General features: G+C 37.8%; 1 protein-coding gene across 2 annotated transcripts; it reads right to left on the reverse strand.

The window, feature by feature from the left end:
• Nucleotides 1-8,643: 8,643 nt before the first annotated feature.
• dhdds (dehydrodolichyl diphosphate synthase) lies at nucleotides 8,644-50,531 on the reverse strand. 2 transcript variants are annotated; one of them, XM_062064076.1, is made up of 9 exons: nucleotides 50,394-50,531; nucleotides 50,014-50,094; nucleotides 43,810-43,926; nucleotides 43,597-43,739; nucleotides 31,178-31,294; nucleotides 30,983-31,084; nucleotides 27,269-27,383; nucleotides 13,070-13,177; nucleotides 8,644-9,201 (listed from the first exon to the last, which is right to left on the reverse strand). In XM_062064076.1, exons 2-9 carry the CDS (start codon nucleotides 50,074-50,076, stop codon nucleotides 8,962-8,964), a joined length of 1,005 nt encoding a protein of 334 aa, XP_061920060.1. In that variant the 5' UTR covers nucleotides 50,077-50,094; nucleotides 50,394-50,531; the 3' UTR covers nucleotides 8,644-8,961. The 2 variants fall into 2 exon arrangements, with proteins under 2 accessions (XP_061920060.1, XP_061920059.1); XM_062064075.1 differs by having other exon boundaries at nucleotides 50,291-50,439.
• Between the last annotated feature and the right edge of the window lie 21,558 nt (nucleotides 50,532-72,089).

Here is a 72,089-nt window from a genome sequence, read left to right on the forward strand (position 1 = left end):
AAAGTTCTTCCTGTTTGTCAACACCGGTTGCTCACTGACAATGTGTTCTTAGACGCAGCTTTTTACAATAACATTCAAATATCCATGCAATCTCAACATATTATTTTACAAGAATGGCAAATATCCAGATGATTATTGAGTATCATCAAATTTTGGTGATTCATGCGTTGCATTGGAAGATATGTTGTAGAATAAAAAATAAAAATATGTTTAATTATGGTAGTAATTAGGGATGTCCGATAATGGCTTTTTTGCCGATATCCAATATTCCGATATTGTCCAACTCTTAATTATACAGTCGTGGAATTAACACATTATTATGCCTAATTTGGACAACCAGCTATGGTGAAGATAAGATCCTTTTTTTAAAAATTAATAAAATAAAATAATATAAATAAATTAAAAACATTTTCTTGAATAAAAAATACAGTAAAACAATATAAAAACAGTTGCATAGAAACTAGTAATGAATGAAAATGAGTCAAATTAACTGTTAAAGGTTAGTACTATTAGTGGAGCAGCAGCACGCACAATCATGTGTGCTTACGGACTGTATCCCTTGCAGACTGTATTGATATATATTGATATATAATGTAGGAACCAGAATATTAATAACAGAAAGAAACAACCCTTTTGTACGAACTAGTGTAAATGGGGGAGGGAGTTTTTTTGGGTTGGTGCACTAATTGTAAGTGTATCTTGTGTTTTTTATGTTGATTTAGTAAAAAAAAAAAAAAAAAGAAGAAAAAAAAGCCGATTTCGATAATAAAAACCCGATACCGATCATTTCCGATATTACATTTTAAAGCATTTATCGGCCGATAATATCGGCACATCTCTAGTATTTATGTCCAAAATGTCACCAAAATGCAGCCTGAAAGAACTTTAGATCAAAGAGTTGCTATGTTTTACGCAAATAAATGACATGACACTTTTCTTCCGCTTATCTGAGGTGGGGTCGCGGGGGCAGCAGCCTAAGCAGCGAAGCCCAGACTTCCCTCTCCCCAAGCAACTTCGTCCAGCTCCTCCCGGGGCGATCCCAGGCCAGCCGGGAGACAGGAGACATAGTCTCCATCCATCCATTTTCTACCGCTTATTCCCTTTAGTCTCATTTAAGTCAAATGTTCCTGGATGACATTCTGAAAACAAAATTGTGTGTCCAAAAACGGGGTCCAGGCAAGTCATTTCTCCAAATTCCAAAATGTGATTAATCAGATTGAAAAAAAAAAAAAAAATCATTTGACACAGAGCGCTAATCCTCACAAAAAGGGGTTACAAAAATTGCCACAAATTATTTTCTTTTTGTGTCTTTTCTGGCCATCTCCGGGTCTAAGTTGGCTGTCAAAGTTGACCAACTTCTCGGTTTATGGCCACAACCTTCTAGATGGGTAGGTCGTGAGTTCAAACCCCGGCCGAGTCATACCAAAGACTATAAAAATGGGAGCCATTACCTCCCTGCTTGGCACTCAGCATCGAGGCTTGGAATTGGAGCTTAAATCAGCAAAAATTATTCCCGGGCGCGGCCACCGCTGCCGCTCACTGCTCCCCTCACCTCCCAGGGGGTGATCAAAGGTGATGGGTCAAATGCAGAGAATACAGAGTGTGTGTGTGACTATCAGTGGTACTTTAATTTTGGACGAGAGGTCAATAAAAGTTGTGGTATTTATGTCCAAAATGCAGCCTGGAAGAGCTTTACATCAAATTGTTGCCATGTTTCACGCAAATAAATGACGTGACACTTTTCTTCCGCTTATCCGAGGTGGGGTGGCGGGGGCAGCAGCCTAAGCAGAGAAGCCCAGACTTCCCTCTCCCACAGCCACTTCGTCCAGATCCCGAGGCGTTCCCAGGCCAGCCGGGATAGTCTCATTTAACCTTCCTAACGGGTCGGTTTTGACCCAGGTCTTAAATCAGCTGTAGTTGTTTCTCATCTCTTGGTTACCTTGTTAGGCTTCCTCATCCATGAAAATATTGGTTTTAATATTTTTGGGCCATTGGGTTTTTTTTTGTCAGTATACCCTTCGATTTCAATTCAAATTAAAGCTGCAAGCAGCGTTGGTCGGGTCCGCATTTTGGCAGGTGCTAGTCCTAGGTGTCCCAATACTTTTGTCCAGTGGTAGTCCTGAGTGAGACCTACATAGAGGGTTTTGTTTCGTGTCTCTACGATATTCGTACTGGGAGTTAGAGGAAGTTGTGTCTGTGTCTTTGCCCTAGGTGTCGCGGCACAGTGGTTGTTTTCTTTGAAGGCGCGTAAAATCAAAACCGTAGCACTTTTTAAAACGCCGTCCAGAACTTTTAATCAGAAGGGTTCAATCTCTCTCCTGTAGCAGTTTGAAGCCGAAACGACAAACGCCCTCGGACGAGATAACGTTTGATGTTTGGTGACCGGTTGTAACAAAAATTTTGTTTTGAAGGAGGAATAGCAAACTTCCTGTTGATTTTTGCTGAAGGATGTCAATCTATGAAATGTAGGTCTAGGCGAGACCTACGTAGAGGTTTTTGTTTCATGTCTCTAAGACAAGCAGTTTTGTCGGAGTTTTCCTCTGAGGAGCAGTTTTTTCTCTGTTTTATTCAAAAATTATGTAGAGCACAATTTTGAGTTTTGGGGTTCGGTTTTTTTTTAGATCGCAATTTCCAACTGTACCAATGTGTGTAAGAAGTTTTGAAGTATTTGAAGGGGGTCAAATTAGAGGTCAAAGACGTAAAAAAGAGTGTTTTTAGTACATTTTTGTCTAAAATGGGAAATTGCCAACTTCCTGTTGGTTTTTGCCCGAGGATGTGTCATTATGACTTGTAGGTCTAAGGCAGGGGTCGGCAACCTTTACCACTCAAAGAGCCATTTTGGCAAGTTTCACAAATTAAAGAAAGTAATAGGAGCCACAAAAACATTTTTAAAATTTAAAATGGAAAACACCGCATACAAAGCTTAAATGCTTTGTGCTATGTTAACCAGGGGTCTCCGACACACGCACCGGCACGCACTTTAATGTGGAAATTTGATGGTAGTGGAGGCCGCGAGTTTTGAATGAATGGCGCTTGATAGCGTCATACTTGCCAACCCTCTCATTTTTCCCGGGAGACTCCCGAATATCAGAGCGTGATGACACTGCATTTGGCGCCCTCTACAGTCTGCCCTAACAGTGTACCTGCTCGACCACACGTAGAATATAATTTCAGCTTGCTCACGTAAGTGACAGCAAGGCGTACTAACTCAGCAGCCACACATCTTACACTGACGGTACCAATACCCAGAATCCCATGCAGCCCTAACTCTTCCGCTTAACCAACGCACGGAGAGGGGGGGGGGGGGGTTGATGTGTGGGGGGATTTGCTGGTAGCGGGGGTGTATAATGTAGACCGGAAGAGTTAGGGCTGCATGGGATTCTGGGTAATGGTTGTGTTGTGTTTATGTTGTGTTACGGTGGGATGTTCTCCAGAAATGTGTTTTTCATTCTTTTTTGGTGTGGGTTCACAGTGTGGCGCATATTTGTAACGTAACAATGTTAAAGTTGTTTGATACGGCTACCATCAGTGTAAGCTGTGTGGCTGATGAGTAAGTATGCTTTGCTGTCTCCTGTGTGTGCAAGTAATAACAACATGCAACATGTGGCTGGACTGGCACGCTGTATGTAAATGCTATAGAGGACAATTACTGCAGTGCAATTAGGGCACGCCCTTTATTTAGTAATTAGAGTGTAAATAGGATTATTTTTTTACCTGGGAGTAATCTATGAGAGACACTGAGATCCATAAGTCTCCTGGGAAATCGGGGGGGTCGGCATGTATGTAGCTGAGCCGCATCAGAGTGGTCAAGGAGCCGCATGTGGCTCCGGAGCCGCGGGTTGCCGACCCCTGGTCTAAGGGAGACCTACATAGAGGTTTTTGTTTCATGTCTCTATGACCTTCCTAGTGGGAGTTACAGGTAGTTGGTTTTTGTTTGTTACCTAGGGGGCGCTAGAGCGCAATTTTGATTTTTGGGGTTTGGTTTTTTTACTTAAGTGTGCTGTCACAGTTTTTCTATGTGTGTAAAAAATTTGGTGAGTTTTGAAGCATGTTAAGGGGGGCAAAGTAGTGCGCAACGGTGCGGAAGAATAATAAAGACTTAAAGCTGCAAGCAGCGTTGGCCGGGCCCGCATATTTGGCAGGTGCTAGTCGTAAGTGTCCAAAAACTTTTGTCTACTGTTAGTCCTAAGTGTCCCAATACTTTTGTTGACATCAGCGCAGTGGTACAGTGGTTCTATTGAGGCTCGTAAAATCACAGCAGCATTATCAGCGCAGCGGTTCTTTGAAGGCTCGTAAAATCAAAACCGTAGCACTTATCAAAACTCTTTGAGTATCCGTCAATCAGAAGGGTTAAATCTCTCTCCTGTAGTAGTTTGAAGCCGAAACGACAAACGCGCTCAGAGGAGATAATGTTTGATGTTTGGTGACCGGTTTTAACAAAAATTTAGTTTTGAAGGAGGGATTGCAAACTTCCTGTTGATTTTTGCTGAAGGGTGTCAATCTATTAAATGTAGGTCTAAGTGAGACCTACATAGAGGTTTTTGTTTCATGTCTCTAAAACGTTCCTACCGGAAGTTACAAGCGGTTTTGTCTGTGTTTTCCTCTGAAGAGCAGTTTTGTCTCTGTTTTATTCAAAAATTGCGCTAGAGCGCAAATTTTAGTTTTGGGGTTTTTTTTTTTTTTATTAGATCGCAATTTCCACCAGTCCTGATGTGTGTGAAAAGTTTGGTGAGTTTTGAAGTATTTTAAGGGGGTCAAATTACAGCTCAAAGAGGCAAAAATTAGTACATTTTTGTCTTGAAGGGGAAATTGCCAACTTCCTGTTGGTTTTTGCCCGAGGATGTTAAATTATGAAATGTAGGTCTACGTCAGACCTACATAGAGGTTTTTGTTTCATGTCTCTACGACCTTCCTAGTGGGAGTTACAGGCAGTTTGTTTTTGTTTTTTCCTAGGGGGCGCTAGAGCGCAATTTTGAGTTTTGGGGGTTTTTTTTTTTTATTAGATGGCAATTTTCGCAGGTCCTGATGTGTGTGTCAAATTTGGTGAGTTTTGAAGCATGTTAAGTGGGTCAAATTAGCGTTTTTTTGTGGCGGCGGAATAATAATAAACATTACAAATTCAATAGGTTCCTTTGTACCCTGTAAAAAGGACTCCCTGTGGGAGTCCTTTTTACAGGGTACATGCGGACCCTAAAAATGGTAAAATGAACCTCAAAAGAATGATATGAATAAATAAAAGGTTGTTGTGTCACCTGACTATAACTGAGGGGTCTTAGAACACATCTCTTAAATACATTTGTTTAATTATTTTTTTTATTTTAATCATTTTAACTATAGTAACATCTATGGTGTTACGGGTCAATTTCGACCCATATAGAAAAAGGCTAAAAAGTATTTTTTCCAGCAACAGAACTTTAATACAAACACAAAATAAAAAGCAGAACAAGTCACAACACAAACTATAGATTTGCAAGGTCAAACAAACAACAACCAATCAAGCAAATCAAAGTTAAGTTAAAGTACCACTGATAGTCGCACACACACTAGGTGTGGCGAAATTATTCTCTGCATTCGACCCATCACCCTTTATCACCCCCCTGGGAGGTGAGGGGAGCAGTGAGCAGCAGCGGTGGCCGCGCCCGGGAATAATTTTTGCTGATTTAAGCCCCAATTCCAAGCCTTGATGCTGAGTGCCAAGCAGGGAGGTAATGGCTCCCATTTTTATAGTCTTTGGTATGACTCGGCCGGGGTTTGAACTCACGACCTACCTAACTAGAAGGTTGTGGCCATAAACCGAGAAGTTGGTCAACTTTGACAGCCCAACTTAGACCCGGAGATGGCCAGAAAGACACAGAAGGGAAATAATTAGTGTCAATTTTTGTAAGGATTATGGTTAATTTACATCTAAACAGGATTATATGAAAACCACATCAGTCGGCAACCCATTGAGAGCAGACATTGTACACTAAGTGGTTGCTTTATTATGTTTGTAGTTTGTATACCTTGTGTAGCACTTAGCAATACTGCTACATGATGCTTAGTGTTTTGCTGAAGCTAGATCTGTTTAGCACACAGCTTGTAAAACGTGGTGCTCATCCTCCTTGTATTCAGGTTCAAAAATAGGGATGGGCACCTAATCCGGTACTTTTTTGGCACCGACCGTAAGATCCAGCGGTGCCTTGTTTCAGTGCCTGGGTAGCTCGTGACGTCACATCTGTTCTAATGAGCAATTATAGACATACGTTTTATCAGTACTATACAGTTTCTTTGGACGAGAGGTCAATAAATGTTGTGGTATTTATGTCTTTTGAACATGACATACTTACTCCAACCTCAGAGGACAAAGCTACGAACAATGGGAGACCGGGCTTTCTGCACCGCCGCTCCCAGTCTGTGGAACGCTCTCCCTGACCACCTGAGGGCACCACAGACTGTGGATGCTTTTAAAAAAGGCTTTTTTTAAAAGATATGTGCATACTAGTTTTATCTATTTGGCTGTTCTAGTTTTTATTTATTATCTTTTTTTTTATTTTATTTTTTTTAAATAAACTAGCACTTTGAGGTTGTTTACTCAATGTAAAGTGCTTTTTACAAATAAAATCTATTATTATTATTACTTGACATACATATGCTCAGCTATATTATGCATGTATTGAATACACAATAAAAGGTAAATTATTGTAAAAAAAAAAAACAACCAAAACGTTTATTGTAGTAAATACTATGTATGTATAATTGTAATATTTTAAATGTAAAGATAAACGTAGTGGTATATTGTGTGGTGGTGTCATTAAAAGCCGGTGGTAGCTATGCTGTTTAAAAATGAGGGTTGTCAAAATGAAAGAGTTAAAGCATGTGTAATTGATTTGGACCGTACACGCTCTTTTACACCTTCAGTGATCACACGGATGCATAAGTCAGTACAAAAATGAGTGAGGGGGCTCAGACTGGTGTGCTCGCCAGCACATTTCCCTCCAAAATGCAGCCTGGAAGAACTTTGGATAAAACGGTTACCATGTTTGATGCAAATAAACGACATGCATTTAAGTAAAATGTTTAAAAATGCTCCTGGATGACATTCTGACAATAAAATTGTGTGTACCAAAACGTGGTCTTTTTCTTTAAGCAAATTTTAATTATGCAAGCAAGTAATAACCTGTGATTAATCATGATTCATCCAAATTCCAAAATGTGATAAATATATATTGATTTACAGTACAGGCCAAAAGTTTGGACACACCTCATTCAATGCATTTTCATGACTATTTACATTGTAGATTGTCACATCAAAACTATAAATGAACACATGTGGAGTTATGTACGTAACAAAAAAAAAGGTGAAATCCCTGAAAACATGTTTTATATTCTAGTTTCTTCAAAATAGCCACCCTTTGCTCTGATTACTGCTTTGCACACTCTTGGCATTCTCTCCATGAGCTTCACCTGAAATGGTTTTCACTTCACAGGTGTGCTTGAAGCTCATGGAGAGAATGCCAAGAGTGTGCAAAGCAGTAATCACAGCAAAGGGTGGCTGTTTTGAAGAAACTAGAATACAAAACATGTTTTTTTGTTAAGTGCATACCACATGTTTTCATTCATTGTTTTGATGTGACAATCTACAATGTAAATAGTCATGAAAATAAAGAAAACACATTGAATGAGAAGTTGTGTCCAAACTTTTGGCCTGTACTTATATATACTAATATATATATATATATATATATATATATATATATATATATATATATATATATATATATATATATATAGTGTATATATATATATAGTATATATATATATATATATACTATATATATTATACTGTATATATATATGCATATTTTATATATATATATATATATATATATATATATATATATATATATATATTATACTGTATATATATATATATATATATATACACTATAAATATATATATACATACTATATATATAAATATATCTGTATATATATTAGGGCTGCAACAACTAATCGATTAAATCGATTAAAATCGATTATAAAAATAGTTGCCGATTAATTTAGTCATCGATTCGTTGGATCTATGCTATGCGCATGCGCAGAGGCTTTAAAAAAACCTTTATTTATAAACTGCAACATGTACAAACAGCTGAGAAACAATCAAAATAAGTATGGTGCCAGTATGCTGTTTTTTTTTCAATAAAATACTGGAAAGGATAGAAATGTAGTTTGTCTCTTTTATCCGATTATTAATCGAAGTAATAATCGACAGATTAATCGATTATCAAATTAATCGTTAGTTGCAGCCCTAATATATATATATATATATATATATATATATATATACACTATATATATATATATTATATATATGTGTATATATATCTGTATATATATATATTATATATATATGTGTATATATATTATATATATATATGTGTATGTATATTATATATATATATGTGTATGTATATTATATATATATATATATATATATATACACATATATACATATGTGTATATATATATATATATTGTATGTTATTGGTGTTAATTTCTCACCAGTCTAAATAGTGCAAATGGTGGTTGCAGCGTCAGTTGAATTCTATTAAAATATTGGTCAGAATTCTTGAAGCCACACAAATAAGCTAGTGAGTCAAATCCTTGTTTGACAATCAGTAATCACTTTAATTTGTTCATAAAGCTGGTCAAAATGTAGTTATTGATCACAATATTGGCTTGACACTTAGGACACAGATGAACTGTGCTGGCAACAAGTCACACCACCAACACATCACTGCATGCGTTTAAAAGAGCAGACGTTTTAAAATCGAGCATAAATATCACAGTAACTCTACAGCCCCACAGGGGTGAAGTTGACCAACCAAAGATGAAACTTGTCTCTAGTGATTCTTTTTCTTCATCATCTACGCAACTCCGTCTCTGGAAGGGAGGATGCAGCGGCAGGATTGGGGCTCCATTTCAACATGGAGGCACAGCTTCTAAGTCAGTGAAGAAAGAGTCCCTCTTCTCCCTGAGTACCTTGATGAAGTCTTGCACGCGCTCTTGGCGGCAGGCGGTGTAGCGCGACAGCACTTCCTGCCTCCTGTGGCCGTCTGCGGGCTTCCCGTTGCCGTGACGCTGCAGGTGCTCGGCCACGCAGGCGCGGTCCGACTCCAGCTGCTGGAGGGCCTGGTGCTCTCGGTGGAGGTCTCGTGCGCTCTGGGATACCATAACCATGTTTAAAGATCAACTGCGCTTTTTTGGGAATGTTGTCTATCGTTACGTAAGACACGAACACCTTCTTCTTTTTATGCATTCTAAACTATGACAATGCAGCTAATGGAGTGCACTATTCCGCACATAAAGCCCTCTAAAAAAACATCCCAAAACCAACAATACTCTGTTTACATCTCGTGACCCAACAATATTGTTATTATAAGTGCTAACACAGTACATTTATTAAACACAGAGCGCTAACTAGCTTATGCTGCTATATTGACATATTGAGGCGGCGAGCTGCTGTTGCTTCACCGCTAAGATAGTGAAAGTTAATTCTAGGTCAGGGGTCACCAGGTAGCCCGTAAGGACCAGATGAGTAGCCCGCCGGCCTGTTCTAAAAATAGCTCAAATAGCAGCACTTACCAGTGAGCTGTCTGTATTTTTTAAATTGTATTTATTTACTAGCAAGCTGGTCTCACTTTGCCCGACATTTTTAATTCTAAGAGAGACAAAACTCAAATAGAATTTGAAAATCCAAGAAAATATTTGAAAGACTTGGTCTTCACTTGTTTAAATAAATTCATTCATTTTTTTACTTTGCTTCTTATAACTTTCAGAAAGACAATTTTAGAGAAAAAATACAACCTTAAAAATGATTTTAGGATTTTTAAACACATATACCTTTTTACCTTTTAAATTCCTTCCTTTTCTTTCCTGACAATTTAAATCAATGTTCAAATAAAAAAAAAATTTTATTGTAAAGAATAATAAATACATTTTAATTTAATTCTTCATTTTAGCTTCTATTTTTCCGACGAAGAATATTCGTGAAATATTTCTTCAAACTTATTATGATTAAAATTCAAAAAAAATATTCTGGAAAATCCAGAAAATCTGTAGAGTCAAATTGAAATCTTATTTCAAAGTCTTTTTAATTTTTTTTTTTAATTTTTGTTTTGGAAAATCTAGAAAATATAGTCATTTGTCTTTGTTAGAAACATAGCTTGGTCCAATTTGCTATATACTCTAACAAAGTGTAGATTGGATTTTAACCTATTTAAAACATGTCATCAAAATTATAAAATTAATCTTAATCAGGAAAAATTACTAATGATGTTCCATAAATTATTTTTTTAAGTTTTTCTCTTCCTTTTTTCGGTTTAATTTTGAATTTTAAAGAGTCGAAATTGAAGACAAACTATGTTTCAAAATTTAATTGTAATTTTTTTCGTGTTTTCTCCTCTTTTAAACCGTTCAATTAAGTGTAAACATCATTAATTATTAATAATAACATAGAGTTAAAGGTAAATTGAGCAAATTGGCTATTTCTGGCAATTTATTGAAGTGTGTATCAAACTGGTAGCCCTTCGCATTAATCACTACCCAAGAAGTAGCTCTTGGTTTCAAAAAGGTTGGTGACCCCTGTTCTAGGTCATAAACCAATCCTCTCACCTGGATAGTAGAAGGTTGTGGCCATAAACTGAGAAGTTGGTCAACTTTGACAGCCAACTTAGACCCGGGGATGGCCAGAAAGACACGGAAAGAAAATTATTTGTAACATTTTTTTTTTTTTAATTGTGAGGATTATGGTTAATTTTTCATCTAAACAGGAAGATATGAAAACCCCATCAGTCAGACATTGTACACTAAGTAGGGGTGTAACGGTACGTGTATTTGTATTGAACCGTTTCGGTACGGGGGTTCCGGTTCGGTTCGAAGGTGTACCGAACGAGTTTCCACACGGACATATTAAGTAGCGTAACGCACGTTGTGTAAACAATGCACACACGGCATGCTAGCAGCTAACGGGCTACGATAGATTGACCATACGTCCTCTTTTCACCGGACATGTCCTCTTTTGCGGAGCTGTCAGGGCGGAGTTTCTTAAATGCCTCAAATGTCCGGCATTTTGAGTTAGGGTTGCGTGTATTTTCAATGTACGTTCAGGGTTAAGAAGGGGTTGAAAACAAAACAAACAGCAGCATTGGTGAGGGAGGGGCAGAGACAGAGAGAGAGAGAGAGTTATGATAAACGCGCATGCGTCGCCAGGCTCTGCTTTTTATCCATAGATTTATCACATTTAATGTTTTATTATCTATAGCAGGGGTGTCAAAAGTGTGCCCCGGAGGCCATTTGCGGCCCACAGCTAATGTTTTAAATGCCCACGGCACATTCTAAAAATACTATTCAAATAAAAAAAAACATAACAAAAGTGAAATAAAAAAAGCTGACAGGTTAAATGTAATTTAGAAAAAGTTGCAATGTTGACTAATAAAACAAAGCTGTTTTTTTTCTTTGAAACTGTCATTGCTCAAAACATAATATTGAATCAAAATCAATGTTGTTATGAATTATTGACCTATCCAAGGTTCCCATTACTTCACATCAAATATTACACTAAGAAAAATATTTTCGGTGGAAGATTTGGCAAATTTGGTAAATAAATAACCCAAAAATGTATATTTTGTTGTTTTCTTACCGAAAATGAACCGAACCGTGACCTCTAAACCGAGGTACGTACCGAACCCACATTTTTGTGTACCGTTACACCCCTAACACTGATTGCTTTATTATGTCTGTAGTTTGTATATCTAGCGTAGCACTTAGCAATACTGCTACATGATGCTTAGTGTTTCGCTATAGCTCGATCTGTTTAGCACACAACTTGTAGCTCGTCCTCCTTATATTCAGGTTCAAAAATAGGCATGAGCACCTAATCCGGTACTTTTTTTTGGCACCGACCGTAAGATCCAGCGGTGCCATGTTTCAGTGCCTGGGTGGCCCATGACGTCACGTCTGTTCTAATTAGCAATTATAGACGTACGTTTTAACAGTACTATACAGTATCTTTGGACGAGAGGTCAATAAAAGTTGTGGTATTTATGTCTTTTGAACATGACATACATATGTTTAGCTATATTATGCATGTATTGAATACACAATAAAAGATAAATTATTGTAAAAAAACAACAAAATACATTTATTGTAGTAAATACTATGTAATTACTACAAGATCCAGTCGTGATGTCATGTCTGTTCTAATTAGCAATTAGACTTGCTAGCACTTGAGAGGAAAACATTTGAACTTACAATAGATTAACTTGCAAAATCAGCTCCGTTCCTCGTACTGTAATTTGTAATGTTAACTTTCATTAGGAATGTAATATTTTTGAAACATATTCAATTGGTCTTTTATTTTTTACTCCATCTTTTTTTGCTCATTTCTTTTTCATTTAATTGCCTCCATGGACGCCCAGCACATATTTCTCAGATGGAAAAAGAAAATAGTACATAGAGTCAGGTTTTATTTTGTGCAATACTAAGAAAATTGTTATGTTGAAGACATTCGCAAAACAATTGCAAATATGTTACTATACAAATAGTTTTGATATATTTGATATTTCAGAAATGATCATGTTTAATTTAAGGTTTCACACAAATAAACATTTTTAACCACATGAACACACAAGTAGAGGAAATTGGTACCGTTGAGTACTGATATTGATTCAACAGTGAACAGTACCCAACCTTACTAAAAAATATAAGGTTCTGGATCATTGTTTGACCCAAAAAGTGTTGTTGAAGGGAAAAGCAAACATTGTGATGAGTCTGTGAAATGAACACGCCTCAGTGTAGATGGAATAGAGTCCATTGATAGCTGACTTTTGCTAATCCTTATTTACGATTTAGAATGCATTAACAAAAAGACAAACACGTGTTCCTGTTTTACGTAAGGATTGTGACTAATAGGCACACCTCCAAAAAACATGCGGTTCCCCTTTAATGAAGAACCTAAAAGGTCCTCAAGCGAACGCTCTGGTGGTCTCCACCATGAACGCAAGAAAACCAGCGTGGAGTAAAGCCTCACCTGGATGGACTGGTGGTTGACTTGATACTGCAGGATGGCTTCACATAAGTTCCAGAAGGAGTACTCGGGCCACAGCATCGACTGGAACGCTAAACACGAGTGGGACGTCTGCCGGGGAGACAAAAAAAAGTTAGCAAAGTCCTACAGGAAACGATGTAACGAGAGTATCCTTCCTTGTCATTAGTACTGTTGTGCAATTCATTCATTTGATCATCCCACTGGTAAAAATATTGATTATATTGATGATAAAGGAGCCATATGTAATAATGTCATGTCAAGTCATCATTAAATATGTTAAAAGGCATGAATAAATCAAGTTTTTTTCCAATACCTCTATAACTGGTAACAGTAGTTCAAATGCGCATTTCAAATTAGATTTACAGCCCCGAAATATTGTTATCGTTTTCATTTCCATACCCCGCCCTCCACCGTTTGACCAATTAGAAAGTCTGAGTGTGTCACATCCAGGTTGCCATCTTGGTCTGGCTACTGCCACTGGTAAAGTAACTAAACATGTCAGACCTTAGTACATCTCAAAGTTACCATTCTCAACTTATTCATGACAAAGCCAGGAGCAAAACCGGGATTTGTATCGGGGATGCCTTTAAAATATGGAGACAATTGAAGGCGGAGAAGACAATGTGCCAATCTACAATGTAAATAGTCATGAGAATAAAGACAAGGCATTGAATGAGGAGGTGTGTCCAAACTGTACTGTATGTTCTTGGGGTGTGCAAAGCAGTAATCAGAGCAAAGGGTGGCTATTTTGAAGAAACTAGAATATAAAACATGTTTTCAGTTATTTCACCTTTTTTTTGTTAAGTACTAGAGATGTCCGATAATATCGGTCTGCCAATATTGTCGGCCGATAAATGCGTTAAAATGTAATATCTGAAATTATCGGTATCGTTTTTTTTATTATCAGTATCGTTTTGTTTTTGTTTTTTTTATTAAATCCACATAAAAAACACAAGATACACTTACAATTAGTGCACCAACCCACCCCATTTACACTCATTCACACAAAAGGGTTGTTTCTTTCTGTTATTAATATTCTGGTTCCTACATTATATATCAATATATATCAATACAGTCTGCAAGGGATACAGTCCGTAAGCACACATGATTGTGCGTGCTGCTGGTCCACTAATAGTACTAACCTTTAACAGTTAATTTTACAAATTTTCATTAATTACTAGTTTCTATGTAACTGTTTTTATATTGTTTTACTTTCTTTTTTATTCAAGAAAATGTTTTTAATTTATTTATCTTATTTTATTTGATTCATTTTTTTAAAAAGTACCTTATCTTCACCATACCTGGTTGTCCAAATTAGGCATAATAATGTGTTAATTCCACAACTGTATATATCGGTATCGGTTGATATCGGTATCGGTAATTAAAGAGTTGGACAATATCGGCATATCGGATATCGGCAAAAAGCCATTATCGGACATCCCTATTAAGTACATAACTCCACATGTGGTCATTCATAGTTTTGATGTGACAATCTACAATGTAAATTAGAGATGTCCGATAATATCGGTCTGCCGATATTATCGGCCGATAAATGCGTTAAAATGTAATATCGGAAATTATCGGTATCTGTTTTTTTATTATCAGTATCGTTTTTTTGTGTGTTTTTAAAAAAAAAAAAAATCCACATTAAAAACACAAGATACACTTACAATTAGTGCACCAACCCACCCCATTTACACTCATTCACACAAAAGGGTTGTTTCTTTCTGTTATTAATATTCTGGTTCCTACATTATATATCAATATATATCAATACAGTCTGCAAGGGATACAGTCCGTAAGCACACATGATTGTGCGTGCTGCTGGTCCACTAATAGTACTAACCTTTAACAGTTAATTTTACAAATTTTCATTAATTACTAGTTTCTATGTAACTGTTTTTATATTGTTTTACTTTCTTTTTTATTCAAGAAAATGTTTTTAATTTATTTATCTTATTTTATTTGATTCATTTTTTTAAAAAGTACCTTATCTTCACCATACATGGTTGTCCAAATTAGGCATAATAATGTGTTAAATCCACGACTGTATATATCGGTTGATATCGGTATCGGTTGATATCGGTATCTGTAATTAAAGAGTTGGACAATATCGGCATATCGGATATCGGCAAAAAGCCATTATCGGACATCCCTATTAAGTACATAACTCCACATGTGGTCATTCATAGTTTTGATGTGACAATCTACAATGTAAATTAGAGATGTCCGATAATATCGGTCTGCCGATAATATCGGCCGATAAATGCGTTAAAATGTAATATCGGAAATTATCGGTATCGTTTTTTTTAATTATCAGTATCGTTTTTTTGGGGTTTTATTTTTTTATTAAATCCACATAAAAAACACAAGATACACTTACAATTAATGCACCAACCCAAAAAACCTCCCTCCTCATTCACACAAAAGGGTTGTTTCTTTCTGTTATTAATATTCTGCTTCCTACATTATATATCAATACAGTCTGCAAGGGATACAGTCCGTAAGCACACATGATTGTGCGTGCTGCTGGTCCACTAATAGTACTAACCTTTAACAGTTAATTTTACAAATTTTCATTAATTACTAGTTTCTATGTAACTGTTTTGATATTGTTTTACTTTCTTTTTTATTCAAGAAAATGTTTTTAATTTATTTATCTTATTTGATTTGATTCATTTTTTTAAAAAGTACCTTATCTTCACCATACCTGGTTGTCCAAATTAGGCATAATAATGTGTTAATTCCACGACTGTATATATCGGTATCGGTTGATATCGGTATCGGTAATTAAAGAGTTGGACAATATCGGCATATCGGATATCGGCAAAAAGCCATCATCGGACATCCCTATTAAGTACATAACTCCACATGTGGTCATTCATAGTTTTGATGTGACAATCTACAATGTAAATTAGAGATGTCCTATAATATCGGTCTGCCGATATTATCGGCCGATAAATGCGTTAAAATGTAATATCGGAAATTATCGGTATCATTTTTTTATTATCCGTATCGTTTTTTTTATTTTTTATTTTTTAATTAAATCCACATAAAAAACACAAGATACACTTACAATTAGTGCACCAACCCAAAAAACCTCCCTCCCCCATTTACACTCATTCACACAAAAGGGTTGTTTCTTTCTGTTATTAATATTCTGCTTCCTACATTATATATCAATATATATCAATACAGTCTGCAAGGGATACAGTCCGTAAGCACACATGATTGTGCGTGCTGCTGCTCCACTAATAGTACTAACCTTTAACAGTTAATTTGACAAATTTTCATTAATTAATAGTTTCTATGTAACTGTTTTTATATTGTTTTACTTTATTTTTTATTCAAGAACATTGTTTTAATTTATTTATCTTATTTTATTTGATTCATTTTTTTAAAAAGTACCTTATCTTCACCATACCCGGTTGTCCAAATTAGGCATAATAATGTGTTAATTCCACGACTGCATATATCGGTTGATATCGGTATCGGTTGATATCAGTATCGGTAATCAAAGAGTTGGACAATATCGGCATATCGGATATCGGCAAAAAGCCATTATCGGACATCCCTATTAAGTACATAACTCCACATGTGGTCATTCATAGTTTTGATGTGACAATCTACAATGTAAATTAGAGATGCCCGATAATATCGTTAATAAATGCGTTAAAATGTAATATCGGAAATTATCGGTATCGGTTTTTTAGTATCAGTATCGGTTTTTTGGGGGGTTTTTTTAAATTAAATCCACATAAAAAACACAAGATACACTTACAATTAGTGCACCAACCCAAAAAAACCTCCCTCCACCATTTACACTCATTCACACAGAAGGGTTGTTTCTTTCTGTTATTAATATTCTGGTTCCTACATTATATATCAATATATATCAATACAGTCTGCAAGGGATACAGTCCGTAAGCACACATGTTTGTGCGTGCTGCTGGTCCACTAATAGTACTAACCTTTAACAGCTAATTTTACAAATTTTCATTAATTACTAGTTTCTATGTAACTGTTTTTATATTGTTTTACTTTCTTTTTTATTCAAGAAAATGTTTTTAATTTATTTATTTTATTTGATAAATTTTTTTAAAAAGGACCTTATCTTCACCATACCTGGTTGTCCAAATTAGGCATAATAATGTGTTAATTCCACGACTGTATATATCGGTTGATATCGGTATACGGTTTATATCGGTATCGGTAATTAAAGAGTTGGACAATATCGGCATATCGGATATCGGCAAAAAGCCATTATCGGACATCCCTATTAAGTACATAACTCCACATGTGGTCATTCATAGTTTTGATGTGCCAATCTACAATGTAAATAGTCATGAAAATAAAGAAAAAGCATTGAAAGAGGAAAAGGTGTGTCCAAACTTTAGGCCTGTACTGTACACTAAAGCAGTCCAAGAGAAGCAACTAACAATTTGCAGTTATATGTTGTTGTTACAATTAAATATATAGTCAAGGATAGCTGTTTAGCTATTTGACAAAACACAAAGCTGAAGCGCGAGTTGTTACGTCATTTTGTCGTGAAAGCCGTAAGAGGGCGGGATATAATGCTTACAACACATTGGAAAGCGAGTGACTCTTAGGCATCCGTGGAAATGTTGCTAACATCCTCTGAATAAAAGCAGTTTAATGGCGCTATGAAGGGGTGGAATTATAGTGCAGCTTTAAATCCAGCAGAGGGTGCTGTCTCACAAGTCAATTTCCTCAACATTTGCTAGCAGGAGGATGCTTTGACAAGACGTGATGTTCCAGTAACTGCATGTTTTGGAAGTACAATACTGAAAACTTGATGCCGGAAACTGCGTCCTAACGTGCAAAACAGCATTTTACATTCCTTTAGTAACAGTGACAGGCAGACTAGAACACAAATAGTTACTTCAACGCTTTTCCTGGACGTATCCATTATTTGGATTTTAATTACTTTAATTTTAACGTCTGTTGTGTCCTTGAGCAAGAACACCCTTGCTCCTGATGAGTCGTGGTCGCCATCACGAATGTGGAAATAGTGTCAAAGCGCTTTGAGTACCTTGAAGGTAGAACAACACAATACAAGTGTAACCCGTAACCCATGAAGCGGTGATCTAATGTACAGAAACAATCCTTTGTTTATTATATGTTGTCAATAGAAAGTCAACTAGTTAGTAAACTTGATAAACTTAAGACTTAAAAGGGAAACTAAACTTTTTGGGGAATTTTCCCCATCATCCACAATCCCTATGGTTTTTTTTTTTTGCATTTTAATTTGTAATAGACGGCAAGTATGAGGTGGCTAACAATGCAGCTAATGAGAGAACACTATTCCGCCCTTTGGAAAAAGAGCCAAAAAGCACTTGCAATACTCCAGTTACATTTTGTGAGCGGAATATTAAGCATACTTGCCAACCTTGAGACCTCCGATATCGGGAGGTGGGGGCGGGGGCGTGGTTAAAAGGGGAATATATTTAAGCTAGAATTCACCAACTCAAGTATTTCACACACACACACACACACATCTATCCATCTATCTATCTATCTATATATATATAGTCATATATATTTATATATATGTATGAAATACTTGACTTTCAGTGAATTCTAGCTATATATATATATATATATATATATATATATATATATATATATATATATATATATATATATATATATATATATATATATATATATATATATATATATATATTAGGGCTGCAACTAACGATTAATTTGATAATCGATTAATCTGTCGATTATTACTTCGATTAATCGATTAATAATCGGATAAAAGAGACAAACTACATTTCTATCCTTTCCAGTATTTTTTTGGGAAAAAACAGCATACTGACACCATACTTATTTTGATTATTGTTTCTCAGCTGTTTGTACATGTTGCAGTTCATAAATAAAGGTTGTTTTTTTTTAAAAAGCTTCTGCGCATGCGCATAGCATAGAGCCAACGAATCGATGACTAAATTAATCGGCAACTATTTTTATAATCGATTTTAAACGATTTAATCGATTAGTTGTTGCAGCCCTAATATATATATATATATATATATATATATATATATATATATATATATATATATATATATATATTTTTTTTTTTATACATATAAATAAAAGAAATACTTGAATTTCAGTGTTCTGGAGGCTATCCAGTAGATGGCAGTATTGTCCTGTTTAAGCGTGTCACAACATTGCTGTTTACGGCAGACGAACTGCTTTACGGTAGACTAAACGTGACTGCTGTTGTTGTGTGTTGTTGTGTGTTGTTACCGCGCTGGGAGGACGTTAATGAAACTGCCTAACAATAAACCCACATAAGAAACCAAGAACCTCGATCGCCCTCGATCATTCTACAGCAGGGGTCACCAACGTGGTGCCCGCGGGCACCAGGTAGCCCGTAAGGACCAGATGAGTAGCCCGCTGGCCTGTTCTAAAAATAGCTCAAATAGCAGCACTTACCAGTGAGCTGCCTCTATTTTTTAAATGTTATTTATTTACTAGCAAGCTGGTCTCGCTTTGCTCGACATTTTTAATTCTAAGAGGGACAAAACTCAAATAGAATTTGAAAATCCAAGAAAATATTTTAAAGACTTGGTCTTCACTAACTGACAAAGAAACAGATAACATATTTGGTGTCCAGTTCAAAGTGTGACATGACTTATTGAAAAATTTGAGAGTTTACTTTTGTATTTTACATGAGTTATTATTTGTACAGACATGGTGCAAAATAATTCATGATTTGTTAAAACATGTTAGTGGCTAGCTAGTTAAAATGGGATATTGTGATTTCACAAGACTGTCTTAAAAGTGATCATTTGAAAATGTTCAATTTGAAAAATGTGCACTTAGAGAAAATATAAAAATAGAGTGTTGCATATTGATATTTATCTGTTTCTATATATATTTATTGTGAGAAATCATTAAGATGATCAGTGTTTCCACAAAGATAAATATCATGAATTATTAATAATAACATAGAGTTAAAGGTAAATTGAGCAAATTGGCTATTTCTGGCAATTTATTTAAGTGTGTATCAAACTGGTAGCCCTTCGCATTAATCAGTACCCAAGAAGTAGCTCTTGCTTTCAAAAAGGTTGGTGACCCCTGTTCTACAGTTATGACGTCATTGGGCAGGCAAGCTGTTTATATTGTGGGAAAGCGGGCGTGAGAACCGGCTGTCCCCACTCAGGTCCGCATTGAGCTGGAGGGGGCGTGGCCTCCAGCTCCGGCTGAATACCGGGAGTTTGTCGGGAGAAAATTTCTGCCGGGAGGTTATCGGGAGAGGCGCTGAATACCGGGAGTTAAAGCTGGTAAATGCTTATAACTTACTATGGTGCAACAAAGAAGTACTGTAAACAGACACTCCTCAATCAGATGTGTGTTTATATTACTGTTAAAAGCGTACTAGCAAAACAGTGCCATGCATGCATAACACGTTTACGACATTAATTGGCTGCATGTGGGCCGCATCACAGTGTAAAGACCTGACATTAACAGTTGGTGTGGTGTTGGAGATGTCCCACTTTTTGTGTGGCCATAAAGGCATCAGTAGCTGAGTCTAAGGCGTGCGTGGGAGCAAGAACGAGCGGCTGCTGTTAATATGACAGATGACAGAGCTGCTTTTAGTATAGCAGAAAATGACCAGTTTCTTTAGATAGTAGTTTTTTGGTGTGGTTACAGCCGGCTCAGGATGTAACGATATGAACATTTCCTATCACGGTTATTGTGACCAAAATGATCAGTTATTTTTGTTGTGGTATTGTCGAATGTGCTCAAAAAATACTTACACACACACTGAAATCTTTTGACCAAGTTATTTCTTCTTTGAATGACTAAAATGAATAAACACTGTTAGAAAACCCAGTATTTTGTTTGTTTGTTATATTTCACTAAGGTTTCAGTCATAGTGGTTAGAGTGTCCGCCCTGAGATGGGTAGGTTGGAGTTCAAATCCCAGCCGAGTCATACCAAAGATTATAAAAATGGAACCCATAACCTCCCTGCTTGGCACTCAGCAACAAAGGGTTGGAGTTGGGGGTTAAATCACCAAAATGATTCCCGGGCGCGGCGCCGCTGCTGCCCACTGCTCCCCAAGGGGATGGGACAAATGCAGAGGACAAATTTCACCACATCTAGTGTGTGTGTGACAATCATTGGTACTTTAATCTTTAATATTCTAATTGTTCTAAATATTGGTTTGTACTGTATCACTTTAAAGGCCTACTGAAATGATTTTTTAAAATTTAAATGGGGATAGCAGATCCATTCTATGTGTCATACTTGATCATTTCGCGATATTGCCATATTTTTGCTGAAAGGATTTAGTAGAGAACATCGACGATAAAGTTGCAACTTTTGGTCGCTGATAAAAAAAACCCTTGCCTGTACCGGAAGTAGCGTGACGTCACAGGTTGAAAGGCTCCTCACATTTCCCCATTGTTTTCAATGCAGCGAGAGCGATTCGGACCGAGAAAGCGACGATTACCCCATTAATTTGAGCCAGGATGAAAGATTCGTGGATGAGGAACGTGAGCGTGAAGGACTAGAGTGCAGTGCAGGACGTATCTTTTTTCGCTCTGACCGTAACTTAGGTACAAGCTGGCTCATTGGATTCCACACTCTCTCCTTTTTCTATTGTGGATCACGGATTTGTATTTTAAACCACCTCGGATACTATATCCTCTTGAAAATGAGAGTCGAGAACGCGAAATGGACATTCACAGTGACTTTTATCTCCACTACAATACATCGGCGAAGCACTTTAGCTACAGAGCTAACGTGATAGCATCGGGCTTAACTGCAGATACAAACAAAAGAAATAAACCCCTGACTGGAAGGATAGACAGAAAATCAACAATACTATTAAACCATGGACCTGTAAATACACGGTTAATGCTTTCCAGCTTGGCGAAGCTTAACAATGCTGTTGCTAACGACGCCATTGAAGCTAACTTAGCAACCGGACCTCACAGAGCTATGCTAAAAACATTAGCTATCCACCTACGCCAGCCAGCCCTCATCTGCTCATCAACACCCGTGCTCACCTGCGTTCCAGCGATCGACGGCGCGACGAAGGACTTCACCCGATCATAGATGCGGTCGGCGGCCCGGAGACGGAGGAAGTCAAGGTGAGGTCGCCGGCTAGCGCGTCTGCTATCCATCTCAAAGTCCTCCTGGTTGTGTTGCTGTAGTCCGCCGCTAATACACTGATCCCACCTACAACGTTCTTCTTTGCAGTCTTCATTGTTCATTAAACAAATTGCAAAAGATTCACCAACACAGATGTCCAGAATACTGTGGAATTTTGACATGAAAACAGAGCTTTTTTGTATTGGATTCAATGGCGTCCGCATACTTCCGTTTCAACGATTGACGTCACGCGCATACGTCATCATACATAAACGTTTTCAACCGGGAGTTTAGCGGGAAATTTAAAATGGCACTTTATAAGTTAACCCGGCCGTATTGGCATGTGTTGCAATGTTAAGATTTCATCATTGATATATAAACTATCAGACTGCGTGGTCGCTAGTAGTGGCTTTCAGTAGGCCTTTAAGATTTATTTGAATGGAAAGTGCATTACAAATAAAATCTAGTATTATTACTTCTGGCGAGCGTTAGCCCTACTCTGCTCAGTGGTCTTTGAACGCACCGTAAAAATGCTAGAACACCTCCATCTCTTTTCCTCTGAGTAAAGATCAATCACTAGTAATGTGCGACACCACTGGTTTTCTTTCCTTTCGGATGCAGAGTCAAATTCAGGCTCGCATTGGCAATACTGTTCCGATACCAAAACTTTGTGCAAATGTGTCCGGTAAAATTGAATGAGTAGTGTATTTCAAGTGGGGAATCCTCTCCAAACGATATGAAAACAAATGGAGTCATTCAGCACTAAATGCGTTAGCTTAAATATATTCAACTCTCTATGTAGAGTCTCCAAATAGCCAACAATAAAAGGGTACATAAACTTGCTGTTTTATAATACTAAGTAGCTTATTTTAATTGCCAGTCATTTTCTTGAATGAATAAATGACAGGGTGAATGACCGAGCACAGCACAAAGTGCAGCTAGGTTTACTACTGTAGATACAATGAAACACAAATAAGCATACAAAGTTAATTAGTTTTTCCACTTAACTGGTACTTTAAAATAAAAAATACTAACTGTCTGGACTTTTACTGCAGTTATTATTACCGTTAATTGTTACATGGCCACGGCCGACAATAAACAGTTCTACGCAATGAAGTCGTACTGTCCTCAAATAATGTAACAGTGCTGACTAGGGATGTCCGATAATGGCTTTTTGCTGATATCCGATATTCCCCAACTCTTTAATTACCGATACCGATATCAACCGATATATGCAGTCGTGGAATTAACACATTATTATGCCTAATTTGGACAACCAGGTATGGTGAAGATAAGGTACTTTTTTAAAAAATTAGTAAAATAAGATAAATAAATTAAAAACATTTTCTTGAATAAAAAAGAAAGTACAACAATATAAAAACAGTTACATAGAAACTAGTAATGAATGAAAATTAGTAAAATTAACTGTTAAAGGTTAGTACTATTAGTGGAGCAGCAGCACGCACAATCATGTGTGCTTACGGACTGTATCCCTTGCAGACTGTATTGATATATATTGATATATAATGTAGGAAACAAAATATTAATAACAGAAAGAAACAACCCTTTTGTGTGAATGAGTGTAAATGGGGGAGGGAGGTTTTTTGGGTTGGTGCACTAATTGTAAGTGTATCTTGTGTTTTTTATGTTGATTTAATTAAAAAAAAAAAAAAAAAACGATACCGATAAAAAAAAAAAAACGATACCGATAATTTCCGATATTACATTTTAACGCATATATCATCTCTAGTGCTGACCAACATTGTGTTATCTGTTGTGGCCACTCGTGGCAAAATTGTACAGAATAAATTATGTGGTTAGTTTGTTTAGAGTTTTGGTTAGATTTGACTTTGTTTTGCATAGATTTGCTGTGTGCAGGAAGCGTGACCAGCAATGTTCCCTCTAATTCAGACCTGAGCAATTATTTTGATTCGGGGGGGCCAACTTTTGAGAAAAATATGTGTCTGGGGGCCGGTATATCTATGTATCCATGTATACATATACACACACACGCATGCACATATACCGTAATTTCCGGACTATAAGCCGCTACTTTTCCCCCTCGTTCTGGTCCCTGCGGCTTATACAAGGGTGCGGCTTATACAAGGGTGCGGCTTATTTACGGCCTGTTCTTCTCCGACACCGACGAAGAGGATTTCGGTGGTTTTAGTGCGCAGGAGGAAGACGATGACACAATGATTAAAGACTGACTTTTCATATACCGGTAGGCTGGTTATTTTGATAACGTACAGGCGAGCACTTTGTATTACTTTGCACCGTTGTATTATTTGTACTCTGCACGAATGCTGTTCGCCGTGTCAAAGATGTGAAAGTTTGATTGAATGATTGAAAGATTTATTGTTAATAAATGGGACGCTTTGCATTCCCAAACAGTCATCTCTGTCCCGACAATCCCCTCCGTGGTAGCAGGAACCCCTATATACTACGCTAATTACCCATCAAAACCCTGCGGCTTATAGTCGGGTGCGGCTTATATATGGAGCAATCTGTATTTTCCCCTAAATTTAGCTGGTGCGGCTTATAGTCAGGTGCGGCTTATAGTCCGGAAATTACGGTATTTATAAGCTGTGAAAATCTGCTGTACAGTATGTGTGCTTGGGTCCTATTTTTAGGAACACTAATACAAAACCTAACAATAATCAATCAATCAATGTTTATTTATATAGCCCTAAATCACAAGTGTCTCAAAGGGCTGCACAAGCCACAACGACATCCTCGGTACAGAGCCCACATACGGGCAAGGAAAAACTCACCCCAGTGGGACGTCGGTAAATGACTATGAGAAACCTTGGAGAGGACCGCATATGTGGGTAACCCCGCCCCTCTAGGGGAGACCGAAAGCAATGGATGTCGAGTGGGTCTGACATAATATTGTGAAAGTCCAGTCCACAGTGGATCCAACACATCAGCGAGAGTGAATAATGTCTGATTGCTAAAACGTTATGACCGCCTTAAAAAACGGAATGGAATTTTAATATTTTTTACTGAATGAGACACCCAGAATGCACATGAAAATAAAGAATGTGGGATTTACAATATTAACTATGAAGGATAAAACACTGAACATTGACAACATATGAACGTCACACCCCCTCTCCATCTGCATATTTTACAATCAAGCAAAACACAACAAAAATGCAACAAACAGTGAAATATGAACGCAAAGTAAATGAACAATGATTAATAATCAATTTTTACAGATTGTCCCTCATAATGTGTACAAAATAATAGGTGTATAAATGACACAATATGTTACTGCATACGACAGCAGACTAATTAGGAGTCTTTGTTTGTTTACTTACTACTAAAAGACAAGTTGTCTAGTATGTTCAACATTTTATTTAAGGACTAAATTACAATAATAAACATATGTTTCATGTACCCTAAGATTTTTTATTAAAATAAAGCCAATTTCTGTGGTCCCCTTTATTTAGAAAAGTATCGATAAGTATCGAAATACATTTTGGTACCGGTACCAAAATATTGGTATCGGGACAAACCTACTACAAACGTAATAATTCAACATTGTTTTCTCTGTTGTGGCCACTTGGTGTCACCTGTTACTCACAGTTGTATTGCAAAATCATACACAACAAATTAGGGATGATACTCGAAACCGGTTTTCCCGGTTGTTTGATAAGAAAAGAACCGAGTCCTCGGACTCGAATCCCTTTTTGAGAACCGGTACCCGTTATCGAGACCACTATAGTAAAGGAAAAGAGTTGATTCTTTATTCGAATCCCGTCCCGACCAGAAATGCTCCGTGGAACATCACAAGAATTGACGTCACGTAGCTCAGTCATTAGGCGCAGATAGCGAAAGCAGGAAAACAATGGACGGGAAAACGCGCTCCAAGGTGTAATAAAGTTCAAAACAAAAGCTATCATCCATCGAATAACTTTACTGAGAGATTTGAGCAGGGTAAAACACATGACGAACACTTTTACGACCAACCGGAAACATAGCAACCAGGCTAGCAACGCACCTCCTTTACGGCAGCTGTCGCAACGTTCTTAAAACAACCGCAGCACATACATATATATACAACATATCTCCCTTTTTGAACTTTTGTTTTTCTTTCCTTGTAAACAAAACAAAATCACACTGTAGATGTGTTGTCTGTCTAATTATAAATAATGCAGACGAGGCGTGTTGGCTGAGTTCTTGACGTTTACTTTCACAGCGTGGCAACATGCAACACTTTTCGGGACTACCGCGCATGCTGGGTAGTGTAGTTGTTATATTCTCTCGCTCATAACATTTTTCCCCCTATAAAGAAATAATGTTAACTCAATAAAGTGTATTTCTTTTTTTAGCTTTAACTTTTCATTTTTTTTAGCATTGTAACCACATTTGCAAACAACTTTTCTCTTCATAGAATGTTCTTTCAATAAAGAAATGAAGTGCAAAAATGTCAAAGCATCATAACAAACAGTTATGTCAAATAGCAGCAGAAGTGCACTTTTTGGAGAGCTGTATTATTTTCAGTTTTGTGCCCAAGGGACTGATTTTATTTAACACTATATTATTATTTGTACCCCTATAGTGATCACAGAGACAGGTTGTTTTTGTGTTACTGTATATATTTGTTTCTCTGAAAAATCCCACTTAATATACTTTGGGTAACAACAGTCAATATTTATTTATTTTATTTTATTTTTTTAGGTGGGTAACAGTCAATATTTATTTATTTATTAGATTTTATTTTTTTATTATATAATAAAAGTGAGCTTTTGTTAAACCAAATATTGTGTGTTTTTTCCATATACAACAACCTATCTGGACTCCATAAGAGAATCGATAAGGAATCGGTTCGATAAGAGGATTCGATAATAGGCTCGAACTCGATAATTCCTTATCAAACATCATCCCTACAACAAATTGTTATCTGCTTATTTAGTTTATACTTCAGATGGGATTTGATTTTGTGCGCAGCATAGATTTGCTGTGCGCAGAGGGCGTGTGAGCAGTGCACAATTGCGCAGCTTAGAGGGAACACTGCTTGCTTTGTCTTCCTCACCTGCCAAAGGAGGAAGTCACTGAGGCGCACCTCGCCTGAGGTTCGTATGAGAAGGTCGGGATTGGGTGAATTGTTGCTGTACAGACACTCGCTCAGCAGCGCCTCGGACACGTCGCTGAGCACAAACATGCCAACGTTTAGTTATGCAACATAAAGTACAAAGAAACATGTCAATAATGAATAAAGCAAAACACGTTCTATACCAGTGTTTTTCAACCTTTTTTGAGCCAAGGCATGCGTTGAAAAAATGCGGAGGCACACCACCAGCAGAAATCATTAAAAAACTAAACTCTGTTGACAGTAAAAAGTCGTTGTCGCAATTGTTGGATATGACTTTAAAGCATAACCAAGCATGCGTCTATTTAGCCCTTGTCTCAAAGTAGGTGTACCGTATTTTTCGGAGTATAAGTCGCACTGGCCAAAAATGCATAATAAAGAAGGAAAAAAACACAAGTCGCACTGGAGTATAAGTCGCATTTTTGGGGAAATGTATTTGATAAAAGCCAACACCAAGAATAGAAAGGCAATTTAAAATAAATAAAGAATAGTGAACAACAGGCTGAATAAGTGTACGTTATATGAGGCATAAATAACCAACTGGTATGTTAACGTAACATATTATGGTAAGAGTCATTCAAATAACTAACATATAGAACATGCTATACGTTTACCAAACAATCTGTCACTCCTAATCGCTAAATCCCATGAAATCTTATACGTCTAGTCTCTTACGTCAATGAGCTAAATAATATTATTTGATATTTCACGCTAATGTGGTAATCATTTCACACATAAGTCGCACCTCCGGCCAAACTATGAAAAAAAACTGACTTACAGTCCGAAAAATACGGTACTGTCACCACCTGTCACATCACACCCTGACTTATTTGGACTTTTTTGCTGTTTTCCTGTGTGTAGTGTTTTACTTCTTGTCTTGCGCTCCTATTTTGGTGGCTTTTTCTCTTTTTTTGTTTTTTTCCTGTAGCAGTTTCATGTCTTCCTTTGAGCGATATTTCCCGCATCTACTTTGTTTTAGCAATCAAGAATATTTCAGTTGTTTTTATCCTTCTTTGTGGGGACATTGTTGATTGTCAAGTCATGTTCGGATGTACATTGTGGACGCCGTCTTTGCTCCACAGTAAGTCTTTGCTGTCGTCCAGCATTGTTTTTGTTTACTTTGTAGCCAGTTCAGTTTGAGTTTTGTTCTGCATAGCCTTCCCTAAGCTTCAATGTTTTTTCTTAAGGGCACTGTCCTTTTGTTTATTTTTGGTTTAAGCATTAGACACAATTTTACCTGCACGCTGCCTCCCGCTGTTTACGACAAGTACAAAGCAATTAGCTACCGGCTGCCACCTACTGATATGGAAGAGTATTACAAGGTTACTCGAGCTCTAGACAGCACGGACACTCAACAACAACACATCATTTGCAGACTATAATTACTGGTTAGCAAAAAATATTTTTAACCCAAATAGGTGAAATTAGATCATCTCCCACGGCACACCAGACTGTATCTCACGAGTGTGCCGCGGCACAGTGGTTGAAAAACACTGTTCTAGACCACTTCATATTCTCCACTGCTTACTAGTGTTACATATCTGAGTTATTGTGTAGAAATATAGGAAACAACTACAAAAGTACACTTCATTCACTAACAGTGTTACAAAAAAGATCAAATATAATAATACATCATGTTGGATATAGAGAACATACAAACACTTTATGGAATCACAAATACTGAAATTTAACGATTTGGTGCATTTGCAAACATCTAAAATGATGCACAAAGCAAACTATAACCTGCCGGTCAAGAATGTACAACAATTCTTCTCAACAAAAGAGGAGAAATATAACCTTAGAGGAAAATGTAATTTCAAACATTTGTATGATCGTACAACACTTAAAACCTTTAGCATATCAGTATGTGGAATTAAATGATGGAATGGATTAAGCAAAACAATCCAACAAAGCACCAATATGATTCAGTTTAAGAGACTGTTCAAACTACAAGTGTTCACAAAGTACACACAACAATAATTATGATGAACATTTGGAACCCTTTTTATTTTTTTAGATAAAGATTATTTATGTTTTTAATATTTGTTTACTTACTACGGCAGGGGTCACCAACGCGGTGCCCGCGGGCACCAGGTAGCCCGTAAGGACCAGATGAGTAGCCCGCTGGCCTGTTCTAAAAATAGCTCAAATAGCAGCACTTACCAGTGAGCTGCCTCTATTTTTTAAATTGTATTTATTTACTAGCAAGCTGGTCACGCTTTGCCCGACATTTTTAATTGTAAGAGAGACAAAACTCAAATAGAATTTGAAAATCCAAGAAAATATTTTAAAGACTTGGTCTTTTTTTGTTTAAATAAATTCAAGAATTTTTTTACTTTGCTTCTTATAACTTTCAGAAAGACAATTTTAGAGAAAAAATACAACCTTAAAAATGATTTTAGGATTTTTAAACACATTTACCTTTTTACCTGTTATATTCCTTCCTCTTCTTTCCTGACAATTTAAATCAATGTTCAAGTAAATTTATTTTTTTTATTGTAAAGAATAATAAATAAATTTTAATTTAATTTTTCATTTTAGCTTCTGTTTTTTCGACGAAGAATATTTGTGAAATATTTCTTCAAACTTATTATGATTAAAATTCAAAAAAATTATTCTGGTAAATCCAGAAAATCTGTAGAATCAAATTTAAATCTTATTTCAAAGTCTTTTGAATTTATTTTAAAATTTTTGTTCTGGAAAATCTAGAAGAAATAATGATTTGTCTTTGTTAGAAATATAGCTTGGTCCAATTTGTTATATATTCTAACAAAGTGTAGATTGGATTTTAACCAATTTAAAACATGTCATCAAAATTCTAAAATTAATCTTAATCAGGAAAAATTACTAATGATGTTACATAAATTATTTTTTACATTTTTTCAAAAAGATTTGAATTAGCCAGTTTTTCTCTTCTTTTTTTCGGTTGAATTTGGAATTTTAGAGAGTCGAAATTGAAGATAAACTATGTTTCAAAATGTAATTGTCATTTTTTTCGTGTTTTCTCCTCTTTTAAACTGTTCAATTCAGTGTATATATCATTAATTATTAATAATAACAGAGTTAAAGGTAAATTGAGCAAATTGGCTATTTCTGGCAATTTATTTAAGTGTGTATCAAACTGGTAGCCCTTCGCATTAATCAGTACCCAAGAAGTAGCTCTTGCTTTCAAAAAGGTTGGTGACCCCTGTACTACGGTATATTATTTATTCATCCATCCATCCAGTTTCTACCACTTGTCCCTTTTGGAGTTGCAGGGGGTGCTGGAGCCTATCTCAGCTGCATTGGGGCGGAAGGCGGTGTACACCCTGGACAAGTCGCCACCTCATCACAGGGCCAACACAGATAGACAACATTCACACTCACATTCACACACTAGGGACCATTTAGTGTTGCCAATCAACCTATCCAATATTTATTCATTCACTGTTCTGTTACAGAGAACAAGGAAATGGGATAAAATTGCTGTGTTATGATAAGGGGTAGGATTAAATAAACTCAGCTTCTTCCTACTCCTTTTCGGACGTGCTGTAGTGAAACAACTGGAAATATGTCACTACATTGTATCGTATGCATGTTGGAAATCAACTGAAACTGAACTGAGCTGAAGTTCAAGCGCACAAAACTCACTCCAAATCTGAAGTGTTTGTGCTTTACCTGGCTTTAATCAGTCCTTGCTCCACCCCCCACGCCATCTCCCTCACCGCATTGGTGATTTCATACCGCGACGTGTAGGCAAAACACACGTTCAAGAAACACCTGCAAAAAAAAAGAAAAAAAGGGCATCACTTTTAACAGTCGAGCATAGAAGAAAAGAAGAGAGTACGTGAATGTGAAGGGGAATCTGTGTACTTATTGTGAGCTCTGGTCGAGAGCACGGCTTTGGCGATGACCTGCTGGAGGTCCGGGGGCAACAGGTTCAAGTCGCCCAGCACCCGGATGCAAACGCCGTGCTTCTCCAGCTTCTCCCTGCAGGCAGACGACGAGACACGCAAAGATTTGACAAGAAGAAAAAACAGGGAGGATGACTGCGACCTGCTACATTTGCACATGTCAGCAGAAACATGCTTGTCTGCATTTGTACATTCAGCCCGGGCCAACATTACACCGCAGAAGTCCACAACTGTTTCATTCATGAGCACAAGCACAACTGATGATGATCATATGCTGCATGGTCATCGGACCTAAGAGTGAACATTTGACTTCTGAAGCACGGTTTCCTCATAAAACAGATGTCGATTGACTTAACTGCAGAAGAGTACTGGACGTGTATTCATTTTTATTATAATATCTAACAAGGTTCATTTTTCCAGAGACGTTTTAGAATAAAAACATTAAATGTCACATCAACAATTTTGTGGTTTAACTAACTAGATATCATTGCACGGCAAGTAAGGGTGTATTTAGTAAGGATTTTATCGATACCGATACAAATAACGATACCAGTATTCTTTGGTACTATAGGTCATGACATCCAGGTCCATGTTGGGTTAGCGTCTGCTGTAGGGATGATGTTTGATAAGGAATTATCGAGTTCGAGCCTATTATCGAATCCTCTTATCGAACCGATTCCTTATCGATTCTCTTATGGAGTCCAGATAGGTTGTTGTATATGGAAAAAAAACACACAATATTTGGTTTAACAAAAGCTCACTTTTATTATACAATAAAAAAATAAAATCTAATAAATAAATAAATATTGACTGTTACCCACCTAAAAAAATAAAATAAAATAAATAAATATTGACTGTTGTTACCCAAAGTATATTAAGTGGGATTTTTCAGAGAAACAAATATATACAGTAACACAAAAACAACCTGTCTCTGTGATCACTATATGTGTACAAATAATAATATAGTGTTAAATAAAATCAGTCCCTTGGGCACAAAACTGAAAATAATACAGCTCTCCAAAAAGTGCAATTCTGCTGCTATTTGACAAAACTGTTTGTTATGATGCTTTGACATTTTTGCACTTTATTTCATTATTGAAAGAAAATTCTATGAAGAGAAAAGTTATTTGCAAATATGGTTACAATGCTAAAAAAATGAAAAGTTAAAGCTAAAAAAAAAGAAATACACTTTATTGAGTTAACATTATTTCTTCATAGGGGGAAAAATGTTATGAGCTAGAGAATATAACAACTACACTACCCAGCATGCAACGGGAGTGACGAGCATGCGCGGTAGCCCCGAAAAGTGTTGCATGTTGCCACGCTGTGAAAGTAAACGTCAAGAACTCAGCCAACACGCCTCGTCTGCATTATTTATAATTAGACAGACAACACATCTACAGTGTGATTTTGTTTTGTTTACAAGGAAAGAAAAACAAAAGTTCAAAAAGGGAGATATGTTGTATATATATGTATGTGCTGCGGTTGTTTTAAGAACGTTGCGACAGCTGCCGTAAAGGAGGTGCGTTGCTAGCCTGGTTGCTATGTTTCCGGTTGGTCGTAAAAGTGTTCGTCATGTGTTTTACCCTGCTAAAATCTCTCAGTAAAGTTATTCGATGGATTATAGCTTTTGTTTTGAACTTTATTACACCTTGGAGCGCGTTCTCCCGTCCATTGTTTTCCTGCTTTCCCTATCTGCGCCTAATGACTGAGCTACGTGACGTCATTTCTTGTGATGTCCCACGGAGCATTTCTGGTCGGGACGGGATTTGAATAAAGAATCAACTCTTTTCCTTTACTATAGTGGTCTCGATAACGGGTACCGGTTCTCAAAAAGGGATTAGAGTCAGAGGACTCGGTTCTTTTCTTATCAAACAACCGGGAAAACCGGTTTCGAGTATCATCCCTAGTCTGCTGCCTTCGGTAGGCTCAAAACCAGGGTCTTCCTGAACAGAAACCAGACAGTTTCCACCAAAGCAGCTGTTTACAAAGCAGTTTGTCTGTCCACACTGCTATACGACTCGGAAGCCTGGACCCCTTACCAAAGGCACGTCAGAATCCTGGAGAGATACCACATCCACTGCCTGCAACAAATTCTGGGTCTGACCTGGGAGGACGGGGTCCCAGATGTGGATATTTATGACCGGACCCAAACAGCCAGCATCCAAGTGTGCCTTGCGCAAAGACATCGGCGCTGGGTGGGGCATGTAATCCGCATGCCCGCCCAGAGGCTCCCCCGACAGATCCTCTACAGCAGGCCTGGGCAATTATTTTGACTCGGGGGCCACATTTAGAGAAAAAACTGTTGCCTGGGGGCCGATATATCTACTTTTAGGAACACTAATATAAAACCTCACAATAATGTCTGATTGAATGCTAAAAATGTTATGACAGACCGCCTTAAAAGATGTAATGGAATTTTACATTTTTCTATGAAGGATAAAACACTGAATATTGACAAAATATGAATGTCACACACCCTTTCGATCGACATATTTTACAATCAAGTGAAAAGCAACAAAGATGCAACAAACAGTGAAATATGAACATGAAGAATACAAAATAAACACACCTACAATCTGATACATCTGGGGCCGTACTTATCAAGCTTCTTAGAATTACTCCTAAGAAGTCTGCTAAGAGTTGACTTAAGAGTAAATAAATTTTTCGCTGAAAGCTGCACTTAAAAGTTAGTTATCAAGCGTCTTACTCACACTTTCAGCGAAGTGTAGGACTGAATCTTAAGTGTCACACTCAGAGCTGAATTACGACATTACTATGTGCCGAATTTTAGGTGACGTCATTTCTGTGTCCATAGAAATGACCAATCACGAAAGGGAATCCGTTGTCTAAGAATAAAGAAATATCTTGGAAATATTTAAGTGGACAATGGGAGTGTATATTTTGACAATAAACTACAAAATAATACAAAACAAACTAGTCCCCGCCGGCACTCACGCTACCGCTCCCTCTCTTCTATCGCCCACACACTCACTGACGTCACTCACCTCACGGCCACACACATACGCTACTGTCATAACATTTTCTTTCCAATTCATTAATTAGGCAACTCATTTGAAACTGGTGTGGGTGGCTCTATATATACTAGCCCACTGCAGACACATGCAGAAATCAACAAGGAATCGAAAAGTATTAAATCTGTGACAAAAATAATATCCGCTCTGTCTAAACGATACCGTTTGATCAGCTGCTCGTCATCAAAAAAAAAAAAACATTGTTCCGTTCCCTGAACGTTCGCGCACGTCTCTCTCGCCTCAGTGCCATCCCCTGCTGGTAACTCCTAACCACTTAAGACACCTCTGAAGGTCTCTTAAATATCGTGGAGATTAGGAGTGATTCTTATACTTAAGAACGTTGATAAAAAGCTTTTATTCTTAAGTTTGAGAGTAGGACTAAATTTCGCAAATTCTCAGGACTTAAGTGTAAAATGGCACTCTAAGAAGCTTGATAAGTACGGCCCCTGATATTTGCTGAATTTCCCTCAGGGATCAATAAAGTACTTTATATTCTATTCTATTCTCTATATCACTAAGCTTTAGAACTTTGTTGTGAGAATCTCCTTCCGCGTCTGTGGAAACGCTTCCCGCCCACACTGCTCGGTGCCTCGTCTGAGCTGCTGTGACGTAGATTACCATAGTAACTAATTACATTACCATAGTAACTGGTATATCATCCACCATTGAAATACTTTGTGTTGTTGAAGACTAACGGTCATTAGAAAACATGACTGCACATCATAATGGCAGCTACAGTTTCCATCTTAAAGATCTAAAAAAAATTATTTGGGAATGTCCGGCGGGCCAGATTGAATAGCTCAAAGGGTCGCATGTGGCCCCCGGGCCTTAATTTGCCCAGGTTTGCTCTACGGCCAACTCCAGGAAGGCTGGAGGTCTCCTGGGGGTCAGCGGAAACGCTACAAGGACCACATAAAAACCCTCCGGAAGCGCTGTGCTATCCAGCCTTCCGCACTGGAAGTCTTGGCTGCTGATCGCCACACCTGGCGCGACTGCAGTCACGCCGGCGTTGCTCATCTCCAGGAGCAGACCACCGAGAGGAGAAAACATCAACGTATACAGCGACATCAGCGCGCTGCAGGGGCCCCCCTCTCAAGCGTGGACTACATCTGCCCCACATGTGGCAAACCATGCGGGTCGCGCATTGGCCTGCACAGCCACATGCAATGGCGTATACGAAACCCCCCTCAATAATAACCCATTACTGGAGCAACGTCATCATCGTAATCGATGGACAGCCATAAGCATGTAATATTTTGTACACCACCACCACCATGTAACATCTCACAGCAGGGTATTATTTTATCAACACCTGCTTTTTAAGTCTTAAATAAATCCATGTGTGCATGTGCAAGGTGCAATGCAGTTGTTACGTCATCATCTTGTAAAGACCCCACAGATCCATCCTGTGTTTCTATTCATTACACGAAGCTGGAAATAATATTTATGCATGGCACACTCCATTACATGGTATATCATATAAATATATACCGTATTTTTCAGACTATAAGTCGCAGTTTTTTTCATAGTTTGGCCGGGGGTGCGACTTATACTTAGGAGTGACTTATGTGTGAAATGATTAACACATTAGCGTAAAATATCAAATAATACTATTTATCTCATTCATGTAAGAGACTAGACCAGGGGTCACCAACGTGGTGCCCGCGGGCACCAGGTAGCCCGTAAGGACCAGATGAGTAGCCCGCTGGCCTGTTCTAAAAATAGCTCAAATAGCAGCACTTACCAGTGAGCTGCCTCGATTTTTTAAATTGTATTTATTTACTAGCAAGCTGGTCTCGCTTTGCCCGACATTTTTAATTCTAAGAGAGACAAAACTCAAATAGAATTTGAAAATCCAAGAAAATATTTTAAAGACTTGGTCTTCACTTGTTTAAATAAATTCATTATTTTTTTTACTTTGCTTCTTATAACTTTCAGAAAGACAATTTTAGAGAAAAAATACAACCTTAAAAATAATTTTAGGATTTTTAAACACATATACCTTTTTACCTTTTAAATTCCTTCCTCTTCTTTCCTGACAATTTAAATCAATGTTCAAGTAAATGTATTATTTTTATTGTAAAGAATAATAAATACATTTTAATTTAATTCTTCATTTTAGCTTCTGTTTTTTTGACGAAGAATATTTGTGAAATATTTCTTCAAACTTATTATGATTAAAATTCAAAAAAAATATTCTGCCAAAACTAGAAAATCTGTAGAATCAAATTTAAATCTTATTTCAAAGTCTTTTGATTTTCTTTTAAAAATTTTGTTCTGGAAAATCTAGAAGGAATATTGATTTGTCTTTGTTAGAAATATAGCTTGGTCCAATTTGTTATATATTCTAACAAAGTGCAGATTGGATTTGAACCTATTTAAAACATGTCATCAAAATTCTAAAATTAATCTTAGTCAGGAAAAATTACTAATGATGTTCCATAAATTATTTTTTTTATTTTTTCAAAAAGATTCAAATTAGCTAGTTTTTCTCTTCTTTTTGTCGGTTGAATTTTGAATTTTAAAGAGTCGAAATTGAAGATAAACTATGTTTCAAAATTTTATTGTCATTTTTTTCGTGTTTTCTCCTCTTTTAAACCATTCAATTAAGTGTAAATATCATTAATTATTAATAATAACATAGAGTTAAAGGTAAATTGAGCAAATTGGCTATTTTCGGCAATTTATTTTAGTGTGTATCAAACTGGTAGCCCTTCGCATTAATCAGTACCCAAGAAGTAGCTCTTGCTTTCAAAAAGGTTGGTGACCCCTGGACTAGACGTATAAGATTTCATGGGATTTAGCGATTAGGAGTGACAGATTGTTTGGTAAACGTATAGCATGTTCTATATGTTATAGTTATTTGAATGACTCTTACCATAATATGTTACGTTAACATACCAGGCACCTTCTCAGTTGGTTATTTATGCCTCATATAACGTTCACTTATTCAGCCTGTTGTTCACTATTCTTTATTTATTTCAAATTGCCTTTCAAATGTCTATTTTTGGTGTTGGCTTTTATAAAATAATTTTCCCCAAAAAATGCGACTTATACTCCAGTGCGACTTATATATGTTTTTTCCTTCTTTATTATGCATTTTCGGCCGGTGCGACTTATACTCCGGAGCGACTTATACTCCGAAAAATACGGTAAGTCAATACAATCAATCAGCATGTTAAGTGAATTGTTGTGTTTATGTTGCACACGGACGTATTTGAGTGACGGACCGCAAGCCATTTTGAATGTTGATAGCTACCGTTGTATGTGTGTGTCTGTTTTGTGCGTATTATATAAACAAAAAGATTAAATCCACTCAAAAAGTGTTCCCTTTTTGAGTGGATTAATATTGGCCTGTGGAATACTGGATAGATGAGGCGCGGTGGTGGCGGTCGGGAGTGAAGCGGGTTTACTTCAAACTAGGGATGTCCGATAATGGCTTTTTGCCGATATCCGATATGCCGATATTGCCGATATTGGGACGGTATAGCTCGGTTGGTAGAGCGGCCGTGCCAGCAACTTGAGGGTTGCAGGTTCGATCCCCGCTTCCGCCATCCTAGTCACTGCCGTTGTGTCCTTGGGCAAGACACTTTACCCACCTGCTCCCAGTGCCACCCACACTGGTTTAAATGTAACTTAGATATTGGGTTTCACTATGTAAAGCGCTTTGAGTCACTTGAGAAAAAGCGCTATATAAATGTAATTCACTTCATTCACTTATTGTCCAACTCTTTAATTACAGATACCGATATCAACCGATACCAACCGATATATACAGTCGTGGAATTAACACATTATTACGCCTAATTTGGACAACCAGGTATGGTGAAGATAAGGTACTTTTTAAAAAAAATGAATCAAATAAAATAAGATAAATAAATTAAAAACATTTTCTTGAATAAAAAAGAAAGTAAAACAATATAAAAACAGTTACATAAAAACTAGTAATTAATGAAAATTTGTAAAATTAACTGTTAAAGGTTAGTATTATTAGTGGACCAGCAGCACGCACAATCATGTGTGCTTACGGACTGTATCCCTTGCAGACTGTATTGATATATATTGATATATAATGTAGGAACCAGAATATTAATAACAGAAAGAAACAACCCTTTTGTGTGAATGAGTGTAAATGAGTGTAAATGGGGGAGGGAGGTTTTTTGGGTTGGTGCACTAATTGTAAGTATCTTGTTTTTTTTATGTGGATTTAATAAAAAAAAAAAAAAAAAAATTAAAAAAAAAAAAAAAAAACGATACTGATAATAAAAAAAATGATACCGATAATTTCCGATATTACATTTTAACGCATTTATCGGCCGATAATATCGGCAGACCGATATTATCGGACATCTCTACTTCAAACTGACACTAACTCTTATTAGACTTTGAGGGACTTTTGAGGACAACATACTGTTGTTACTAACTTTTGTGTGGTGTTGCTTCCTTATTTGTCAATTTTCCGAGCTGATTATTATCTTTTTTTAAGCATTGCAGCGGCACTGGATGTGAATGTATCAATGTATCATAATTACGATGGTCAGCGGGATAACAAAATACCAACAGTCGTATCAATAGTCCAGAATCTTAACGAGCTTTCTGGACCGACCCAATTAGGAACCGGTACCAAAAAATACCAGCACGCTGTATACATCCCTAATGGCAAGTTAATATATTAAGTTGATTGTACACATTGGTACTTCTAAATCCGAATGACCAAGCTTACGAGTATTTGGGATACGAACTCAACTAATTATTGTGCAAAAATTTGCGTTACGAGTCTTCCAAACGCTAGTTGGCATAAGGAATGCCACGGTGAACCTCGTAAGAGCCGACCAAAACATCAGGTATTACTCGCTAGCTTTAGCTTATAGATAGAGATCCACTTTCTTTTCCAAGCATGGGAAGGAATAAAGTGAGTGTGAAGGACAGTGCTGAGAAGAAGAAGCGGATTATATTCAATGAATCAAAAAATAAATAATGAAAACCGAGCAGTTGGAGCGTAGCACTGCTTGTCTGCACCATACTGATGCAGAATGAGTTGATAACACCAGCTAAAGATGTTCAAATAAAATCTATATTTATCTATGAAAATATGGAGAAGGTGCGGATGGTGTGTTTGACAGAAAAGCAGCTCGAAGGAGATATCGTAGAAGTCTGCTTATTAGTTTGATTATTGTTACAGTACTTTGTAAAACTACTGTAGTTGTAGTTTCCTAATGAAGCCTTAGCTTGACGCTCCTCTACCTTCTCCTGCTCCCGCTTGCTGCGGCAACAACAAACAAAACTCCAGACGCTCCTCTTCGTTTTGTATCGTTTACTTGTCAACTTAATCCTTCAAAAAAACGTAAAACAAAAACGATGTGGGAACAAATGAATGGCAAAATAAAGTGAGTGTGTTACAGTAAGAAAGAGTTAGAAGAAGTAAGTGTAAGGTCAAAAAACTGTGTGGCTCGATTCCACCATACCTGGCTGCCATTACCCATAATATATTGTGTCCAAACTTGGGATAAATGCGTTAAAATGTAATATCGGAAATTATCGGTATCTGTTTTTTTATTATCGGTATCGGTTTTTTTTGTTGTTTTTTTATTAAATTAACATAAAAAACACAAGAAACACTTACAATTAATGCACCAACCCAAAAAACCTCCCTCCTCATTCACACAAAAGGGTTGTTTCTTTCTGTTATTAATATTCTGGTTCCTACATTATATATCAATATATATCAATACAGTCTGCAAGGGATACAGTCCGTAAGCACACATGATTGTGCGTGCTGCTGGTCCACTAATAGTACTAACCTTTAACAGTTAATGTTACTCATTTTCATTAATTACTAGTTTCTATGTAACTGTTTTTATATTGTTTTACTTTCTTTTTTATTCAAGAAAATGTTTTTAATTTATTTATCTTATTTTATTTTATACTTTTTTTTTTAAAAGTACCTTATCTTCACCATACCTGGTTGTCCAAATTAGACATAATAATGTGTTAATTCCACGACTGTATATATCGGTTGATATCGGTATCGGTTGATATCGGTATCGGTAATTAAAGAGTTGGACAATATCGGAATATCGGATATCGGCAAAAAGCCATTATCGGACATCCCTAGTCCAAACCCTATTGCCACACAGATCCTGCCGCCATACATGCAATTAAACAGTTACATAATCTTCTGTATTAAAGCAGTATAAAATAGTACGTCATCAAATTATTCAGACAAATGTAATAATTACAAATAAAGCGTACCTTATAATTATTCTAAGCATGCAATATATACATTTTCGTATTATTTAAATAAAGTAAATAGTCCCCTTTTGGCTGAATAAACGTAAAGCACCTTCCATAAAATGTAAATGAACTTAAATAGCATTTAGGCTCCTACAGTAGTTGTTTCATTGTTTTTTATGAAATATTTTTTATCTAAAAAGTAGTTGTTTCTTTTTAAAAGGCATGTTGCATGTTACAACTTTGGCCAAACACAGATTAAATCGATCTCAATTCATTGCAATGGGTGACGCTCTTTCACAATAAGAGTTGTTCAAGATACAAGCTGCGTCACAGAACCAATGAAAACAAATCCCTTGTGGCCACTGCAGTTTTTTTATATTTTCCGGTTTAACTAACTCGAAGGTCGGCAACCCGCGGCTCTAACCTAGGGGCCCCCTCGAGCTTTTTAAAAAAAATGTATGAAAATGAAAAAAATGGGGGGAAAATGTTTTGTTTTGATATGGTTTCTGGAGGAGGACAAACATGACACAAACCTTTCTCAGTGGAAATTAATGTTAAAGCACCAATGATTGTCACACACACACCAGGTGTGGTGAAATGTGTCCTCTGCACTGGACCCATCCTCTTGTTCACCCCCTGGGAGGTGAGGGGAGCAGTGAGCAGCAACGGTGGCCGTGCCCGGGAATCATTTTGGTGATTTAACCCCCAATTCCAACCCTTGATACAACCCTTACGCACATGGCTAATTTAAATATGATTTGCATATTTAAATGACAGCGTGGACAGGGAGTGGCTCAATTCCACACTGATTAGGGTGTACAAAAGACATGTGCTCGGATTATTGCGTGTCCACTAGGGGTGTAACGGTACGTGTATTTGTATTGAACCGTTTCGGTACGGGGGTGTCGGTTCGGTTCGGAGGTGTACCGAACGAGTTTCCACACGGACATATTAAGTAGCGTAACGCACGTTGTGTAAACAATGCACACCGAGGCACAACACACGGCATGCTAGCAGCTAACGGGCTAGGATAGACTGACCATACGTCCTCTTTTCACCGGACATGTCCTCTTTTGCGGAGCTGTCAGGGCGGAGTTTCTTAAATGCCTCGAATGTCCGGCATTTTGAGTTAGGGTTGCGTGTATTTTCAATGTACGTTCAGGGTTAAGAAGGGGTTAAAAACAAAACAAACAGCAGCATTGGTGAGGGAGGGGCAGAGACAGAGAGAGAGAGAGAGTTATGATAAACGCGCATGCGTCGCCAGGCTCTGCTTTTTATCCATAGATTTATCACATTTAATTTTTTATTATCTACAGCAGGGGTGTCAAAAGTGTGCCCCGGAAGCCATTTGCGGCCCACAGCTAATGTTTTAAAAGGCCCACGGCACATTCTAAAAATACTATTCAAATAAACAAAAACATAACAAAAGTGAAATAAAAAGAGCTTAAAGGTTACATGTAATTTAGAAAAAGTTGCAATGTTGACTAATAAAACAAAGCAATTTTTTTTTCTTTTAAAGGCCTACTGAAAGCCACTACTACCGACCACGCAGTCTGATAGTTTATATATCAATGATGAAATCTTAACATTGCAACACATGCCAATATGGCCGGGTTAACTTTTAAAGTGACATTTTAAAATTCCCGGGAAATATCCGGCTGAAACATCGCGGTATGATGACGTATGCGCGTGACGAAGTCCGAGTAACGGAAGTTATGGTACCCCGTAGAATCCTATACAAAAAGCTCTGTTTTCATTTCATAATTCCACAGTATTCTGGACATCTTTTGCAATTTTTTTAATGAACAATGAAGGCTGCAAAGAAGACAGTTGTAGGTGGGATCAGTGTATTAGCAGCGGACTACAGCAACACAACCAGGAGGACTTTGTTGGAGCGCTAGCCGCGCTAGCCGCCGACTTCACCTTGACTTCCTACGTCTCCGGGCCGCCAAACGCATCGGGTGAAGTCCTTCGTCCTTCTGCCGATCGCTGGAACGCAGGTGAGCACGGGTGTTGATGAGCAAATGAGGGCTGGCTGGCGTAGGTGGAGAGCTAATGTTTTTAGCATAGCTCTGTGCAGTCCGGTTGCTAAGTTAGCTTCAATGGCGTCGTTAGCACAGCATTGTTAACCGTCGCCAGCCTGGAAAGCATTAACCGTGTATTTACATGTCCACGGTTTAAGAGTATTGTTGATTTTCTATCTATACTTCCAGTCAGGGGTTTATTTCTTTTGTTTCTATATGCAGTAAAAGCAAGATGCTATCACGTTAGCTCGTAGCTAAAGCATTTCGCCGATGTATTGTCGTGGAGATAAAAGGCACTGAATGTCCGTTTCGCGTTCTCGACTCTCATTTTCAAGAGGATATAGTATCCGAGGTGGTTTAAAATACAAATCTGTGATCTACAATAGAAAAAGGAGAGTGTGGAATCCAATGAGCCAGCTTGTACCTAAGTTACGGTCAGAGCGAAAAAAGATACGTCCATCGCTGCCTCTCAAGTCATTCACTGTAACGTTCCTCATCTACGAATCTTTCATCCTCGCTCAAATTAATGGGGTAATCGTCACTTTCTCTGTCCGAATCTCTCTCGCTCCATTGTAAACAACGGGGAATTGTGAGGAATACTAGCTCCTGTGACGTCACGCTACTTCCGGTACAGGCAAGGCTTTTTTTTTATCAGCGAGCAAAAGTTGCGAACTTTATCGTTGATTTTCTCTACTAAATCCTTTCAGCAAAAATATGGCAATATCGCGAAATGATCAAGTATGACACATAGAATGGATCTGCTATTCCCGTTTAAATAAAAAAAAATAATTTCAGTAGGCCTTTAAACTGTCATTGCTCAAAACATAATATTGAATCAAAATCAATGTTATTATGAATTATTGACCTATCCAAGGTTCCCATTACTTCACATCAAATATTACACTAAGAAAAATATTTTTGGTGGAAGATTTAGCAAATTTGGTAAAAAAATAACCCAAAAATGTATATTTTGTTGTTTTCTTACTGTACCGAAAATGAACCGGACCGTGACCTCTAAACCGAGGTACGTACCGAACCGACATTTTTATGTACCGTTACACCCCTAGATCCAAGTAAAAACTTACCGCTCGTCCAAAAGTCTCTCAAACTTCTGCCTGGCCAAGTCCATCAGCCCATCCACTTCATCCTTGGGGCGCTTGAAGTTCTCGATGCTGAAAGCGTAGACGGTCACCTCTGGGATGTTCAATTGCTTGCACCAGCGAAGAGTCTAAAAGGCGATAGAAAAGGTTGGCTACAGAATCCAGAAAATGATGCAAGAGGTGACGCGGCCTCCCCACCTCTGCCAACTTGTTGAAGCCCTGCGTGTGTCCTTCCTGCCGTTCCATGTTTTTCTTGCGGGCAAAGCGACGGTTGCCGTCCATGATGAAAGCCACATGTTTGGGCATGGGCCCTGCCTAGGACGCAAGGAGTGGAGATCAGTTGTCAAATGAATGCTCTCAGAAGGACACTAAATACATCACAGTACTGAGGGCTGCACTGGTGCAATCATGGCAGTGTTTCCCACACATTAATTTATTTGTGGTGGCCCGCCACGAAAGAATTACGTCCGCCACAAATTAAAAAAAATTACAAAAATTAAAAAATAAAAATAAAAAAATATATTTTTTTTTTTGTCCTGTCCAGCTTCTCAGGCAAATCATATAGTTGATGTAGATGCCCATTTAGGCTGTTCAGATTTACTTTACAAAGAGAAGTGTAGGATACTTCTTTTGTTGCCTTATTTGTATTTGACCATGACTGTTTTCTGTTTATTTGTTACTGACTGTGGCAGGACACCTCTGCCCCTGTTTCACTTTATGTTGCTGGTAAATAATATGGTTGTAGTAGTAGGCTAAAGTTAAATTATTTAGTATGCACTAATTAAAGGGGCAGAGCTTTAAGAGACATTTTAGCTTTTATATTTTATAAGATATATTTAGGGACAAGCGGTAGAAAATGGATGGATGGATATTTTTTGTAAGAACCACAATTAATAAATATATTTCAGTGAATAACTTATTGTTCAAATATGTACATAAAGTGTTATAATTATATTGTAAAATGGATGGATGAATGGACCTTTAAAACAAAACTGTTATTGATTAGTAAGTATACATTTTTTTAGCCTTTTTAGAGAAAATCATATCATTGTAGTAAATTACGCAAATTACTTGATGATATCATGGTGACCACGCCCGTAGCCACGCCCCCACCGCCACAGGTATCTTGGCAGTTTATGGGAAACACTGCATGGCATGATAATTCAAAAATATATATAAAGATTGCTTTCTAATTTTGAAAATAGACCAAGCACAGTCTGAAAATGTACAAATCATTTTTGTTTTACACTTACATGTTGCGTTTAATAGTATTCTATCTTCATTTGTCGTTATTTATACTTTCTGAATAAATGCCGTGATAATGTTAACCAGTCAAATAGGTAGAGTTGAGTATGGCACCGTTTTAAAATGCTCCCATTGGTGTTCATTTCTAATCTATCAGAAGATAAAATGAATAAAAATACCACAATCAAATTACAGGTTGTTATTAACCCTTGTGTAATGTTCATATTGTTGTTACTCAGCCAGCATTTGTGGGTCTGATGGACCCGTTGCATTTTGTGGCTTTTAATGCCTCACAATCAAACACTTTTATGTTAAAATACTGAACAGATGTTTACCTTATCCCAATAAACATCTGTTCAGTATTTTAACATAAAAGTGTTTGATTGTGAGGCATTAAAAGCCACGAGATGCAACGGGTTCATCAGACCCACAAACACTGGCTGATTGATTGATTGATTGATTGAAACCTTTATTAGTAGATTGCACAGTACAGTACATATTCCGTACAATTGACCACTAAATGGTAACACCCCAATAAGTTTTTCAACTTGTTTAAGTCGGGGTCCAAGTAAATCAATTCATGGTTCATGGCTGAGTAACAACAATATGAACGTTGCACAGAAAATTTCTCTGCCAGTTTCTGCATCCCACAGGGATTCTTCTTTTGTGTTTCTGCACCTGCGGTTCCCACACAAGGTTGCAACATTGCTTGTCAACACTGTCTGCTCTCATTTTCTCTCACATTTGACCCTCTGAAGTTCTGTGTACCTACACTCTGTCCTCCTCCTGTCTAGGCCTGCTGTGTTTGTGTGTGTGTGCGTGTGCGTGGTACACAGAACATCAATTTCCACAGAAAGGTCAACCAACGAACGAGATTTCTCTACAGAATCTCCTCTCTGGTCAACAAAAGCACCTTGAAGATTCTAGCGGGAACTCTCGTTCAACCCTTTTTCGATTACGCATGCACCTCCTGGTACCCTAGCACCTACACATCCCACAAATCTAGACTCCAAACATCCCAGAACAAGCTAGTCAGATTACTTCTAGACCTCCACCCCAGATCCCACCTCACTCCTACCTACTTCTCCAAAGTGGGCTGGCTCAAGGTGGAGGACAGAGTTAAACAACTTGCACTGAGCCTAGTCTATAAAATCCGCTACACCTCCCTGATACCGAAGTACATGTCAAACTACTTCCATAACGTAAATGACCGCCATAACCACAACACCAGGGGGAGCTCCACTAACCACGTTAAACCCAGATTCCGAACTAACAAAGGTCTTAACTCATTCTCTTTCTATGCCACATTGTGGAATGCGCTCCCAACAGGTATAAAAGAAAGGGCATCTCTATCCTCCTTCAAAACCGCAATAAAACCACACCTCCAGGCAACTTCAACCCTTGACTAACAACCTCCCCGATCCACATCCCACCTCCCCGGATTGTAAATAAGCAAATGTAAATAATCAAATGTATTTCTAATGTATATACTTGTTCTTATGCTATGTGAACTCACTATGTTCTCTGCTCGCTGTACATATCCTACCAAGTCAGACCTACACTGTTTCAATGTCCATTTCTATGATGATGCAATTGTTGATGACTGAAGTGCAGATATCAACCAAACCCTCCTCATTGTAAATAATGTAAATAATTCAATGTATATACTCTGATGATTAACTTGTGTGATGACTGTATTATGATGGTATATATTTGTACCATGAATTGTTTTAGATAGATAGATAGATAGATAGATAGATAGATAGATAGATAGATAGATAGATAGATAGATAGATAGATAGATAGATAGATAGATAGATAGATAGATAGATAGATAGATAGATAGATAGATAGATAGATAGATAGATAGATAGATAGATAGATAGATAGATAGATAGTACTTTATTGATTCCTTCAGGAGAGTTCCCTCAGGAAAATTAAAATTCCAGCAGCAGTGTACAGAATTGAGATCGAATTTAAAAAATAATGGGGGTATAAATGGAAACAAAATAGAAAAATATTACAGTAGAATAAAAACAAAAAGCATCAATGAGAATACAAATATAACAGTAAAATAAGAATATAACAAGAGAAACTAGGCATTAGTGACCATGTTATGAAAACGTATTACACTGTTATTGTTTTGCATCCCCCGTCATTCTAGTAGCCCCTCTCCATCCCAGAGAGGAGTTGTACAGTCTAATGGCGTGTGGGACAAAGGAGTTTTTGAGTCTATTAGTCCTGCACTTGGGATGAAGCAGTCTAGCACTGAACAGGATCCTCTGGCTACTGACAACGGTATGCAGAGGGTGACTGGCATCATCCAGGATGCTCACTAGTTTTTCCACAGTCCTCTTCTCTGCCACCGTCACCAGTGAGTCCAGTTTTATTCCGGTCGTAGAACCGGCCCGCCTGATCAGTTTCTCCAGTCTGGAGCTGTCCTTCTTAGATATGCTGCCCCCCCCCAGCACACTACGATGTAGTACAGAACACTGGCAACCACAGACTGGTAGTACATCCACAAGAGTTTTTTTACAGATGTTGAAGGAGTGCAGCCTCCTCAGGAAGTACAGCCTGCTCTGTCCTTTCCTGTACAAGTGGTCTGTGTTAACCACTTGTACAGGAAAGGACAGAGCAGGTTTTACGTGGACCTTGACAAGTTGAAAAACTTATTCGGGTGTTACCATTTAGTGGTCAATTGTACGGAATATGTACTGTACTGTGCAATCTACTAATAAAAGTTTCAATCAATCAATAAAAAAAAAAACACTTCTTTTAGCCCCGGTTCATCTTACTGTATTTTCCGCACAATAAGGCGCACCTAAAAAACACAAATTTTGTCAAAAGCTGACAGTGCGTCTTATAATCCAGTGCGCCTTATATATGGACCAATCAATCGCAACTACGGTAAGCAGCCGCCGACTTCATTTTCCCCCGTAGAAGAAGAAGAAGCGCGTGGTGCATGCTGGGATATATGACTGCGCGAGGCGTGCCATTTCATTTCCATTTGTTTGTTTATGTAAAGACCCCAAAATGGCTCCTATTAAGAGACACGCTTACGAGGCAGAGTTTAAACTTAAGACGATCAGTCACGCAGTAGAACACGAGAATAGAGCAGCAGCGACACTGACTCCATTAATGACGACTTCGACGAGAGCCGGGCATGTTGGATGCCGTATTCGTCCAACTGTTTGATTCGGACACTGAAGAAGAAGAATTTGAGGGATATGTGGATGAGGAATAACTTAATAAAGTGAGCTTTACATGTTTATTTTGTGTGTTGTGTGACATTAACGTTTGAGCAACGTTGAGTTATTGATATATTGTCCATCGCGCTGCACTATTTGGAGTGTTACTATATTGTGATTGCACTCATGTTTGATTTACCGTAACAGTATCACTGTTTTTTACCTGTTTATTGAATCAGGGAAAAGTTCCCCTCCAGTATGTGATATAAATGTTGCACTGCATGTTATACCTTGCTGTTGTTAAAATATAAACTTAACACCACGTCACTGACTTTACCTCGGGGAAAATAATAAAACAGCTGTTTATTCATTTTGGGAGTGAACAGAGTTGTCAGAACGCTGGTTTGTAATCTATTAATAAAGTTTGACTGACCTATCTGACTGTTTTGTTGACATTCCCTTCACCGCAGCTCCATCTAATGGATGCATAACGTAACCCCAGCCTCTACTGTAGCGTCTATTCTATGCGCCTTATAATGCGGTGCGCCTTATATATGAACAAAGTTTTAAAATAGGCCATTCATTGAAGGTGCGCCTTATAATCCGGTGCGCCTTATAGAGCGGAAAATACAGTATATGTAATAGAAATGTGTAGGGGGGGTGTATAGTGTGTGGTCATTAAATATGTATTCTGATACCGTATTTCCTTGAATAGCCGCAGGGGCGCTAATTAATTTAAAACCTCCTGTCACTCCGGCGTTTACCGGGATGGCCGTGCATGCGCTAATTATTTTAAAACCCTCTTCTCACTCCGGCGTTTACCAAAAGGAATGCGCTAAATTTAGGCGTGCGCTTTGAGTGTGATGCAAGCATACCATCATGAAAAGCACATTTAATAAAAAAAACTTTATTATGGTCTTACCTGTACTTATAAATGGAGTCCATTTGCAGCTCCTTCTGACCAAAAGCATCGATAACTTGTTTATAGAAGTCTTCATTATTTTCTTTCTTCAGTTTTAAAAGTCTCTCTGTCTCGATGGAGATATTCCTTTAATTATTACCTCCTGCGTCGATTGAAAGTCCAGTTTAGAAAACTGTTTTATTTTAGATACCGGTATGTAATCCTCCATGTTAAAAGTTCAGGAGAGAGGAAAAAAAAAGACGATCTGTTGCTGCGTGTTATCACTTCTTCTGCAGTACCGGAAGTCGCAAGAAGGATCACTAGCGCCCTCTACCACCAGGAGGCTGGAGTCATTTAATGACTCATACCGTATTTGACACACGCAGCTACGGTATATTAATAAAACATAGCTGCTTACTGTTCTTTTTAGCATACCGTACCGGTATTAAATAGCTTGGACCTTAAATCCTAGTGAATAACTCTATCTTTTTTCCTTTGTGCGATTGCAAACTACTGAAATCAGCTTCCTCCATTTTGAAAATGAGGACAGGTAAAGCGTCACTCGTGACGTAACGAATTTGACCCGGCGGAAGTTCTAGCCATATGCTAAATATTTTGCGAAACGAGTTTGACCCGGCGAAAATTATAGACATGCGATGATAAAATTAATATTTTGCGAAACGAATTTGATCCGGCGTTAATAATGAACCGGCAATAAGGCCAAGCATGCGTTAATTATTTTGAGAAACGAGTTTGACCCGGCAGTAATTCTAGACGTGCGAATACTATATTCCCTGCGCCAATTCAAGGAAATACGGTATATGTTCTTCACAGAAAATGAGCCAAAGTCAGTGAGTCTCAGTTTAAAAAATGTATTAATTGTATCATTTTTCTTTTAATAAAAAATTAAAACGGGTCCCAGAGACCCGAACACCACACAAGGGAAGAAACAATGCACTAGAAAAAAATGCACAAAAATACAATCATATATATATATATATACAGTAAATAAATATAACTAAATAAAATCTTGCATAACTAATAGGATAAAAGCAAAATTGAAATTACCTTGAGAATGTTGGCTGAAATCCTTTCGAGCAGGTTGAGCTCGCCCTCTTGTATCCACGACATTTTCTGATAAACTGGAGTCTGAAAAACAGTTGAGGAAGTCACAAAATAATCCAATATCTGACACCAAATAATCACATATTGTTAATACACTCTTTTGCCGCCATTATCTGGCATGAATCCCCGAGTCTAGTAGCCTGACATGACATATTGCTTAACAATGCACGTTCGCTGCCAATTAATGTAGGAAGCCGCCAACAAGACATTGGCCAAATACCTGCAGCGTCCGCACACAGCTACATTCATTCAAAGCCGTCAGCGGGGCGACATTGCGGCCACGACACGACAAGCTTTTCTCCACATTTCTCCGTCCAACTCACCGCTTTTTTACGATGACGACCTCTTCCGCATTGGAGTAAGATGACGTAGGCGCTGTTCCTGTCACGTGACGGAAGATTTGACAAGCATGTGGATGTGCGCGAGCACGCAGGACAAAGACATGTTATAAGTAGACGCAGCAGTGGCTGCGGTGACGCGAGAAATTGGACCGCCATCTTGAAGTGGTGACGAGGAGCCGGCGAGCAGCCTAAACTGACAGTTGACAGTTAGAAAAAAAAGATGGTGTTCAGCCTTTTCCTGCTCAAATGAGCGGACTGTTGAAAATAGGAATCGGGGGATTACTTTTCACACGTAAGATTTAACATTAACGTAATATTGGTTGTATTTTGTTTGAGTTTGAGTTCATTTCGAACATGCAAGCATACGACATGATACATCACAATTTCCAGTTTCTCTTTTCAACATGTTCGAAAAGGAGTAGGAAGAAGCAGAGCTTATTTAATCCTACTCCTTTTCTTTTACATAACAGTTGCTAAAACCTTTGTTCACTTCCTGTTCTCAATTTATTCACAATATACTCCATAAGTACCGTATTTTTCGGACTATAAGTCGCAGTTTTTTTTCATAGGGTGCGACTTATACTCAGGAGCGACTTATGTGTGAAATGATTAACACATTAGCGTAAAATATCAAATAATATTATTGATCTCATACACGTAAGAGACTAGACGTATAAGATTTCATGGGATTTAGCGATTAGGAGTGACAGATTGTTTGGTAAACGTATAGCATGTTCTATATGTTATAGTTATTTGAATGACTCTTACCATAATATGTTACGTTAACATACCAGTTGGTTATTTATGCCTCATATAACGTACACTTATTCAGCCTGTTGTTCACTATTCTTTATTTATTTTGAATTGCCTTTCAAATGTCTATTCTTGGTGTTGGCTTTTATCAAATACATTTCCCCCAAAAAATGCAATTTATACTCCAGTGCGACTTATATATGTTTTTTTCCTTCTTTGTTATGCATTTTCGGCAGGTGCGACTTATACCGCGGTGCGACTTATACTCCGAAAAATACGGTAATCACAATAAAAATAAATAAATAAATAATAATTGGTGAAGTAAGTCATATTTCATATGGTGAGATAAGCAAGATTATTTTGAGAATGAAAGAATAGATGGATGAAATCAATTCAGAATGTTTATCATGGTTCTTCTTCTTTGTACTTTGTAAACACTTTAAGTTTGAAGAGTTTCTTAAAGTGGATCATATTAGTACATTGTTTGATTGCTTTGCTTAATCCATTCCATCATTTAATTCCACATACTGATACACTGAAGGTCTTAAGTGTTGTACGAGCGTACAAATGTTTTAATTTTAATTTTTCTCTAAGATTATATTTCTCTTTTTTTTTTAGAAGAATTGTTGTATATTCTTGGGTAGCAGGTTATAGTTTGCTTTGTGTATCATTTTAGCTGTTTGCAAATTCACTATGTCGTGGAATTTCAGTATCTTTGATTCAATAAATAAAGGATTTGTATGTTCTCTATATCCAAAATTGTGAAAAGAGTGTGTGCATATTGTATATAGTTCTCTGCAAACCTATGGTGGCATCATTAGAATAATACACAAAGCGTGCTACTATCAACATACCAATCCATTATTTATAAGTTCTAATGTGTTCAAATTGTTATATATTGTGTTTTTAAAAACAATGGGAATTATGTTTGGAGTAAAGAACAACAGCCTTCCAGCTTGTAGGTTATTTCAATTAAGAGGAGAAAACTATAATTGATTTTTGAAATAGGTAAAGTAAGAAGGAATATAAAATACAAATGTATTTCAGTTTTATGAGTTAAATGGTGTAAGAAGCCCAGTGATGAGCTGAAGACATGTAATTCTTGGTTAAGGTTTAAGAAAACCTTGAAAGGTGAAATAATTGAAAATGATAAAATATAGTAACAATTACTTTCATCCCATTGATTGTTTTGACTTTGATGTTCCAGGCAATCTAATTGTCAGTGAAGGTATAAGATAGGCAAATATAAGCTTTGGCTTCAGCCTATTCCTTTTTCGGTCATTCTTTTTCTTTTTGTGTGTATTGATTGATTGATTGAAACTTTTATTAGTAGATAGCACAATTCAGTACATATTCCGTACAATTGACCACTAAATGGTAACACCCGAATACGTTTTTCAACTTGTTTAAGTCGGGGTCCACGTTAATCAATTCACGGTACAAATATATACTTTCTGTCACGACTTGGTTCTTGGGTTGCGTTTCTCCGGAAGGCAACGGAAAATTGGCGCGTGCGAGACGTGAATTTAAATACATTATTTAATTTGAAACACTCAAAAGGGTATAAACAAAAGGCGCTCCCAGCGGAGGTAAAAAGCTTGACTATGAAAACAAAACTTGCACAAAGGCAGAAACTATGAACGATGAAACAAAAACACTAACTGTGGCATTAAAGGCCTACTGAAAGCCACTACTACCGACCACGCAGTCTGATAGTTTATATATCAATGATGAAATCTTAACATTATAACACATGCCAATACGGCCGGGTTAACTTATAAAGTGACATTTTAAATTTGCCGCTAAACTTCCGGTTCGAAACGCCTCTGAGGATGACGTATGCGTGTGACGTAGACCGGGGAACACGGGTATGCCTTCCACATTGAAGCCAATACGAAAAAGCTCTGTTTTCATTTCATAATTCCACAGTATTCTGGACATCTGTGTTCGTGAATCTGTTTCAATCATGTTCATTGCATTATGAAGAAGGAAGCCGAGCAAGCAAAGAAGAAAGTTGTCGGTGCGAAACGGACGTATTTTTCGAACGTAGTCAGCAACAACAGTACACAGCCGGCGCTTCTTTGTTTACATTCCCGAAAGATGCAGTCAAGATGGAAGAACTCGGATAACAGAGACTCTAACCAGGAGGACTTTTGACTTGGATACACAGACGCCTGTAGAGAACTGGGACAACACAGACTCTTACCAGGATTACTTTGATTTGGATGACAAAGACGCAGACGTGCTACTGTGAGTATGCAGCTTTGGCTTTTTTTTGCGTATGTACGTAACTTTTTTAAAATATATAAGCTTTATGAACCTTGGGTTAGGTGAACGGTCTTTTGGGCTGAGTGATTGTGTGTGTTGATCAGGTGTTTGAATTGTATTGGCGTGTTCTATGGAGCTAGGAGCTAGCAGAGGAGCTAGGAGCTAGCATAACACGTACCGTACCGTACGTGCGCGTCACGTACGTAACTTTTTAAAAATATATAAGCTTTATGAACCTTGGGTTAGGTGAACGGTCTTTTGGGCTGAGTGATTGTGTGTGTTGATCAGGTGTTTGAATTGTATTGGCGTGTTCTATGGAGCTAGGAGCTAGCAGAGGAGCTAGGAGCTAGCATAACAAACACGCAGGTGTTATTATGCAGGATTAATTTGTGGCATATTAAATATAAGCCTGGTTGTGTTGTGGCTAATAGAGTATATATATGTCTTGTGTTTATTTACTGTTGTAGTCATTCCCAGCTGAATATCAGGTCACCCCCGGCTCTCACAGCATCTTCCCTATCTGAATAGCTTCAACTCCCCACTAGTCCTTCACTTGCACTTTCCTCATCCACAAATCTTTCATCCTCGCTCAAATTAATGGGGAAATTGTCGCTTTCTCGGTCCGAATCTCTCTCACTTCATGCGGCCATCATTGTAAACAATAGGGAACTTTGCGTATATGTTCAACTGACTACGTCACGCTACTTCCGGTAGGTGCAAGCCTTTTTTTTATCAGATACCAAAAGTTGCAATCTTTATCGTCGTTGTTTTATACTAAATCCTTTCAGCAAAAATATGGCAATATCGCGAAATGATCAAGTATGACACATAGAATAGATCTGCTATCCCCGTTTAAATAAAAAAAAATCATTTCAGTAGGCCTTTAATAAACAAAACTTACTTGACAAGGAACTGTGAACATGACATGAAGCAGAGTGATGGAAAAAGTTTGACGTCGCCAGAACGAACGACAGACACATTTAAATAGTGACATGATCAGTGAAAACAGGTGCGTGACTCAAAACGTGAAACAGGTGCGTGACATGACAGGCGAAAACTAATGGGTTGGCAAGGTAACAAACAAACAAGGAAGTGCACAACCAGGAACTAAAAAGAGTCCAAAAAATAAACAGCACATGGCCAAACAAAAACATGATCAACAGACATGACACTATCATCATAATACAGTCATCACACAAGTTAATCATCAGAGTATATACATTGAATTATTTACATTATTTACAATCCGGGTTTGGTTGATATCAACACTTCAGTCATCAACAATGATATCATCATCGAAATGGACATTGAAACAGTGTAGGTGTGACTTGGTAGGATATGTACAGCGAGCAGAGAACATAGTGAGCTCACATAGCATAAGAACAAGTATATACATTAGATTATTTACATTTGGTTATTTACAATCCGGGGAAGTGGGATGTGGTGGGGGGAGGGTGTTAGTTTAGGGTTGTAGTTGCCTGGAGGTGTTGTTTTATTGCGGTTTTGAAGGAGGATAGAGATGCCCTTTCTTTTACACCTGTTGGGAGTGCATTCCACATTGATGTGGCATAGAAGGAGAATGAGTTAAGACCTTTGTTAGATCGAAATCTGGGTTTAACGTGGTTAGTGGAGCTAAATGTGTATGATTGTTAAAGGCCTACTGAAATGATTTTTTTTTATTCAAACGGGAATAGCAGATCCATTCTATGTGTCATACTTGATCATTTCACGATATTGCCATATTTTTGCTGAAAGGATTTAGTAGAGAAAATCGACGATAAAGTTCGCAACTTTTGCTCGCTGATTAAAAAAAAGCCTTGCCTGTACCGGAAGTAGCGTGACGTCACAGGAGCTAGTATTCCTCACAATTCCCCGTTGTTTACAATGTAGCGAGAGAGATTCGGACCGAGAAAGTGACGATTACCCCATTAATTTGAGCGAGGATGAAAGATTCGTAGATGAGGAACGTTACAGTGAAGGACTTGAGAGGCAGCGATGGACGTATCTTTTTTCGCTCTGACCGTAACTTAGGTACAAGCTGGCTCATTGGATTCCACACTCTCCTTTTTCTATTGTAGATCACAGATTTGTATGTTAAACCACCTGGGATACTATATCCTCTTGAAAATGAGAGTCGAGAACGCGAAATGGACATTCAGTGCCTTTTATCTCCACGACAATACATCGGCGAAATGCTTTAGCTACGAGCTAACGTGATAGCATCTTGCTTTAACTGCATATAGAAACAAAAGAAATAAAGCCCTGACTGGAAGGATAGATAGAAAATCAACAATACTATTAAACCGTGGACATGTAAATACACGGTTAATGCTTTCCAGGCTGGCGAAGGTTAACAATGCTGTGCTAACGACGCCATTGAAGCTAACTTAGCAACCGGACTGCACAGAGCTATGCTAAAAACATTAGCTCTCCACCTACGCCAGCCAGCCCTCATTTGCTCATCAACACCCGTGCTCACCTGCGTTCCAGCGATCGGCAGAAGGACGAAGGACTTCACCCGATGCGTTTGGCGGCCCGGAGACGTAGGAAGTCAAGGTGAAGTCGGCGGATAGCGCGGCTAGCGCTCCAACAAAGTCCTCCTGGTTGTGTTGCTGTAGTCCGCTGCTAATACACAGATCCCACCTACAACTGTCTTCTTTGCAGCCTTCATTGTTCATTAAAAAAATTGCAAAAGATGTCCAGAATACTGTGGAATTATGAAATGAAAACAGAGCTTTTTGTATAGGATTCTACGGGGTACCGTTACTCGGACTTCGGCACGCGCATACGTCATCATACCGCGATGTTTCAGCTGGATATTTCCGGCCGTATTGGCATGTGTTGCAATGTTAAGATTTCATCATTGATATATAAACTATCAGACTGCGTGGTCGGTAGTAGTGGCTTTCAGTAGGCCTTTAAATATGTATCATCTGTACTGTTAAGCTGGTCACACAAAATGGTTGATGGTTGATTATATGACCGAAATAAACTTATTTCATTCATTCATTCATCATGCCTTCAGTGTGCATATTAGTTCTCTGCAAACCTATGACATGTTCTATTTTGTCTTCATTATTTTGTCAGAATGCACCAGAATGCTTCATTTGTATGTGAAAATCACAAATAAATCTTCTGGGGGAGGATGACGCCCCTACAGGGGTTTGGTTTACAAACGTTCAGCCCCACCTAAAACAAAATTCTCCAGCCGCCACTGAATAATAAAACATGTGTCCAACTATGAATAATAAAACATGTGTCCTTTATCATAGCTACACGTATGACAAAAAAAGCGGGTGAAAATCAGTGGTATTCAGTGAGGTAAGATGAATGAAATGCGCTGACAGTTCATTGCTCCTGCCAAATGAATTGCACTGAGTGGAGCGGATCACCACTCCAAGATGGCGGCCCCGCGTCTCGTCAGCACCAGTAGGCAGTAGCGCTCCATGCTGCGTACCCTCATAAACATGTCTATGCTACTGCCGACTGGCGCTTACCTCACTGAATACCACTGATTTTCACGCGCTTTTTTGTCATACGTGTAGTTATGATTGTTATTATTCATAGTTTGCTTAACAGTAATAGAATATTCTTATATGCTATAAATGACCAGACGTCCCAGATCAAAACTGGGAATATAATCCCAGAGAAGGGGGGAAAAAACGCTCAGCTATTTTTAAATTGAAGAAACAATATGATTAGGTTATATATACATGCTACATAAACAATGTATGAATACATTAGATTTATTCTGTCTTGACACTTTGTATTGATATTTTCTATTACATTCTTCCCTTAAATGATCATGTTTACAGTCATTGTTTTATATGTATTTGTTATGTATGTCACTTTGGATAAAAGCGTCTGCCAAATACTTCAACATAAACATATACAAACACCTGAAAGTCTTTATATCAGCTAAAACCACCAATCTGTTTCACTGGATTCAGAAAAAAAGCAAATTCTGTCTTACCCAACAATGTTAGTATTTGAATATTGTTACTTGAAGACTTATTCCTGGTTACAATTATACTGTTAAGAAAGTATTGTCTTATACTTTGCCTAAAATGAGAATGCATCATAATCAGTACTATTGAAGATCTTTGCTCCTTTTCAACTCTGTGGTAATATTATTTTCACAAAGTACAACCAATAGTACGTTAATGTTAAATCTTACTTATGAAAAGTAATTTCCCCGATTCCTATTTTCAACAGTCCGCTCATTTGAGCAGGAAAACGCTGAACACCATCTTTGTTTTCTACCTGTCAACTGTCAGTTTAGCATCTTTGTTTTCTACCTGTCAACTGTCAGTTTAGCATCTTTGTTTTCTACCTGTCAACTGTCAGTTTAGCATCTTTGTTTTCTACCTGTCAACTGTCAGTTTAGCATCTTTGTTTTCTACCTGTCAACTGTCAGTTTAGCATCTTTGTTTTCTACCTGTCAACTGTCACTTTAGCATCTTTGTTTTCTACCTGTCAACTGTCACTTTAGCATCTTTTGTTTTCTACCTGTCAACTGTCAGTTTAGCATCTTTGTTTTCTACCTGTCAACTGTCAGTTTAGCATCTTTGTTTTCTACCTGTCAACTGTCAGTTTAGCATCTTTGTTTTCTACCTGTCAACTGTCAGTTTAGCATCTTTGTTTTCTACCTGTCAACTGTCAGTTTAGCATCTTTGTTTTCTACCTGTCAACTGTCACTTTAGCATCTTTGTTTTCTACCTGTCAACTGTCACTTTAGCATCTTTTGTTTTCTACCTGTCAACTGTCAGTTTAGCATCTTTGTTTTCTACCTGTCAACTGTCAGTTTAGCATCTTTGTTTTCTACCTGTCAACTGTCAGTTTAGCATCTTTGTTTTCTACCTGTCAACTGTCACTTTAGCATCTTTCTTTTCTACCTGTCAACTGTCACTTTAGCATCTTTCTTTTCTACCTGTCAACTGTCACTTTAGCATCTTTGTTTTCTACCTGTCAACTGTCAGTTTAGCATCTTTGTTTTCTACCTGTCAACTGTCAGTTTAGCATCTTTGTTTTCTACCTGTCAACTGTCAGTTTAGCATCTTTGTTTTCTACCTGTCAACTGTCAGCTTAGCATCTTTGTTTTCTACCTGTCGACTGTCACTTTAGCATCTTTGTTTTCTACCTGTCAACTGTCACTTTAGCATCTTTGTTTTCTACCTGTCAACTGTCAGTTTAGCATCTTTGTTTTCTACCTGTCAACTGTCAGTTTAGCATCTTTATTTTCTACCTGTCAACTGTCAGTTTAGCATCTTTGTTTTCTACCTGTCAACTGTCAGTTTAGCATCTTTGTTTTCTACCTGTCAACTGTCAGTTTAGCATCTTTGTTTTCTACCTGTCAACTGTCAGTTTAGCATCTTTGTTTTCTACCTGTCAACTGTCAGTTTAGCATCTTTGTTTTCTACCTGTCAACTGTCAGTTTAGCATCTTTGTTTTCTACCTGTCAACTGTCAGTTTAGCATCTTTGTTTTCTACCTGTCAACTGTCAGTTTAGCATCTTTGTTTTCTACCTGTCAACTGTCAGTTTAGCATCTTTGTTTTCTACCTGTCAACTGTCACTTTAGCATCTTTGTTTTCTACCTGTCAACTGTCACTTTAGCATCTTTGTTTTCTACCTGTCAACTGTCAGTTTAGCATCTTTGTTTTCTACCTGTCAACTGTCACTTTAGCATCTTTGTTTTCTACCTGTCAACTGTCAGTTTAGCATCTTTGTTTTCTACCTGTCAACTGTCAGCTTAGTATCTTTGTTTTCTACCTGTCAACTGTCAGTTTAGCATCTTTGTTTTCTACCTGTCAACTGTCAGTTTAGCATCTTTGTTTTCTACCTGTCAACTGTCAGTTTAGCATCTTTGTTTTCTACCTGTCGACTGTCAGTTTAGCATCTTTGTTTGCTACCTGTCAACTGTCAGTTTAGTATCTTTGTTTTCTACCTGTCAACTGTCAGTTTAGCATCTTTGTTTTCTACCTGTCAACCGTCAGTTTAGCATCTTTGTTTTCTACCTGTCAACTGTCAGTTTAGCATCTTTGTTTTCTACCTGTCAACTGTCAGTTTAGCATCTTTGTTTTCTACCTGTCAACTGTCAGTTTAGCATCTTTGTTTTCTACCTGTCGACTGTCAGTTTAGCATCTTTGTTTGCTACCTGTCAACTGTCAGTTTAGCATCTTTGTTTTCTACCTGTCGACTGTCAGTTTAGGCTGCTCGCCAGCTCCTCATCACCACTTCAAGATGGCGGCCCAATTTCTCGCATCACAGCAGCCAATGCTGCATTTACTTATAAGATGTCTATGGTCTAAACAAAATTGTTTATTACCATCATCAGAGGTAGATAACATAAAGCCCGGGGGCCAGATCTGGCCCGCTGCATCTTGTTAAATGGCCCACGAAAATCTGGAAATAATGTGCTTTATAAATAAAGTACTTTATCTTTTCTTAGTAAATGCTTTTAATCCTTCCATTTTGACAGAAATAATACATATGCTGCACGCAACCGCATATCTTTTCAACTTTAATATTATGTAATAATGCAACAGAGATTACAGCATTATACATTGCAAACTTTTTTTATTTAAATGAAAATAAACACTTAAAACGTCTGCTTGACTTATCATTTCAAAACAAGTTATCCATCAAATCGCACCCCGTAAAAATGGCGATAAATATTACAGTAAAATTCTGGCAACTGAGATGCTAGTTTTTTACCGTGAATTGTCAAATGTTTTCACAGCGCATTACTGTAAATGGAAAAATGGTACCACAGTTTTTTTTACAGTAAAATTCCGGCAACTAATCTGCCAGTTTTTTTACTATTAAAAATATGCGTGGTACTAATTGTTCATTAGTACCAATGTGTGCGGGTATGTATGTATTAATGACTGAATATACCAGGGGTCGGCAACCCGCGGCTCTAGAGCCGCATGCGGCTCTTTAGCGCCGCCCTAGTGGCTCTCTGAAGCTTTTTCAAAAATGTATGAAAAATGGAAAAAGATGAGGGGAAAAAATGTATATTTTTTGTTTTAATATGGTTACTGTAGGAGGACAAACATGACACAAACCTCCCTAATTGTTATAAAGCACACTGTTTGTATTAAACATGCTTCACTGATTCGAGTATTTGGCGAGCGCCGTTTTGTCCTACTAATTTTGGCCGTCCTTGAACTCACCTTAGTTTGTTTACAATGTATAACTTTCTCCGACTTTCTAGGACGTGTTTTATGCCACTTCTTTTTCCGTCTCATTTTGTCCGCCAAACTTTTAATGTTGTGCGTGAGTGCACAAAGGTGAGTTTTGTTGATGTTATTGACTTGTGTGGAGTGCTAATCAGACATATTTGGTCACTGCATGACTGCAAGCTAATCGATGCTAACATGCTATTTAGGCTAGCTATATGTACATATTGCACCATTATGCCTCATTTGTAGCTATATTTGAGCTCATTTAGTTTCCTTTAAGTCATCTTAATTCAATGTATATCTCATGACAAACTATCTGTTTGTATTATGGCTTCTAATTTGTTGCGGCTCCAGACAGATTTGTTTTTGTATTTTTGGTCCAATGTGGCTCTTTTAACATTTTGGGTTGCCGACCACTGGAATATACGTATGTGTGTGTGTATACATGTGTATATATGTGTGTATGTACGTGAATTTGTATGTACAGTTTACAGCAGGGGTCACCAACCTTTTTGAACCAAGAGCTACTTCTTGGGTAGTGATTAATGTGAAGGGCTACCAGTTTGATACACACTTCAATAAATTGCCAGAAATAGCCAATTTGCTCAATTTACCTTTAACTCTATGTTATTATTAATAATTAATGATATTTACACTTAATTGAACGGTTTAAAAGAGGAGAAAACACGAAAAAAATGACAATTACATTTTGAAACATAGTTTATCTTCAATTTCGAATCTTTAAAATTCTAAATTCAACCGAAAAAAAGAAGACAAAAACTTAAAAAAATAATTTATGGAACATCATTAGTAATTTTTCCTGATTAAGATTAATTTTAGAATTTTGATGACATGTTTTAAATAGGTTAAAATCCAATCTACACTTTGTTAGAATATATAACAAATTGGACCAAGCTATATTTCTAACAAAGACAAATCATTATTTCTTCTAGATTTTCCAGAACAAAAATTTTAAAATAAATTCAAAAGACTTTGAAATAAGATTTAAATTTGATTCTACAGATTTCCTAGATTTACCGGAATAATTTTTTTGAATTTTAATCATAATAAGTTTGAAGAAATATTTCACAAATATTCTTCGTCGAAAAAACAGAAGCTAAAATTAAGAATTAAATTACAATTTATTTATTATTCTTTACAATAAAAAAAAATACATTTACTTGAACATTGATTTAAATTGTCAGGAAAGAAGAGGAAGGAATTTAAAAGGTAAAAAGGTATATGTGTTTAAAAATCCTACAATCATTTTTAAGGTTGTATTTTTTCTCTAAATTTGTCTTTCTGAAAGTTATAAGAAGCAAAGTAAAAAAATTAATGAATTTATTTAAACAAGTGAAGACCAAGTCTTTAAAATATTTTCTTGGATTTTCTAATTCTATTTGAGTTTTGTCTCTCTTAGAATTAAAAATGTCGGGCAAAGCGAGACCAGCTTGCTAGTAAATAAATAACATTTAAAAAATAGAGGCAGCTCACTGGTAAGTGCTGCTATTTGAGCTATTTTTAGAACAGGCCAGCGGGCTACTCATCTGGTCCTTACGGGCTACCTGGTGCCCGCGGGCACCGCGTTGGTGACCCCTAATTTACAGTATTTGTCTCCAAGTGTGTGCGGGAGCCAAAGTAAGGCCCCAGCCACCCAGAGGGCCCAACATTTGTGTTTGTTTCACTCTGTTAAAAATAGCAGAGGTCAGAAATTAATTGAAAAAGGGAACAATCATCACACGATGTGTTACAACATACTATAACCTCAATTAGTTGTATTTTTAATGATTAGTTATTTGCCCTTTTTTATTCAATGGTACATTAACATTAGCTATAACGTCAACATGTTTCGGGTTTGTTTCAGAACTACACGAGATGTGTTACAGCATATATTATATGCTTAATTAGTTGTATTTTGTATTGGTGTTAGAATAATGGTTTCTAAATGGTCACAAAAGCTTCGTATTACATTGAGTTCCTGGCAGGGAGACGGGAGCTGTCTTTGAAACCTACCAAGAAGAATGCTCGTAAAACTCCACTGGGACTTCAAAGCGGACAGATGGCAGGATCTGCCCAACTTCCAGACAAACTCTTTTTGAAGTATTTTACGAACTATTTTTGAACAATTTTATGGAACTCTCTTTGAACAATTTTATGGAACTCTTTTTTGAACTATTTTACGACCTCTTCTTTTGAACTGTTCGGTAACCGAAGGCAACGCTGTTTACGACCCACTTCCCTCTGGAAGCAGCTGTGGGCAGGTGGTGGGAGAAAGTCAAATAAAGAAGGAGGAGTACAATTTTTTGGCAAAGCACGGCGCAAGGCTGTACAAAGAGTACAGTGGCCGCGTCTCTCCTCAAAATATAGTCCAAATTTAATTCTGTCTCTGTTTGATTCTTTGCTTCTTGTCTTGTTTAATAGATGTCATCAGGGTTTGAACCTGACAATTGGCCTTTTTGATTTTGATTGGCTAATAACCACGAATAATTAGGGTTTGTTTTAAAACTACAGATTTGTCAGAACTCATAAATGAATGAAAAAAGGTAACAAGAATCACACATGACATGTTACTACAAATGCTATATATGCTCATATATTCAAAAGGTCATGCATGCCACTGGACACCATCCAGCTCCACATACGTTATATGCACAATTGGGCACCATTTATTTGCCTTTTTTGATGAATTGGAATGTTAATATTACCTAATAACCTTCGATATTTTGGGGGTTTGTTTCAAAACAACAGCTTCTGCAAGCAAGCTGGACAGACACAGACTGCAACAGACAATTAGGACTGCAGAAAAGATCATCGGAGTCGATCTTGCTCCCCGTCCAGGACTCATACCAGTCCAGGGTCAGGAACCTGGCATCACTGCAGACCCCTCACACCTTCGTCCCAAACTGTTCAAACTCTGCGTCACAAATCCCAGCACGTCAAAACAAGCCGTCATAAGAACAGTTTCTTCCCTCAGGCTATATTTCTGATGAACGCTGTGAAGTAACTGGAACTAATCTGTCAGTGCGGATGTACTAACTCATGTTCACGTCATCGTCTTTTTGCTTTTGCTCTATTCACCACTGCGCTGTTATTTATCAGCTTTTCACACGTTAGTTATTTGAGTTATTTTTTATATTTGAATAAATATTTGAATATTTAATATATATATTTTTTACAACATACGGTAAAATCAGTTGGTTGTATTTTTAATGATCATTTATTTTCCGTTTTTTTTTAACATTAGCTATAACGTCGACATTTGCTGATAAGCGTCAACACGATTGTGTGATGCATGCATCCAGAGACTGTTTACCACATGTTTTAGACTTGTGAAAGCACTCCATCACTATGGCAGGCAGCTGTCGCTTCATCCTGGACAATATTCATGACACATTTGTGCTTTGTTTTAAAGATGTGCTATTTGGATTTACACTATATGAAAAAAAAAAAATTGAAAAGGAATTTTACCTTTGCAACCTCGTTATACTATTAGCTAAGTTTTATATTCATATATGTCAGTTTCTCAATACCCGACCGGTTTTTTGTGCCTTTAAAAAAGAATTACAACTCTACGTTAAAACACTCTCTACCTCTAACAACCAAAAAGCTGTGAAAACGATGATGCTGTGTTCCAAATTTAAGTTATTTACTGAAATTGAGTGAGCCTATGGCTTTGCACTTTGTTATATATATATATATATATATATATATATATATATATATATATATATATATATTACATTCTATTTTAGTTACTAGCCAGTTAGCTCCGATTCCAAAACAACAGCAACAAAAACATGGAGACTCACCTGTAGTTCCGATTTCAAGACAAAAGCAACAAAAACATGGAGACTCACCTGTAGTTCCGATTCCAAAACAACAGCAACAAAAACATGGAGACTCACCTGTAGTTCCGATTCCAAGACAAAAGCAACAAAAACATGGAGACTCACCTGTAGTTCCGATTTCAAGACAAAAGCAACAAAAACATGGAGACTCACCTGTAGTTCCGATTTCAAGAAGAAAGCAACAAAAACATGGAGACTCACCTGTAGTTCCGATTCCAAGACAAAAGCAACAAAAACATGGAGACTCACCTGTAGCTCCGATTTCAAGACAAAAGCAACAAAAACATGGAGACTCACCTGTAGTTCCGATTTCAAGACAAAAGCAACAAAAACATGGAGACTCACCTGTAGTTCCGATTCCAAGACAAAAGCAACAAAAACATGGAGACTCACCTGTAGTTCCGATTTCAAGACAAAAGCAACAAAAACATGGAGACTCACCTGTAGTTCCGATTTCAAGACAAAAGCAACAAAAACATGGAGACTCGCCTGTAGTTCCGATTTCAAGACAAAAGCAACAAAAACATGGAGACTCACCTGTAGCTCCGATTCCAAGACAAAAGCAACAAAAACATGGAGACTCACCTGTAGTTCCGATTCCAAGACAACAGCAACAAAAACATGGAGACTCACCTGTAGTTCCGATTTCAAGACAACAGCAACAAAAACATGGAGACTCGCCTGTAGTTCCGATTCCAAGAAAACAGCAACAAAAACATGGAGACTCGCCTGTAGTTCCGATTTCAAGACAACAGCAACAAAAACATGGAGACTCACCTGTAGTTCCGATTTCAAGACAACAGCAACAAAAACATGGAGACTCGCCTGTAGTTCCGATTTCAAGACATAAGCAACAAAAACATGGAGACTCACCTGTAGTTCCGATTCCAAGACAACAGCAACAAAAACATGGAGACTCGCCTGTAGTTCCGATTTCAAGACAAAAGCAACAAAAACATGGAGACTCACCTGTAGTTCCGATTTCAAGACAACAGCAACAAAAACATGGAGACTCACCTGTAGTTCCGATTTCAAGACAAAAGCAACAAAAACATGGAGACTCACCTGTAGTTCCGATTTCAAGACAAAAGCAACAAAAACATGGAGACTCACCTGTAGTTCCGATTCCAAGACAAAAGCAACAAAAACATGGAGACTCACCTGTAGCTCCGATTCCAAGACAACGGCAACAAAAACATGGAGACTCACCTGTAGCTCCGATTCCAAGACAACAGCAACAAAAACATGGAGACTCACCTGTAGTTCCGATATCAAGACAACAGCAACAAAAACATAGAGACTCACCTGTAGTTCCGATTTCAAGACAAAAGCAACAAAAACATGGAGACTCACCTGTAGCTCCGATTTCAAGACAAAAGCAACAAAAACATAGAGACTGACCTGTAGTTCCGATTCCAAGACAAAAGCAACAAAAACATGGAGACTCACCTGTAGTTCCGATTCCAAGACAAAAGCAACAAAAACATGGAGACTCACCTGTAGTTCCGATTTCAAGACAAAAGCAACAAAAACATGGAGACTCACCTGTAGCTCCGATTCCAAGACAAAAGCAACAAAAACACGGAGACTCACCTGTAGTTCCGATATCAAGACAACAGCAACAAAAACATAGAGACTCACCTGTAGTTCCGATTTCAAGACAAAAGCAACAAAAACATGGAGACTCACCTGTAGTTCCGATTTCAAGACAAAAGCAACAAAAACATGGAGACTCGCCTGTAGTTCCGATTCCAAGAAAACAGCAACAAAAACATGGAGACTCACCTGTAGTTCCGATTTCAAGACAAAAGCAACAAAAACATGGAGACTCACCTGTAGTTCCGATTTCAAGACAAAAGCAACAAAAACATGGAGACTCACCTGTAGTTCCGATTCCAAGACAAAAGCAACAAAAACATGGAGACTCACCTGTAGTTCCGATTCCAAGACAAAAGCAACAAAAACATGGAGACTCACCTGTAGCTCCGATTTCAAGACAAAAGCAACAAAAACATGGAGACTCACCTGTAGTTCCGATTTCAAGACAAAAGCAACAAAAACATGGAGACTCACCTGTAGTTCTGATTCCAAGACAAAAGCAACAAAAACATGGAGACTCACCTGTAGTTCCGATTTCAAGACAAAAGCAACAAAAACATGAAGACTCACCTGTAGTTCCGATTTCAAGACAAAAGCAACAAAAACATGGAGGCTCACCTGTAGTTCCGATTTCAAGACAAAAGCAACAAAAACATGGAGACTCATCTGTAGCTCCGATTTCAAGACAAAAGCAACAAAAACATGGAGACTCACCTGTAGTTCCGATTTCAAGACAAAAGCAACAAAAACATGGAGACTCACCTGTAGCTCCGATTCCAAGACAAAAGCAACAAAAACACGGAGACTCACCTGTAGTTCCGATATCAAGACAACAGCAACAAAAACATAGAGACTCACCTGTAGTTCCGATTTCAAGACAAAAGCAACAAAAACATGGAGACTCACCTGTAGTTCCGATTTCAAGACAAAAGCAACAAAAACATGGAGACTCACCTGTAGTTCCGATTTCAAGACAAAAGCAACAAAAACATGGAGACTCGCCTGTAGTTCCGATTCCAAGAAAACAGCAACAAAAACATGGAGACTCACCTGTAGTTCCGATTTCAAGACAAAAGCAACAAAAACATGGGGACTCACCTGTAGTTCCGATTTCAAGACAAAAGCAACAAAAACATGGAGACTCACCTGTAGTTCCGATTCCAAGACAAAAGCAACAAAAACATGGAGACTCACCTGTAGTTCCGATTCCAAGACAAAAGCAACAAAAACATGGAGACTCACCTGTAGCTCCGATTTCAAGACAAAAGCAACAAAAACATGGAGACTCACCTGTAGTTCCGATTTCAAGACAAAAGCAACAAAAACATGGAGACTCACCTGTAGTTCCGATTCCAAGACAAAAGCAACAAAAACATGGAGACTCACCTGTAGTTCCGATTTCAAGACAAAAGCAACAAAAACATGAAGACTCACCTGTAGTTCCGATTTCAAGACAAAAGCAACAAAAACATGGAGGCTCACCTGTAGTTCCGATTTCAAGACAAAAGCAACAAAAACATGGAGACTCATCTGTAGCTCCGATTTCAAGACAAAAGCAACAAAAACATGGAGACTCACCTGTAGTTCCGATTTCAAGACAAAAGCAACAAAAACATGGAGACTCACCTGTAGTTCCGATTTCAAGACAAAAGCAACAAAAACATGGAGACTCACCTGTAGTTCCGATTTCAAGACAAAAGCAACAAAAACATGGAGGCTCACCTGTAGTTCCGATTTCAAGACAAAAGCAACAAAAACATGGAGACTCATCTGTAGCTCCGATTTCAAGACAAAAGCAACAAAAACATAGAGACTCACCTGTGGTTCCGATTCCAAGAAAACAGCAACAAAAACATGGAGACTCACCTGTAGTTCCGATTTCAAGACAAAAGCAACAAAAACATGGAGACTCACCTGTAGTTCCGATTCCAAGACAAAAGCAACAAAAACATGGAGACTCACCTGTAGTTCCGATTTCAAGACAAAAGCAACAAAAACATGGAGGCTCACCTGTAGTTCCGATTTCAAGACAAAAGCAACAAAAACATGGAGACTCATCTGTAGCTCCGATTTCAAGACAAAAGCAACAAAAACATGGAGACTCACCTGTAGTTCCGATTTCAAGACAAAAGCAACAAAAACATGGAGACTCACCTGTAGTTCCGATTCCAAGACAAAAGCAACAAAAACATGGAGACTCACCTGTAGTTCCGATTTCAAGACAACAGCAACAAAAACATGGAGACTCATCCGATTTCCATTCATGAGGTCGCAGCCCGGATTACTTCCCGGATCACAGTCGCCAAACGTCCGGTCCTCCTCCTCCCTTCAGCCCGGTGTCTCCCTCGGCTCTCCCCCCCGTCGAGTGACCTCGCCCGGGAGCTGTCAGCCTGCAGGGCTCCCTCCCCTGCCCTCCCCTCTCCTCTCCAAGCGGGTGTTGTTGACACGCCGACGTGTCCCGAGCTGGCGTCACTTGACCCGGCGAGTTAGCAAGCGAAGGCAGCGCCTCTCGGTGAAGCTAACTAAACTAGCCACAGGTGAGTCTCCATGTTTTTGTTGCTTTTGTCTTGAAATCGGAGCTACAGGTGAGTCTCCATGTTTTTGTTGCTTTTGTCTTGAAATCGGAGCTACAGGTGAGTCTCCATGTTTTTGTCTTGAAATCGGAACTACAGGTGAGTCTCCATGTTTTTGTTGCTGTTGTCTTGGAATCTGAGCTACAGGTGAGTCTCCATGTTTTTGTTGCTTTTGTCTTGAAATCGGAGCTACAGGTGAGTCTCCATGTTTTTGTTGCTTTTGTCTTGAAATCGGAGCTACAGGTGAGTCTCCATGTTTTTGTCTTGAAATCGGAACTACAGGTGAGTCTCCATGTTTTTGTTGCTGTTGTCTTGGAATCTGAGCTACAGGTGTGTCTCTATGTTTTTGTTGCTTTTGTCTTGAAATCGGAACTACAGGTGAGTCTCCATGTTTTTGTTGCAGTTGTCTTGAAATCGGAGCTACAGGTGAGTCTCCATGTTTTTGTTGCTTTTGTCTTGAAATCGGAACTACAGGTGAGTCTCTATGTTTTTGTTGCTGTTGTCTTGAAATCGGAACTACAGGTGAGTCTCTATGTTTTTGTTGCTTTTGTCTTGAAATCGGAGCTACAGGTGAGTCTCCATGTTTTTGTTGCTTTTGTCTTGAAATCGGAGCTACAGGTGAGTCTCCATGTTTCTGTCTTGAAATCGGAACTACAGGTGAGTCTCCATGTTTTTGTTGCTGTTGTCTTGGAATCTGAGCTACAGGTGAGTCTCTATGTTTTTGTTGCTTTTGTCTTGAAATCGGAACTACAGGTGAGTCTCCATGTTTTTGTTGCAGTTGTCTTGAAATCGGAGCTACAGGTGAGTCTCCATGTTTTTGTTGCTTTTGTCTTGAAATCGGAACTACAGGTGAGTCTCTATGTTTTTGTTGCTGTTGTCTTGAAATCGGAACTACAGGTGAGTCTCTATGTTTTTGTTGCTTTTGTCTTTAAATCGGAACTACAGGTGAGTATCCATGTTTTTGTTGCTGTTGTCTTGAAATCGGAGCTACAGGTGAGTCTCCATGTTTTTGTTGCTTTTGTCTTGAAATCGGAACTACAGGTGAGTCTCCATGTTTTTGTTGCTGTTGTCTTGAAATCGGAGCTACAGGTGAGTCTCTATGTTTTTGTTGCTGTTGTTTTGAAATCGGAACTACAGGTGAGTCTCTATGTTTTTGTTGCTTTTGTCTTGAAATCGGAACTACAGGTGAGTATCCATGTTTTTGTTGCTGTTGTCTTGAAATCGGAACTACAGGTGAGTCTCCATGTTTTTGTTGCTTTTGTCTTGAAATCGGAACTACAGGTGAGTCTCCATGTTTTTTTTGCTTTTGTCTTGAAATCGGAGCTACAGGTGAGTCTCCATGTTTTTGTCTTGAAATCGGAACTACAGGTGAGTCTCCATGTTTTTGTTGCTGTTGTCTTGGAATCTGAGCTACAGGTGAGTCTCCATGTTTTTGTTGCTTTTGTCTTGAAATCGGAGCTACAGGTGAGTCTCCATGTTTTTGTTGCTTTTGTCTTGAAATTGGAGCTACAGGTGAGTCTCCATGTTTTTGTCTTGAAATCGGAACTACAGGTGAGTCTCCATGTTTTTGTTGCTGTTGTCTTGGAATCTGAGCTACAGGTGAGTCTCTATGTTTTTGTTGCTTTTGTCTTGAAATCGGAACTACAGGTGAGTCTCCATGTTTTTGTTGCAGTTGTCTTGAAATCGGAGCTACAGGTGAGTCTCCATGTTTTTGTTGCTTTTGTCTTGAAATCGGAACTACAGGTGAGTCTCTATGTTTTTGTTGCTGTTGTCTTGAAATCGGAACTACAGGTGAGTCTCTATGTTTTTGTTGCTTTTGTCTTGAAATCGGAGCTACAGGTGAGTCTCCATGTTTTTGTTGCTTTTGTCTTGAAATCGGAGCTACAGGTGAGTCTCCATGTTTCTGTCTTGAAATCGGAACTGCAGGTGAGTCTCCATGTTTTTGTTGCTGTTGTCTTGGAATCTGAGCTACAGGTGAGTCTCTATGTTTTTGTTGCTTTTGTCTTGAAATCGGAACTACAGGTGAGTCTCCATGTTTTTGTTGCAGTTGTCTTGAAATCGGAGCTACAGGTGAGTCTCCATGTTTTTGTTGCTTTTGTCTTGAAATCGGAACTACAGGTGAGTCTATGTTTTTGTTGCTGTTGTCTTGAAATCGGAACTACAGGTGAGTCTCTATGTTTTTGTTGCTTTTGTCTTTAAATCGGAACTACAGGTGAGTATCCATGTTTTTGTTGCTGTTGTCTTGAAATCGGAACTACAGGTGAGTCTCCATGTTTTTGTTGCTTTTGTCTTGAAATCGGAACTACAGGTGAGTCTCCATGTTTTTGTTGCTTTTGTCTTGAAATCGGAGCTACAGGTGAGTCTCCATGTTTTTGTTGCTTTTGTCTTGAAATCGGAACTACAGGTGAGTCTCCATGTTTTTGTTGCTGTTGTCTTGAAATCGGAGCTACAGGTGAGTCTCTATGTTTTTGTTGCTGTTGTTTTGAAATCGGAACTACAGGTGAGTCTCTATGTTTTTGTTGCTTTTGTCTTGAAATCGGAACTACAGGTGAGTATCCATGTTTTTGTTGCTGTTGTCTTGAAATCGGAACTACAGGTGAGTCTCCATGTTTTTGTTGCTTTTGTCTTGAAATCGGAACTACAGGTGAGTCTCCATGTTTTTGTTGCTTTTGTCTTGAAATCGGAGCTACAGGTGAGTCTCCATGTTTTTTTTGCTTTTGTCTTGAAATCGGAGCTACAGGTGAGTCTCCATGTTTTTGTCTTGAAATCGGAACTACAGGTGAGTCTCCATGTTTTTGTTGCTGTTGTCTTGGAATCTGAGCTACAGGTGAGTCTCCATGTTTTTGTTGCTTTTGTCTTGAAATCGGAGCTACAGGTGAGTCTCCATGTTTTTGTTGCTTTTGTCTTGAAATCGGAGCTACAGGTGAGTCTCCATGTTTTTGTCTTGAAATCGGAACTACAGGTGAGTCTCCATGTTTTTGTTGCTGTTGTCTTGGAATCTGAGCTACAGGTGAGTCTCTATGTTTTTGTTGCTTTTGTCTTGAAATCGGAACTACAGGTGAGTCTCCATGTTTTTGTTGCAGTTGTCTTGAAATCGGAGCTACAGGTGAGTCTCCATGTTTTTGTTGCTTTTGTCTTGAAATCGGAACTACAGGTGAGTCTCTATGTTTTTGTTGCTGTTGTCTTGAAATCGGAACTACAGGTGAGTCTCTATGTTTTTGTTGCTTTTGTCTTGAAATCGGAGCTACAGGTGAGTCTCCATGTTTTTGTTGCTTTTGTCTTGAAATCGGAGCTACAGGTGAGTCTCCATGTTTCTGTCTTGAAATCGGAACTACAGGTGAGTCTCCATGTTTTTGTTGCTGTTGTCTTGGAATCTGAGCTACAGGTGAGTCTCTATGTTTTTGTTGCTTTTGTCTTGAAATCGGAACTACAGGTGAGTCTCCATGTTTTTG

Source organism: Entelurus aequoreus, linkage group LG11 (assembly GCF_033978785.1).
Source record: "Entelurus aequoreus isolate RoL-2023_Sb linkage group LG11, RoL_Eaeq_v1.1, whole genome shotgun sequence".
Classification (NCBI taxonomy): Eukaryota; Metazoa; Chordata; class Actinopteri; order Syngnathiformes; family Syngnathidae; genus Entelurus; species Entelurus aequoreus.

Excerpts from the sequence above, each read along its gene's own strand:
- dhdds (XM_062064076.1), bottom strand. The coding sequence starts at position 50,076 with ATGTCGTGGATACAAGAGGGCGAGCTCAACCTGCTCGAAAGGATTTCA. Across the intron at positions 43,927-50,013 it reads TTTCAGCCAACATTCTCAAG|GCAGGGCCCATGCCCAAACA; the intron begins GTAATTTCAATT and ends CTTGCGTCCTAG. Across the intron at positions 31,295-43,596 it reads GAGAGACTTTTGGACGAGCG|GGAGAAGCTGGAGAAGCACG; the intron begins GTAAGTTTTTAC and ends GTCTGCCTGCAG.